This window comes from Natator depressus, chromosome 3 (genome assembly GCF_965152275.1).
Source record: "Natator depressus isolate rNatDep1 chromosome 3, rNatDep2.hap1, whole genome shotgun sequence".
NCBI classification, from domain to species: domain Eukaryota; kingdom Metazoa; phylum Chordata; order Testudines; family Cheloniidae; genus Natator; species Natator depressus.
Window position 1 is genome coordinate 71,992,192 of NC_134236.1, and position 72,089 is coordinate 72,064,280.

At 39.3% G+C, this 72,089-nt stretch overlaps 1 long non-coding RNA gene across 1 annotated transcript; it reads right to left on the minus strand.

Annotated features, from left to right (window-relative positions):
- Nucleotides 1-26,789: 26,789 nt before the first annotated feature.
- On the minus strand, nucleotides 26,790-30,208 carry LOC141984285 (uncharacterized). Its single transcript, XR_012638712.1, has 3 exons — nucleotides 30,132-30,208; nucleotides 29,889-29,934; nucleotides 26,790-26,875 (listed from the first exon to the last, which is right to left on the minus strand). It is a non-coding gene; the product is annotated as an uncharacterized LOC141984285 (long non-coding RNA).
- Nucleotides 30,209-72,089: the final 41,881 nt, after the last annotated feature.

A 72,089-nucleotide genomic window follows, 5' to 3' on the forward strand; every position in this document is an offset into this window, starting at 1 on the left:
TTCTTAATCTGAAGGGGAAAATGCCGTTAATGTCAACAACAGGGCTTTTCATTACTAACATCTAATTGGAACAGTTCTCTAGAGCCTTCCTTTAAAGACAATTCACGTCAGGTCTGCATTTCCCAAAGTAGTTAATATTTTTCCCCCTCTAGATCACACATGTGCACAAACTCTATGAATTCCTACTTATTACTTGACTAGGCTAAGCGGCCCTTTTCATTGGTACAGTTTAATTTAATGATAATGTGTCCAATACTTAATGTCCTAAGGAATTTTAACGGTGCTACTGGCCATATCCTTAAAAGATCATAAACAAAGGCTTGTTAAATTCAGATCTTATATGAGGTAGTCAGATTATGTTGCTTTAGAATTGGTGTAATGGGTTTTCTTTTCATTTATGGATATGCTTATAGTTTTATGGCCTGAAAATGAGTTTAATTCTGTTCTATTTTTTAGGGTGGTATAAAAGAGCTGGAGGTGCAGGCGCAGGCAAAGTTTTATGTACAAAACTAAACAGAAGCTTGGGCTTTATCCTGGTTTTAATGAGATGGTGGAGAAATAACTTGATATTTGATGCACTTTGGGGAATTTTGCCTTAACTTAAAAGTATTTTTCATTGGTTAAAATTGATTTTTTTAGCTTGGGAAAGCAAAAATGTTTATATTACAGTGGAGGAAGGAACTGAAGGTCAAGGGGTAAACTGTTTGATGCAGCTCATCTTCTGAAGCTGAATTTAGCTGCATGTTTTGTGGCACGAAAGCAAACAATAGGGAGAATGCAGAGGTAGGTTAGAGCCCAGTGGTGGAAGGATACTCTTTTTCTTTTGTTTAATGTCGTTCTGTTTGCCTACACAACTTCTAAGAGCGATTTTCTTCATTTTAAAGATAGAGTAGGTGACTGTGGGAGGCTGTGATAGAGAATGTAAGATTTTATTGCTTTAAGTGTAAAAGTCTTCGTGGCAGAAGCAGCATCAGCAATGGGTGGGATCCTCGCTCCCGCTCCAGTATATTTATGCTGGGTAAAGGGACTGTAGCCATGTAAAGGCAGATGTTGTGGGAGACAGCTAAAAAATTGCCCTTTGAGGACCCCCTTGTAAATCCTAGTATACGGGGGTGTGTTAGTGTGTGAAGAGTAGGGCCACTGCAGGTAACAATGCAGAGATTCTGGAATGTGCTGCAGGCCATAGAGTGTAACTGGGGAGACACTGCCATAAAATGGACAGGACTCTAGGGCAGTCTAAATTTGAAGAGGTGACCTTTACAGCACCTAGATTTTTGAAGGATCAAGAGAGTGCAAAGGTGGTTTATACGTTCTCACCCATGTATAAAAGTCAACACTTTGGTCGAAGCCCATGCATAGTTGTAATCCATTGTTCCTTCTGAGAACAGGATTAGGGGGTGTAACAGTTCCAGTTGTTAGTATTCTAACCTGTCAAAAACAAAGCATTATCCAATGGGTGATTTTATAGTGCTGTTACATTCATTCTTCCATAGAAAGATAAGATTGCTGAAAAAATTCTAATCCTGTTTACTATTTGTTTGTTTGTTTCCCCTGGCAATAATACATATAAATGTTTTGACTGTCATTTTAAAGTGATTAATGGGTGCTGATAATGGCTCCTCTAATTGCTCCAGAGATCCCCCTTAAAGTTATGAGTTGCCGTATGCAAGTATCCTTTGGGTGACCTGCACCAGTGTTACTACACCAACCAGCTATGTGTGGCAGTGGGCAGCCATGTTTCTTCATCTTTTTTACTCAAAAGTTCCAAAATTTTAATCTCCGTGTCTATAGGCATAACCAGATGTAACTCAAGCCTGCAAGATGCTGAGCAGTTGGTCTCCAATCCATCAAAGCACATAAGTATATGCTTAACTTTCGGGCATGTTAGCAACCATACGGATGTCAATACGTACATTGTATTGCCATTATGCCTTGTTCTACAGTATCAGGTACGGTCACTTTTTGAGAAAAGCTGCCAAAATATACTGAGAACTAGTCTGTCCCAGTGTGCAAAATCCCCAAGATTAGGATACAATGAGAATGAAATGAAGTAATAATCATACACACGCCACCCAACCACCATCAGCTGTGAATTCTGTTGCCCTACCATTTGTAATGAAGGAAAGAAAATAATGGCATCATCAGTCTTCTTCTTTCACATGCCTTAAAAACAGTAATGTTAGCTGTTCAAGTCGAAGTTGGCAACCCATTTAATTGTTTCAGGTAAGGCAGAGTGGATGGCAGAGATACCACCAGGATTTGATCTTGTGGGACATTAGTTGATGACGTGTTCCAAAGTTTGAAGTCCATTTATGCAGTCACAAATAGGATTGTATCACAATCTCCTTTTACAGAGAAGGTAGGTAAATCAGTGTAGGAATGTAGGTAGGATGCTTGTGTTAAATTACTGCTAAATCTTGTAGTCTTTAGTAAGGCAGATCTCATGTTGGGGTTGCCTGAGTAATTTGGCCTTGGATATTTTAAAAGGGCTAATGTTGTAATACTGCTTTCTACAGATAGCAATAAAGTGGGGTCGCTAGAGCTGACATCTAATGTGCTACCTGAAAGCATTTAAATGAATTTTGGGGAGGGAAACCATCTTAATTTTTTTTATGCTTTAATTGAAGTTTTCATTTCAAAACCCTAGGCAGAGGTTGGGGGAGAGTGAGAGGATTAGAGTAGCATCTGATTTGTCCATAGATTCAAGGATTTTAAGACCAGAAGGGGTGATCATGTTGATGATATAGTCTGAATCCCTGCCTAACACAGGCCAGAGAATTTCACCCAATGATCCCTGCATCAAGCCCATAACTTCTAGTTAGCACATATCTTTAAGAAAGATATTTGCTCTTGATTTTAAAACTCCAGGTGACAGAGAATCTACCATATCCCTAGATGGCTAATTACGTTCACAGTTAAAATGTTATTTCTAGTTTGAATTTCTCTAGCTTCAGCTTCCAGCTGCTGGATCTTGTTATGCCTTTGTCTGCTGGATTAAAGAACCCTCTACTACCACAAGTTTTCTGCCCTGTGCAGGTATTTGTAGACCATGATCATGCCACCTCTTATCCTTCTCTTCAATAAAGCAAATAGTTTTAATTTCTTTAGCCTTTCACAGATAGGTGTCCGGATTTCAAATAATTCTTGTAGCTCTTTTATAAACCCATTTTAAATTGTTCAAATCTTTTTTAAAGTATGGACATAATATTCCAACAGTGGTCTCACTAATGCCGTACACAGTTATGCTGCGAGAGGAGATTTCCTGCATTGCTATCTCTGTAGAAAGAAAAGGAGTACTTGTGGCACCTTAGAGACTATCTCTAAAGTGCCACAAGTACTCCTTTTCTTTTTGCGGATACAGACTAACACAGCTGCTACTCTGAAACCTTTCTCTGTAGAGAGGTCTATCCTTTTCTGTTTCCATCACTGGTCATTCTCATCTCCTCTAGACCAGTGCTACTCAAAATGGTGATCCGCGGACCGGTGCCGGTCCATGAGCCATTGGCTGCCGGTCTGCGCGCACATTGGGGAAAAAAAATGCTGGCCCCCCACATAAGATAGCTTGAGAAGCACTGGTCTAGACTGCTTGTGATTTTCTCATTAAGGGGGGGCAGTTTCTCAGTTACTATGGCTCATCTCTCTTTAAACTGGGTTTATTTTAGCTGTGGAGAACCTTTTCATTTGTTTCCTGCAATCAGCTGTGCTGTTGATCACCCAAAATTGACATCAATATACCAAAAGTCAGTGTATCCAGACACATAAGCTAACCACAAGTTCCCATTCAGATATTTTGTATTGGTCCTGGGGTAAACCAGTCATACACTCTTATTCCATTATACTTCCATACAAGGTGAACTACTAATAGAGAAAACACAGCCTAAGAAATAGCAGACAACAATATCAAACAATCACAACGTTAATTCACTATATATCAGCAAAGCTTCTTAAAAAGTGATCTAAACTTTTCTAAGTTAAAACATATAATTAAAAGATTTTGTCCTGTTTTAATAAGTTTTACTAATAACATTGTGAAGACTGACAGCAAACTGTGTCAAATGATGTCATAAAATAAATCCCATTGTTACTTTTGAAATCTGAAATACATTCAGATGTATAGTCTTTAAATCCCTTTCATTATTGAGAAACAGCATCAGATCAAGTTAAGGGCCCAGAGAGCTTAAAATGAAAACACAGAGACTGCTGAGAAGTATGATCTATTGCCATATCCTTCCACAGATCTCTGTAGCTTCAAGCAGGAGCCTGTCATAAGGAGTTTTATCAAAGACATTCTGAAAGTCAAATAAATTAAGGCATTTAATTAAACAATCTCTCTTTCTCTCTCTGCTACACACATATATTCCTTCTGGTTATCTCCTGCTCGATTATAATAACTAAACATGTGCTGTGCCTCAACATCCTGACCTTCAATGTATTATTCTTCATTACCCAAGTTAGAAATATCACCAGATAAGCCCAACTTTTTTCCTGAATTAATTCCTTTCTGGAGATATGTATGTTATATCAGTACCTGCTAATTTTGTTACTGTTTTTTTCAGTGGTTTGTACATTTTCTATATATTGGCTTAGCATAGACAATCCCCAAAATAGATTGTAAGCGCTACAGGGGATCAGGCCTCCTTTTACATTTGTGCAGCACACAGAACATTGTAGAAGCCATACAAAATAATAATATCTAATACAGTGGAATAAAACTAATGGTGATTTTCAATTTCTTATAAGAAAGCAGTACAAATGGAAACTTACTGTTAAATCATGTCATGGAATAAAAATATTAATGAAGGACTAAGTTTTCTAGCTCCTACTGGGGCGCTAAAGGCCTGATAGTCAGCATAGTGCAGGCTGTTGTTCTTCCTCAGGTAGTTTATACATAATTCCAGAGTGGAGGTGTTATAATTGATCATACAAAATTTACCCTAATTGTGAGGCTGTCGCGGGGTGCTCAACTCACTACTGGAGCATCCCCTTTTGGCTGTGGCTATGGTTGCTCACTGCCTGCTTCTCAGTCTCACTCTCCTGGGACTCGACTTCTCCCACTTCATGCCTTGGCCCTCCAGCCAAGTCACCATAGTTGTCCTCTTATGAAGGGGTGGGATGGGGTGAGTGAATCAAAGTCTCTCAGGACCCACTGTCCCAGGCAGTCTTTCCTTTCACTGCCCCTTAACGATGGCACTTCCCCAGTGGCTGGGGTATCCTTTCCCAAAAAGGACAGTTATTACTGTCTAAGAGACTGTCAAACAATGTTTGTTTGTTTGTTTTTCCTTCTGAAGACTCTCTACAGCTAAAGGCAAAGGCCTGATAGTCAAAAAAGTGATCTTGGAGTCATTGTGCTCTGATATCAGCCTCTCAATGTGCAGTGTCAGTCACAAAAGCTAACAGAATGTTAGGACGCATTGGGAAAGGGATAGATACTAAGACAGCAAATATCATAATGTCATTATATAAAACCATGGAACGCCCTCATCTTGAATGCAGCATGCATCCATCTCAAAAAAGATATATTAGAATTGGAAAAAGTACAGGGAAGGGCAACAAAAATGATTAGGGGGTATGGAACAGCTTCCATATGAGGAGAGATTAAAAAGACTGGGATTGTTCAGTTTAGAAAAGAGACAGGAGGGGATATGACAGAGCTCTATAAAATCATGACTGGTGTGGAGAAAGTGAATTAGGAAATGTTATTTACTCCTTCACATAACACATGAACCAGGGGTCACCCAATGAAATTAATAGACAGCAGGTTTAAAGCAAACAGAAGGAAATACTTCTTCACACAATGCACAGTCAACATGTGGAACTTGTTGCCAGGGAACATTGAAGGCCAAGGCTATAACAGGGTGTGATGTTGCATGCCATATGATTTTATGAAAATATGCTAATGAGTGTGAATATAATGTAACTGGAATATGCTTCATGCAAAAGGTCTCTTGTAAAGTATCATTACAAAGCTTATAATCTACTGAGTGTGGTCATCCTATTTGTATAAATGTATCATTCTTGTATCTGAAACTAGAAATATGAAATATAACTCTGAGGTCATATTGTAACTATGCAAGTGTGGGCCATTAATAGTGGAATTTTGATGGCTCCCATCAACTAGGACAATTGGTTGTAAATGGCTCTGTTTACTTGCAAGCCTTCCTGTGAGTCAGGTCAGGAAGTATGAAGGGTTGGGGTCTCACAGGACATGTGACCATGTCACCTGGTACTAGAATCTATCTTAAACCTGGTGTTTTTCCATTTAGAAGGAGGGGTGAGAACCCAGAGAGACAAAAGATTCCCGCCTTGTGCCAAAGCAATATACGGGGGTGGAACAGAACAAAGGAGGCTGCAGTCACGAGAAATATATAGTCATTTCTATGTTTTCTTGTTGTGTGTTTAGTGTATTCTAGTCTTTAAAATGTTTTTCTAAAATAATTTTTCTATCCAAACATAAGCCCCGTTAGTATCTGAGAAGAGATACCAAACCTGTCTGAAAATACATAAATGTTAGGTTTAGCACCCAATTTCAGTACAAATGTTCTGAGCTGAAATATTTTTCTCAGTTCATGAAACACTTAGAGAATAACAGTAAAATGAATATTGTATTAAAAAGAATACAAATTTCAGCTGAGAATTAACTTCAATAATTAGGACAAAATAATGCTTGTGGAATGCTTTATTAAACTTAAATTGATTGTAGATAAACTATTGCATAAATATTTAATAAGCTGATATTTCTCCTCATTGATAGCTTTAAATACATTTTGGTATCAGAGGTGAATAATGCTGCTACCTGGTTTCCATGGTGCCAAAGCAAACTCACTACAATACAATCTGACAGATAACACTACACTTAAAATACAATTCAGCCATATTCTGCTGTCCTCTAAAAAATGTAGACTTTGAGTCACATGTCCTTTGTGTTTTTGATAGCAAATCTTCAAAAGAGGGTATACTGTAGGTAGGAATGGGAATTGTCAAGCTGTATAGATTGTCAAGTTGTACACTACTATCCAAACTAGTCAGACTACCATGGTTGAATGCTGCTGCCTTTCAGGTTCTGAAATAGGGGGCATGGTGGGGAAAAAGTGGGTGTGACCAGAGCGACCTTGACCTCTTTTGATCCCTGCCACTGCAACAACTTCTTATTAATAGGTAGTGTAAAATACCTCTAAACTACACCAGGAACCATGCTGATACAAAACTAATCCGTGAATCATGGAGCTACAAATGGGTTCTTTGTGCTCTTATTTCTCAATCATTCCCAGTGCATATGGACCACAACTGAGGATCTGGCCAAGTATTTGCTGACAATTACTGAGATATCACAGTTAGCTCCCATTCTAACTAAAGAGAAATACTGTGGTATTGAAGAAGGTAACTACTGATTTCTCAATGTCAACCACTATGTGTGTACAACTGATTTGAAAGATATCAATTCACAAATTTAAGACTATGTGAGCACAAGTCATGACCGATCAGGTTTTGAACTTATCCTGTCCAAGAGGTCTAGGCAGTGTAGTGCTGTCTTAGCAAACCATTTACAATTGTACACTTAGCAACAGCATATCATCTGGCCCACTGCCATACTTTTTTGAAGAGACAAATAATATTGAATAGTCAAGTTCTGGTGAAATAGTAGTCCATGAAATGGGCTACAGCTTGCCTTGGGAGGCAAAAGCAGATATCCCTATGTTCAAATAAACCACAAAAATATAATCACCACAGGGGAAAAAATCAACAGATCCTTTTTATCCAAGGGCTTATCAAAGGTGCTCATTCTACCTACCCAGGACCTAGCTACCAAGGCTGTTCCCAGACATATTCTCCCACTGTCTGGGCAGCCCACTTAAACTTGAATTTTCCCTTTTATTTTCTCCTTTTTCATTATTGAGTGTAACCTGAAGGGCCCCCCTTCCAGGACTGACAGCTGAGTTTAGGCTGTTGTTGCAGAATGGTGCATCGTTTCCTATATCCACAACCACACATTAACCCAATGCCCTGGCCCATTGTGGGCTTTCACTCTAAGTCAGAAAAAAATTGGCTGTTCTTGAAACTACCCCTTTACTCACACTTCACCATTTACAAAGGATCGATGCACCTGAATTCAACCAACTTAATGTATGTACTATAAAACTGACCTTCATAGAATTAACATGTTCTACAGCCTCCTCATAAGCACACCCAGTAGGGAAGAGATGTTTAACTTTGGGAGTTTTTACATTTTTTAGCTAAATTAGACCCATGTGTAATATCTAGTGCTCAGGGATATGTCATAAATACACTGGAAATGTGAGCTGTAATATTACATTCCTTAGAAAATACTATTTCATAAGTACAGGTTTTTCAACTGAGATGAAGAAAATAAGCAATAATAATATTTAGCAGATACATATGTACACACTTTCATGCATTTATATTAGGGAAGGCAAGGCTGAAGATGCACACCTTGCACTTGGAGTGAAGGAGCTGAGTTTTGTGAATTCCCTTATTTCCTTTGGGCACTTGTTCCCCTCTCCTTCCTGCAAATCTCTGTCTCCTGCAAAGATGAGGCTTTTTATATTAAACATTTAGATTATGACTTGTGTGCACAAGGTTGTCTGAATGGTTAAGATAGTGTGTTGGCTAAACTGTTGAATAAAGCTAGTCAAAAAATCTTTTTTAACAGAAAATAGCGTTTTTATAAAACTGATTTTTTGGTGAACAAATGTGCATTTTTGTTGGCACTCATGCTTGGCCTGTATGCAAGCTGACAAAAAAAGGAGACTTCTTCCCAACACACAATACAGCAGATGTGCAGCTGCTTGATTGAGGCTATTTAAACCTATGACTGAAGTAGACCTTCATGTTCCTTTTGCAGGTCTAATGTGGGGCAGACTGGAGTATCTGTGCAATGTAATATCAACGTAATATCATCTTGCAGACCAGATGATATTACATTGCCCCTCTGCCCCCCTCCTGGTGTAGCTCTCCCACACTTTTACTTATTTCCTGTGCACTAGAGCAAACAGATCCTCCTATCCCCAGTGCAGAGCTCCATGCCAGGCAGGAGGCATTCCCTTCCTGCATGATCTCACATATCATATTCTTTCCTGCATGGTGGAACTGCTCTGGTAACCTGCAAGGGGACCCTCTAAGGCCATGCATGCAAAGAAAGAGTTGTTTCTTACTTCTAATAAAGATTACTAAAATGAGTCTGTATGCTGTATGCTAACCTTGCAAAGACATTCTTGGAACACCTGCACTAAATTAGATGTATAGACTGAGGCATACAGTAGTCACAAGCATACCTAAGTAGTCACCAGATATAGACAAATGCAAAGATTAAACACTGACCATATTTGCAGAAGAATTGATGTATACTTCATCTACAGCTAGAGCTGTATACACAGGCCTGTGAAAGGCAAATAGAATGTGAAATTCACTCCATTGCCCTGGTCCTATGTAAATCTGCCGAAGGACCAACCACTCACTTAATTCATATGGCTCAAATACTGTGCAGATGGCACGAATTGTGCAGATGGCATAAATATTGTGCAGATGTTTATATAATGGCATTTTCTTCCCAGATGCTTTTCCTGTGTCTGAGAAGAGCTACACTATAACAATCTTTCTCTCTCCCTGACTGTTCATAAGGAGCCAGCTTTAGCTTCTAGGTCAGTATATATCACATCGGCTTGCCAAACATGCCAACTTTGCTATTATGAAGCATATTGTTGTCAAGTGACACACAACAATTAGCAATTCCCCATTCACCTCTGGCCATTTCAAGTTTCAGCCTCTCTGATGAGTGTCATATCTTATCACACCTCTTTGGTAGTCATGACTAAGCAAAACTTGAAAAGGATGTAAAAAGTCGAAATAGCTGCTGCTCTATGAAAGCAAAAACATTTTCATTGATATGATCTAGTTTCTCAGTTTGTACAAAGTAAAACAATATAAAAATGTTTCATTTGAATGTGCTCCATGTGTCCCTGGTAAACAAAATATAATAGGTTTTCTACATGAGTTTATAAAAAACTTCCAGGATCTCAGCTGCTCCAGGATATCCAGGTTTCTTAAAATGTAGCATAGGTTAGTAGGATTAATCCAAAAATTTATCACAAAAATTGATAATGATCTGAAATAGTATTTGAAGTAACATTCATATTACGAATCATAAACAAATATTCTCTGTGTCAAAGGCCTAGTTACAGTATCTTGATTTATACAGTTAACTTTCAAATTATTCTATATCATAGCTGCTTTGTCTACTATAGTATCTTGCCATACATCCAGATTCTAATAATCCTCCATTTCATATTTGCCTGTGTTTCAGTTTTTGTGGGACTTTTGTGGGTTTAATAATGTCTAATGATAGCTGTACCAGACAAAAGAATATCATATGTTGCAGAACTAGTTACACTGTGTAAAAAACCTGCAGAACAGAAGGCATATGTGAGCACAAACATTAGTTAATATTAAAAGAGGGTTACTTACAACTTACTCTTGTTCTTCTAGATGTATTGAGCCCTATACGTTCTATTGCTGGTGTATGTGTGCCCTGTGCACTCAAGTTGGTGACTTTTGCAAGCCGTACCACTAGGTGACACATGTGCTTCTGGTCTCCTCATGGTCTCAGACGAGGGCATAAAAGAAGCATGACCTCTGCCTCCCTCTCCATTTTGTGCATGCCTGTGTGTAATATATGAAGTAGTCGGGAAGGTGGGAGAGTCATGGAATATATATGTGTACAACACATTGCGAAGAACAACAGTTACTGTTTTGTCTTCTTCAAATAATTGCACACACATACATTCTACTGAAATGGAATCATCATCAGTTCCCTAAAAGGTGGAGTGACTTTGGATCATCTGAACACAAATTGTAACACCAACTTGCCAAAATTGGCATCATCATGAGAGGCTTGAATGATGAAATAATGAGTGGAAAAAAGTATGTGCAGATGACCACGTTGCTGCCTTACAGATATCAGATGTTGGAACATTGCTCAGAAAGCCCAATGAAATGGACTGAGTGCTGATTGAGTGAGCTGTTATTCTTGGTGGAGGAGAGATGTTAGCAAAATTATTGCAGAGCTTAATGCAATCAGAAGTCCAGTGTGAGATTTGCTGAATTGACACTGACTGAGTCTTAACTCTCTTAGCGTAGGCTAGAGAAAGCCTGGAAAAAGTCCTGAAGGATCTAGTGCTGTCAAATATCAAAGCTCTATGAGGATCCAAGATATGAAGTGTTTCTTCTGCTTTAGAAAAATGGAGTTTTGGAAAAAAAAAACACTGGCAAAAGAATAGTTTGCCTCAGGCAGAGAACTGACATTACCTTAAGCATAAGTTTAGGGTGGCCTACGGGAAACCTTGTCATTACTGGAAAACAGTGAAAGAAGGGTCAGCCAAGAAAGCCTGAAGTTCTGAAACCCTCCTAACACAAGTGATTGCCACCAGAAAAGCCATCTTCATAGACAATAACTATAGTGACCTTGTAGCTACAGGCTTGAAGGGGAGGTCCTATAAATTTGGAGAGGACTAGACTGAGATCCCACACAGTGATAGGATCAGATGCAGGAGAGGAAAATTGAGCAGACCTTCCAATAATCAGAAAATGAGAGGGTGAACCAAAAATGGAAAACCCATCTACTAGCTAAGGTAGCACAGAAATGGAAGCCAAGAAAGCTCTCCTGGAACTAACTGAAAGGCTTGACTATTTAAGTTGAAACAGGATGTATATAACCTCCATGTGAGATGCGGTTATAAATGTTGAGACTGCACCCAAATTGAAAATCATTTCCACTTGCTGAGTACCTAGCACTAGTGGATTACTCTGAACTTCTCAGGAGCAAAATTTCTCATGAGAATTCAACCAGAGACCATTCATACAATAAGGTGGAAAGACTGGAGTTTGGGATGTACAGATTTGGCTTGGTTCTGGGACAGAAGATCCTCTCTAGTGATGATGTTATTGGCAACTGGATGGAAAGCTGATGTAGGTTCAGGTATCACTATTGTCTAGGCCATGCCAGTACAAGAAGGATTAATGTTGCTTTGCCTCTTTTGAGTTTCCTGAGTCCCCTTAGAATGAGAGGAACTGGAGAGAATGCATATAGGAAATGACTGGACCATGGAAGAAGAAAGCTAAATGTAATAGAACCTGGGCTCTGGCCTTCTCTGGAGCAAAATCTCATGTACTTGTTGATCAGGTTAGTTAAACAAAAGTCTATTGCTGGGCACATCCAGTGGTAGAAAATCTGAAGGAAAATATCCTTCCTTCCTGACTGTTCATGTTGATATACAGAAATCCTGCTGTGGGAATCCCCGGTTGTATTTCTCACACCTGGAAGGTGAAAAACCTTTAGGAAAATTGTGACAAATGCAAAAATTCCATATGAGAATAGCCTCTTGACATAATTGAGGAAATCTTGCCTCCTTGCTTGTTCAGATAACACATGGCAGTAGTGTTGTCTGTAAGAACTTGTACCACCTGGTTCTTGATGATGGACATAAACATCTCATAGGTCAATGAACAGCTCAGAACTCTAGCACATTTATGTAGTGCAAAACTTCCTGGGGTAGCCACAGAGCTTGTGTATGGAGTTGACCAAGTTGGGCTCTCTAACCTTTGGTAGATGCATATGTTACCAGAGTCATGGTCAGTTCTGAAGACAAAAAAGAAACTCCTTTGCGCATATTGTGGGGGCCCAACCACCTCTCAAGGGACTGAAGCACTCATGAAGATATGCAAATCCGCATGTCCAGAGTGTGCCTGGAATAATGACATACTGAATGGAGCAAGAGCTGCAGAAAGCAAAGAGTGAAGTCTGGTATGTGAAGTTACACACATGCATGAGGCCACGTCACATAGGAGCTGAAGGCAGACACACTCTGTTGTTGTTGTGTTGGATCTGAGGCTTTTGGAAAGGAAGTCTATAGATTGATATCTTTCCTTTGGAAAGTAAGACATGGTAGTCCTGGTATTGAGGTTTTCTCCTATGAAAGTTATGTGCCGTATCGGTCATGACTGTGATTTGTCCAAACTGAGTTTCAGGCCCAGAAGGGAGAAGAGATATGTGATGACTAGGATGCTTTTCTTGGGCTTGGTCATTTGATGCTCCATGAAGAAGCCAATCATCCAGGTAAGGATATATTTGAAAGCCCAAATCATGAAGATGAGCTGCTTCTACTGCCATGCTCTTGGTGAAGACCACTGGGGCTACGGGCAATCCAGAGACAAGCACTCTGTATTGGCAAAGGTTGGTGCCTGCTATGAATCAAAGGTACTTCCTATGGCAAAGATGTATTGTCATGTGGAAGTGTGCATCCTGCAAATCAAGGACAGTCATCTCCAGGTTAGGGATAATAGAAGTATGGGTGACCATCCTGAATTTGATTTTCTTGATGAACTGGTTCAGCTTTCTTACATCAAGAGTGGGGTGGTGGTCACCAGATTTTTTGGGGACCAGAAAGTACTGGGAATAGAAGACTTTCCCTCAATGCTAGTAAGAAACTTCTCTTGTTCTCAGTTCTAGAAGGGACCATAGTTCTTGATGTCACATAGTCTCTTGAGAAGGGTTCATGAAAAGGGACAGGGAAGGTGGGATGAGAAAAGGGTGGGAGGTGAATTGGATAACATATACCTCCTTCATGGTGTTGAGCATGACTTGTCTGATGTAGTGCTTTTCCAAGCACAGTGGAAGAGGGAGAGATGCAATCTGAAGGGAGAAGATATAGTCGGTGTGCTGTTTTTGATCAAGAAGTTAAAATGATTGCTTAGAGGTTCGAGCTATCTGGTAAGAAGGACCTTCCACTGATGAAGATGGCTGACAATGTCAGAGAGGTTTTAACCACTTCTTAGAGGAATACTGTGACTTCGGTTGAAAAGAGGGTCTGGAGTACATTGTGGCCTAAATTATTTCCTTTTGTAAATCAGAATATAGAGTCCTAACGAATGAAGTGTTTCATGACAGGCCTTGAGTGTGTGTACAGAATTATCCATTTTAGCAGTAAATAGGTTAGAACCTTCAAAAAGCATGTACGCTGTGGTGTTCTGCAGTTTCCTTGGAATGTTAGGAGCCTGCAGCCAGGAAGAATGCCACATGGAGATTGCAGTGGTTATGGAACACAAGGCTGAATCAGTGGGATCTATTGCTGCTTGAAGGGATGTATGAGCGGTAAGATGTCCCTTGGAAACCAAAGCTAAAAACTGTTCCTTATATTCCGCTGACAACTTGTCAGCAAATTTAAAGTTGCAGAGAAATTAATAAAATTATATTTTGATAAAAGAGTCATAATTAGTGACTCTCATTTGAAAAGTGATGGTGAAATAAACCTTTTGGTCGCTAAACCTTCAGGAGGCTATAATAAACCTTGGGAGGCTATAAATCCATCCTTATCTTTAGGAGTGGCCTTTGGGTGGATTCTATGGGACTGCTCATTAGCAGCTGTGACCAGCAAAGAATCAGGAACTGGATGTGTAAAGAAATAGGAAAAAATCTTGTTAAGGACTTGATACCATCTCTCTACTCATTTGGCTGTGGGAGGTATATTGGCCAGAATCTGCCACAGAGTTTTTGCTGGCTCCAGTAAGGCTTCTTTGATGGGAGCACAACTCTTCCTGGGGCAGAAGTCTGTAAAATATCTAGGAGGGTTTATGGATTCTCTTACACAAGTTCCACCTGAATCCCTAAAGAAGTGGCCACCCTCCTCATGAAGTCCTGAAAGGCTTTGAAGTCCTCTGGGGGAGGCAGGAAGATGAGGACTCTGGAATGATGGCCTCATATGATAAAGATGAAGAAATGTGTGGGAGATCTAAGGGTTTCTCCACTAATTCTCCCTTCTCCTTGGGGTCCACCTAAGTGGGTTGAGGGATGGTAACAGGATGCTGAGGTTTCCTATAGCAGGGTAGTAGGGAACTTTCTCCTAGAGTGTGATGGTGATGAAGGTCTAGAGTCTCTTGGAAATCTCATGACCAACAAGTGCATGGAAGGTGCTGCGTAGACTGAGCCATCCATGGCAGGAGACCCCCATGTTGGGACTTCCCTATAGGAAGACGAGCACTCATCTTTAGGTCTCATAGCTGTCAAAGACCTGTAAAGTGACCTAAATAATCTTAAAGATGAGTCAAGTTCCTCTCTTTCAGAGTTAGAAAAACAAAAGTATGCCTTCTCAGAATAGTGAGGAGCAGTTCCTGTTGGATTCTAGGTGGGCTGGGTAGACGGGGGACATTAGGATCCAAAGAATGTGAGGGCTGCGTGGGTGGAAAGCCAATTAAGTGATCAGTAGTGGCATAACTAGTCAGAGAGACTATTGTAACAGAGATTAAACTGATGGTGCTGGGTGTATCAGTGGTGCCAGAAGCATCAATGGTACCTTCCAGTTCTACAATTCTATGATAATAAATCCTCCAAGTAACTACTAAAACTAAACTATACACCACAAAATATTAATTATAACTATATACTAATTATATACCCTAAAGTTCTAAAATCTAGATGTCTGGAGCAAATGCCACAGGGGGCTTCAGTTCTCTCCATGGGCAGTGAGAAGGAACTGAAATGGAGGTGGCAACCATGCCCTTTTATGCCCTCACATGACAGAACAAGGAGAGAAGGGGCCCATGTACTGCGTAGTAGTACTGCTGGCAAAAGTCTCCAACTCAAGTGCACTGGGCACCCATATACCTGTAATGGAATGTAGATATGCACAATCAAATGAAGGATGATAAATGTGCAGACAACTATTTTGTTTTTAAGCAAACACAGTAAAGGAGACAAAGTGGCTGAAAAGATGTGGTGCCTTTCACTTCTAGGATATTACTTTGGATTTGAATTTGTAAGAGAGTGTCAGGGCTGTGAGTGTCATTCTTATGGTGGGACGGTCTTTCAAAAAGAAAAGTTTTGCAGCATTTCCTAAAGGCATTCAGATTCTGGATTCATCTTATTCACCTATTACAATGGCTAGTTGTATTAGAAAATGAAATAGTTAGATATGGAAGAGTTTAATGGAGCTGGAGGGATTGAATAGTTCAAATCTTCCCAACTCCAATAATATGTGGTTCTGCTTTGATGAATCACTTTTAAAATAGCATTGCAGGTTTCATATTCATTTTCTATGTTACTCCAGATTATATCTGTTCAGATTACTATTTTAATTTCCAGCCCTGCTCATCTGGATTATTTCTGACTTGTACATCATCGCCAGTAAGAAAGATTCTGCAGATCAAATTTTGCCTGAAGTGACATCTGTGTAATCCCAATATCTTCCAGAAAGTTGCACAGAGACAGATGAGGACAGAATGTGACCATGCAATTAGAATTAGGTTACAGTTCTCTTGATGTACAAACAAGATGAGGTTCATTCTCCTATAGCTGTGTTGGCTTTATAGGTCTCACATGAGAAAAAAAATAGCAAAAAATTATTTTGTCACTAATTTAAAAACATATTTACCTATCTACGAGCAAAAAAAGATCTATTAACTAAAAAGAAGATATTTGTGTGTAATCAATTTTCAGAGTAGAACAACATATAGGTCTAGACTGTGACTCAAACATGAGACTAACTGGGAGTAACCTTGTCCATACGCAATCACTTATATACCTTTATTTGAGCTACCTAGACCTTTGATTCAGGCTTGTAGGAGTAAGTGGAGCCTCTTTGGAGTAGGTGTTTGGGGAGTGGCTGGGGCTGGTTTGAAATTTGGTTTCACCTCTGCAATTTGTTGGCTGGAATAGCTGAGCCACTTTGGAGAAGATTGCACTGCAATCTGTTTTCATATAGGCTAGCAGTGATTTAACTGTCCTCTTTCCTGCAATCTCTGTGACATGTTGATGGCCCACCACCTAACATAGCACTCAGTGATTACAGCTCTTAGTGGGAGCCTTATTGCTAGTGCAGGCTGGGCAGTCTCTTTCACGTGAAACACTGTCTCAATGATTTTCTGCTGTAGCGATACATAAGAAAATGAAAGACTCAATTGAGTCTAATCATCTCTGTCTTTAAACAATGGAGAGTCTAACAGCATCTAGGACTCTTAAGTAGAGCCAACACTACCAAGTAGGAACACCTATCTCTACCCTCTCTCCTATGACTGGGATTTGGTATCCATTATCCCTGCTTAATGAGTGCAGTTTAGTTGAGGGTGACTCCCTCAACCAGGGCAGGACAAGCATAGCTCTGCCACCCCCCACTCACACAACAAGGTCAACAAATTTTCATCACCCCTGCATCCAACACCAAAGTGACTTGCAATCCAGCACCAGCCAAAAGGGATCATTTGGGCAAAGCAGCTCCATCATGCTATGCACCTAGGCAGAGTGGGCATGTCTATGCAAACAAGGTCTGTTCCTGAAGTCTTTTCCCCCAGCTCATCACTAGATATCAGGGGGGTAGCTTGTTCAGAACCTGCTTACACTCAGTTTGGGCAACAAATCACATCAGCTTCACTATGTATTTGGTAGTAAATTTCATTTTCTGCTCTGATAATTAACACATGATGCTGTTATTGTTTGGGTTCACAGTAAGGCAAGAGAATGTTTTCACTGAACTGTAATAATAAAAAAAATCATTAAAATGTGACTGGTAGAGTTTATAAACTTGTTTTATATCTGCTTTCACAAATTATGTCTTTTGATCCGAGAGAAAAACTGTAGTAACCGATACTAAGTACAATGATTATAAAAGAAAGAATCTATTTCCTAATTAGGTAGAACACTTTTAAGCATTTGTGTGTCTTTTCAGTAGTTAGAAATGCACATTTTCCATGGATTTCAGTGTTTACACTGGATCTATTTTGTATTTTTAGAATCATTCATTCTGAGCATATTAGTAAGTAGGCATTTCTATCTTGGCCTGGGACGTTAGAAATTCTAAGTATAGGGCATTTTTTTCCTGGAAGAAAAGATGGAAAAGATGAAGAAGAGACATCACTTGGAGTAGGAATCAGGAGACAAACTAGAAGCAGCAAAGTCTTGTGAAATGATGTTTTCCACAAATGCACTTTAATCTTCTATCTTTAAGAGGACACTTATTCATATTTCTTATTGTTCACAATAGATAAAGATGATTGTTTTCCAGAGAAAGACGGGTTTCTCCATGAAAATGTCCATTGGTGTGTTACCCTGTATATCCTGTTTTCTGCCAAATTTTCTTTGTAAATCACTCAAAAAAATCATAAAGTTTCACATGGAAATGTGATAATTCATGTTAAGTGTATACATTTTCTTATTAAATAAACAATTTATTTGGCAATACAGCCCTTAATAGCTAATTAGATTTTCTAATAGCAGTGAGTACCATCATGAGGATTATGTATCATAATTGTTCCATCAGCAAAATTAAAGGATAAAAGATTGAGTACATATTTTCATCATTTTATGCTTCATTGACTAATTTTTCTCTTCCCTCAGAAAATACATAGACTACAAATTACTGCCTGGTGCTATCCCTAAAAGTGGCATATTTACCCTATCTATACTAGAAATATAAAAGGGTAAGTGTCAACACATTTGTTTTTAGTTATGGCACATTCCATTTAGTAAAGTAGACAAGACCTAACTCTTTTAAAGAATCACCACCCTGCCCTTTAAGTGGAAGGTGGGTTGTCTGGCTGGCTGGGAGAAGAGGGCAGTGCTTTCTGGCTTGGGGGAGGAGGGAAGACGTAAAAGTTCTGGAAAAGCAGTCAGCATGGGGTTTAAAAAGGTCAGCCTGGGCCTAGACCCTCTCCTCATTCACTCGGAACAGGCTGGGCAGCACCCACCCTCCGTCCCTATTTAGGTCACAAATATGCCAGGTGATTAGCTATATCTGCTGCCTGTATTGCGCTAGCCACCCTGTTAAGTGGGGCTGGGAAGGAATTTTTTCCTTACCACCATATTGGCCAGGTGCAGGGGGGTTGAATTTCCAGCATTGCCACCTCTCATGATTTTATCACAAGTCTCGTGATATCTGATGCTTTCCTTTAAAGTCCTAGCTCCTGGAGTATGTGAGAATCTCATCTTTCATTTTGAAAAAATGTAAGTTTCATGTCCTCAGGGTTCCCAAGAAAAGCCTGAGAATGTGACCTGAGCGCACCCGAATCATTGAAAACAAAGAAGTTAAATAATAACCTTTTTTTTTTAGTTTCATGGTTTTTAAACCACTCATGATTTAGGGGGACCTGGCTTATGATTTTTGAATGCTTGGAGTTGGGACTACTGAATTTCACACTTAATAATTCATACAAAATATGTGTGGGAAGATTTCTGCAGTAATTATCCTTCATATTACCTTCCTCTCACATATTTATTTCCTGTACAAGCCAGATCCACTCTGCAATATAATTCAGAGGAGCATTCAAATGTCAGGCTTTGTGATAACAGCTGCATGAAAATAAAGAAAACTTAGCCTATAAAATTTGAAAGAAAAAATATGTTTCTAAAGTTCTAGCCTCACGTGTTATGCCTACGCCATGGAACACATCCCTATTTTTTTTCCATTGTCAGCAGTCAGGGTGATTATGTTTATATATACAAATTATATAATGACAAGCAGAAGAAAAAAAAGAGGGGGAAGAAGAGATGGATGGCATTACTTTGGTGCTCTCTGTAATTGCATCCAGATAGCACATTCTCAGCCCATGCTATTCAGACATCTGAAATGTAGCTTTTTAGATGTGGAGATATGCTTATTATTCGCTTTTACTGAATACTTATTCAAATGATGTATAAACTTGGAGTGCGTTTTGATGATGTTTTGCCCCACCCTTAAATGAACCATCAGGAAGCCAGCCTTTGTTTCCCCATCACTGATTAAAGTTTCTGTTCAAGCTTTTAGATACACTATGATAAGTTATTTACAATAAAGTTTTGTTTTTTAACCAAAGATTAAAAACTAGTTAAACTGAGATGTTCACAGAATTTTTTTTCTGGTCACTTACTGACCAAGGCCCAGTTCTGCAAGTCATTTTATGCTGGCAGAGCAGCCTACCAATAGCATGTCACTTGCAGGACTGGAACCAGAGCCTGCTGTTTGGTGATACCCGTGGTCACTTTGGCAAATCCAAATGAACATAGACAAAGGATCAGACACAGTTGTTATAACTGTTTTATTTCTTCAAAAAGGTAGAGTGAGAGAAAGAAAAATAAATACTATTATATTTTACAAACACACAATTACTGCACATACACATGTATAAATATTACTGTGGAATAATATAATTGGTATTTTACTATATAAACAAAAATGAGAGAAGCTATAAATCATTGTCATACATATACAAAATATTTGATACTCATTAGTATGATTTTACAATTCATAAAAAAGTATACACACAAAATCAACTTTTTAAAGTTTCTCCTCTTGATGAGGTTATTTTAATTGTAAACTTCTGCCAATGCTTCTTAAATTTCCTCATTTAGTCAAAAGGGAGTTCTTTTAAATTTGCTAGTTAAGGACTAGATTAGGATGTACTATTCAAGAAAAATAAGTGTCTTATTCCACAGACGCTTCCATTGAAGTCAAGGGATTAAGGGTGACATTATTAAGTTATTACTGCTCAATATTCCACGTATTAAACCCTCTAACATGCTTCAATTTTCTCTCATATTTTATGTGATAAGTCTTTTTTACCATAGTAGATGCTCTGGATTCTATTTGCCTGAAGTTTACAGTTCTGTAATTTAGAGGTTCATATTATCTAAATAACCAATTATAAATATTGTTGGTCACTGGAGTTTGGCACACCAGATTTCACATTCATTTGCAGCTGAAGAGCTGGTTTTCTTTGAAAAAACAACGAGGAGTCCTTGTGGCACTTTAGAGACTAACAAATGTAATTGGGCATAAGTTTTCGTGGGTTTATGCCCAAATAAATTTGTTATTCTCTAAAGTGTCACAAGGACTCCCCGTTGTTTTGCTGTTACAGACTAACATGGCTACCACTCTGAAACCCATTTTTTCTTTGATGGATGGAGACAACTTCTTTTCCATACATCTGTGGTCTCTATAACGTTGGGAGCTTCAGTGCAGTTCCTAACCCCAACAGTTTTGCAGAATGCTGAGGAAAAAGAGCTTCTCTGAATACCACTGAGGCTGCTTAAATGAAATTGTCTTCACAACAGTGTCAGGGCAGCACACAGTGTGGACAATGCTTTGTAATGCAGAGAGGACTAAATTTCCTAGCCAGGCATTTAAGCATCTTTAGGGTGATAGGTAAATTACAAATGTAGAGCTTGATCCTGAATGAGGTGAAGACGAGGGTTGAGCGATAGGACACTGAGCCAGCGGTATGGCTGCTAAAACTTGGTGTTGTGTTACTCATCATCCATAATGTGCCATGGACTCCAGTGCCACCAATACTAGATCTCACTCATATAAAGTATCCTTCTCTACTGATTCAGCTCCATTATCACCACAGTATCCAAAAGTCTGGCAAAGATCATAGAATCAAGAAAATGTAGGACTGGAAGGGATTCAAGAGATCATCTTGAGGCAGGACCACGTATAGCTAGACCATCCCACAAGTGTTTTTGTAACCTGTTCTTAAAAACCTCCAATAATGGGGATTCTACAACTCCCCCAGTAACCTCTTGCTGTACTTAACTATCCTTATACTTAGAAAGCTTTCCCTAACTTCTAACCTAAATCTCCCTTGCTGTGGATTAAGCCCATTACTTATTGTTCAAACTTCAGTGGATCAATTGATCACCATATTCTTTATAAAAAGAAAAGGAGTACTTGTGGCACCTTAGAGACTAACCAATTTATTTGAGCATAAGCTTTCGTGAGCTACAGCTCACTTCATCGGATGCATACTGTGGAAAGTACAGAAGATCTTTTTATACACACAAACCACGAAAAAATGGGTGTTTACCACTACAAAAGGTTTTCTTTCCCCCCACACCCCACTCTCCTCTGTACTTTCCACAGTATGCATCCGATGAAGTGAGCTGTAGCTCACGAAAGCTTATGCTCAAATAAATTGGTTAGTCTCTAAGGTGCCATAAGTACTCCTTTTCTTTTTGCGAATACAGACTAACACGGCTGTTACTCTGAAACCTGTCATATTCTTTATAACAGCACTTAACATATTTGAAGGCCATTATTAGGTTCCCCCTCAGTCTTCTTTTCTCAAGACTAAACATACCCTGTTTTTTTACCTTTCCTCACAGGTCAGATTTTCTAAACCTTTCATCATTTGTGTTGCTCTCCTCTAGACTCTCTCCAGTTTGGCCACATCTTTCTTAAAATATGGAACCCAAAATAGGCACCAAACCTTGGGATGATGCTGGGTTTCTCTTTGCCCCTGGACACACAGATTGCCAGAGTAGTGAACAATGTCTTCTTAGTGCTATGAGTGATGAAGACATTATGTTCACATCTCAGATGGCAACAACATAACACAAACCCTAAACTTGGCTGTTCCTAGAGTTTCCCTGACAGGACATCTGTATGAGTTCCTATTCCCTTTGCTTCTAAAAGAGCCATTCCAACCCTTCTTATGTCCTACATGAAGTAAACAAGTTGCCACAACAACTCAGCAATAATTAACCTGCATCTTTAACCATGAAATAAACATCAGGATGACTCAAAGGAGCTCTGTCTTCCTATGCAGAGCCCTCAAGCTTATAGCTAATTACTGTATAAATAAAAATCTTTAGCATTCATCTAGCATTTTTTATCTTTAAAGCATTTTAAAAACATTCACTAACTAATCCTTACAAAACTCCTGAGAAACAGATTAAAAAGTATTATAACTCCTACAACAAAAGACTGACAATGTGATTTATCTGTGCATATGATTTTTAATTGTGCATATGTTTGAGTTGACTTGTTAATCCATCTTACTTAGAATTGTAATCTACAATATTTCATGCAGAAGGTTAGGACAGTGCACTCCTTCTGAGCACTGGTGAACTCCAAGATGGATTGTGCCTCTGAGAAATCCATTCACTGAGCTCCCCTTGGGATGTTGCAACTCTGATTCAGAGCTGTGCCCAGGTCACACAATCTAGCTATGACAAGGCTGCTATACTCAATCTTCATAGATGTGAGTTTAACCAGATCCCCACCTTAACTCATTTTTAGAAGCCCCTGTTTGAATTTCCAGCTAGCTCAGTGACATGATGTTCAGTTTTTTGTTTTAGGCCCATTCTGCCTCATGAACATAATGGGTAATTCAGTCTGAAGAAGACCAAGTCTTCTGGACAAGCAGAGAAACCTCACTAGCTAAACTTGTCTGGCATCAGGGATGTGTATGCAGTAGTTTCACCCCAATTCACAAAAGATTCTTCCAGGGCAAATACAGTATATGCTGTTTTGGAACAAAGGTAACCAGAATCACATTATCTCATGTTACCATGGGAATGCTTTACATTATCTTCAGATAATGTAGACGTATTCAGGAGTCAGCTCTGAAAACCACATTCTGAAAAATAGGGAGATATAGCAGACTAGTATGCCTGATTTCTGAAAAAAATCATACAGCATCTACATATAAATAGTCTTAGCATGCCGGACAGAATTATCCTTGATTTACCATAAAGAAGGCCAAACATTACCTGTTTAATGAATGACGCATTTTTTAAAGAAACAGTGTCCATGAAGGAAATTTACCTCCCAAACATACTACCAAAGTCACTTTCCCAGTCATGATACAACTCATATATGCTGTTACTTCATCTACTTTCCACTATGGTTGATGCCTAATGAAACTTTATTAGTCTTCATTCAAAGCTTATTTCAACTGGCCACAGCATTGGTTTACATGACAATAGGGTCACCTGAAAAGTACTAAGTGGGGCACAGTCAATCCTAGGGGAGGGTGAGCTAATTTACTCTACAGGGACAGTATAAATGAAAACACACTGCAGAAGTGTTAGTCAAGCAATTGAGGGAGGCCATTGAATGGCCCCTCAGTCAGATACTTGATAGAAGTGACATGCTCTGCATACCCTATAATGGTGAGGAGAAATAGCTAGGGGTTTGTCTACACTACAAAATTAAGTCGACTTTATCTAATTTGATTTTGAGCCTCCAAATTAATGAAATCAATTGTGCATGACCACACCATGCTCATGTCTCTGTTCCAAGCCAATGGGATCTGCTGGAAGAGGTGGCCAGCACTTCCATGCAGCCTGCCTCTTCCTGCAGCTCCCATTGGCCAGGAACGGCGAACCACAGCTACTAGGAGCTGTGGGGGCCGTGCCTGTGGGTGGTCAATGTCAGCAAAATGTCTCACGACCCGCAATCAGATTACCTTAATGGGCTGCATGCGGCTCACGGACCACAGGTTGCCCACCACTGCTGTAGAACCTGGCACTATCATAGAGGAAAACTGTACTTTGAATTTACCTCAGGATTCCTTCTTCCCAAATTCAGATGGTCTGAGAGCACTGACACTCTCTTTCTCTCTTCTTTCCTTCAGCAAATAGGACAATCGTGTGTTAAAATAAAAGGAAATCACAGCTACCAGTAACGGGTCAACTGATAAGCAGGGTTAAAATTGCCTTTGCTGAACTGTCATTGGTCCTTCACAAACCAACCAGCAAATGGGGTCAAAAGAGGGAGAGAGAGATTCATTGCTAGGTTCTAGTGCTAGGTGCAGGGCAGAAGTTCTGTTTCATAAAGTACTTTGAGATTTTGAAATATGGTTTCATTTTGAATAAGAGCAAAACCAAATAATTTCAAAATTCTCTTCAAAGAAAAATTGCAAAGTTTAATTTCTGGTTGATCAATTTGTGATACAATATTTGTTTCAATTTTGACATATTTTGTATCATGTTATTTTTATTATATTATGTTACAATATAGTTATAATATCATACAAAATTTTAAAATTTCAAAACAAAACATTCAATATTGTATTCTGAAGATGTTGAATCTGGTCATTTCAACATTGTCAGACCTATTTTCCCCAGTTTTTCTCTTAAATTTGAAATTCTGGCAAAAGCAACCCCATTCTATGAAGTGTTTTGATTTCACCTAAACTGCATATTCTGGCAGAATATGGTTTTGTCAAAGTTTCTCTGACCAGCTCTTTTAGGGCCTTTCCTTCCATATTACTAATTACTGCACATTTACCTCATTATTTAGAAATAATGAATAAGATATGGTTTATCCTTTACTATAGGCTTGATTAACCACATGTGATAGGAGACACTGAATACCTTTGTATAGTCAAGTTTTTGGATAATCAAAGGAATTTTCCAACATAATTTAGAGAAACTGGGGTACATGACCCTATTTTGGATAAAAGGTAGTTTGAGAATTTAGGCTCAAACAACTGAGTTTATACTATATGGTCAGTTTAATATCATGATCACCTTAATAAATCTGGTTAAAGAGTCCTTCAAGCTGCTTTGCATGTTATTTTTTCTACACAAAAATAATTGCTAAATTTGGTGTTATTTAGCTTTAAAAAAACCTTCAAAGTATAGCTCTTTGCTTCTATGTAAATCCCTGATTTTCTTCAGATTAGCCTAGTGCTTCTTTATTCTCACGTTGTTAAATTAATGTAATGGACATAATTGAAATAATTATGTACAGAAGAAAAATGGTAACAAAAAGGAAAAGAGCTATGTTCAAATATAGCAAATAAAAGGAAATACAAAAAGAAAACGTTTTCAAAGAGGGGAAGATCAACACTTCACAAAGGTTGCATATCAGCTTGAGGCAAACAGGAGAGATTCAACCTGATATAATGAATAAATAATAATTATAACTTATAAATTAGGCACTAAAATAGTGCTCTATTTTTTCCCTTAAATCTAAAAGGCATATTGCTTTGGATATTATTCACCGACACAACAGCATTTCTCTTTGCTGTCTGTGTTTTGTTTTTTAATTATTTGACCTTTTTTGGTCTGTAATGTGTTTAGATTCCAAATAGGTTTTTCAACTCTCATTTATTTTTAATGATGTTGCCGCTGGTATGGTTTTATCCCATATAATACTTTTAAATTTTTAATTTGAAAATTTAATTTGTCACTAAACTTCAGTTTTGTTGGGAATCTTTCTTCTGGGATGTGTGTGTTTGTGCCTTTTTGTCTACTCAGAGTGTGTATACACACTTATCTTGTCTAGCTGTGTGATGGGTCCTCTTATTTCTGGATGTCTAGAAGGTAGTAAAGTAGGACCAGGATAGTTGTGCAAAATATGTTGTTTTTCACCTCACTTGAACAATTTCTTCTCTTTCACTTCATGCAAGGCCTACCTCATTTGAAATTTGAGCTTTAGTTTTAAAAGCTTACAATGAAACTCACTTGTAACTATTGAGTTTTTGGTGAAAACAGTATCAAACTGCTAACTTTGCATGATTTTGCAGCATAGGTTCACTTGTAATTTTCATAAACCTAAGCAAATCTTATAAAGGGGCTTGTTCAGAGTATTTTTACATTTGTGAATTAATATCACCTATTATAAATTCTTTACCTTCTATAGAACTGAGGGTGAAGAGCTGGCCTCATTGAAATCAATGGGAGTTTTGCCCTTTAGTTTAATGGGGCCACAATTTCACCTCCTATTCACATTTGCTGCAATAGTGTTCAGCCACTGCTACTTCTCACTCTGGAGGGCAACATTTTAAGTCTTGTGGTTTTCTAATTATTAATTTACATTACAGTAGTACCCTAATGCCTCATTTAAGACCAGGACACATTGCGCTAGGCACAGTAAAAACAGAGGTAGATAGTGTTGGCCCTGAAGAGTTTGCAAACTGAGAAGATGAGCAACTTACAAAGTATGAGCAAGAACAAGGCAGACACGTACATCTTCATACCTATTAATTCCCAGAGGCCCCTTTGAAAACTCCAGTCACATTCATCTCCATATGCTTTTATTTTAGTTTTGTAATTACTTTAGGAAATATCTAGTCTTGAGTTTCCTCAGCTGCATGGCCCCTCAGTGTATGTCTGCAATGCAATAAAAAACCTTTAGCACCAAATCTGAAAGCCCGGGTCAATTGACTCAGGCTCATGGGTCAAAGCTGTGGGACTAAAAATTGCACTGTAGACATTCAGGCTTGGGCTGGAGCATACCCCCTCATGAGGTCTCAGAACCTGAGCTCCAGCTCCGGCCCAAATGTCTACATTGTAGTTTTTAGTCCCTCAGCCTGCGCCCACAAGCCCAAGTCAGCTGATGTGGGTTAGCCATGTCCATGCCATGGGTCTTATTGCTGTGTAGACATACCCTGAACCCCACCATTAAATGTTGTCTGATTGCCTCAGAAGTTTGGAAGAAAAAGTGGGTTTTGAGAGGGATAAAGGAGCAGGCCTATTGAACAGTTCAGGGAAGATATTCCAGGAAGAGTAAGTGGCATGAAAAGAGAAGGAGATGAACTTCTGGAAATGGTCATGGATTATTGCTGATGTTTATTATGTGGCTTTCTGTGTGAGCAGAAATCTTTCATAGAATTATATTTCCATACTTTATAATTGCCTGTTAATAGCATATATATGGGCCAAATGTAAGACAGATGTAAGAGGTTGCAACCTGATTGACCTGGTATGCCTTCAGTCCAGAATCTGTCATTATTTCTTTAGAAATGTATTGTGGTAGCCACTCGATCTGGTCGGAGATTTTTTGACTGAATGGTATTTTCCTATGAAAAAACAATGCACCAAAACTGAAACTGTTCACAGGAAAGGGCCAGTTTCACAAAACTTTCTCAGGTCCGGGCTAGGGTGAGAAAGACAGAAACCCACCCTCCAGACTAGAGGGGGGAGATCTAGGTTCAAGTTGCTGCTCCAACTCAGGGAGACCAGGGACTTAAACCCCCATATTCCAGGTGATCACCAACTATCATTCTATTGGCTTGTCTGGTGTGTCGGTTGTTCTTTCTAATGTTTTTCATGAAAAAAACTTCAAAATGTTTCTGTTTCATCCCAATGTGGAACAGGAAATATATCCAAAATATTCACAAGACAGGAAAACCATTTTCCTTCCACATCTAGTAGCTACTGCCTCACGTGGCACTTCACATCAGTAAAATGCCATTAACAAAATAAATAACGTAATGCCTGGTTCCTGTTGTTGAAAGAAAGAGCAGTAAGGGTCAGTACACGCAAACAGATATATGATTTATACTCTGATTTTAACCTTGCCAAACTTGAACTATGGTGATTTCTTAAGGGAGTAAGTTCCAGAGGCATAGGCCTTCCACTGTGTGGCGATCAGTTAGGATCTGAGCATGTCGGCAAGACCCACCAAACACCTGGGAAAGAATTCACTGTAGTAACTCAGAGCCCTCCCCATCTAGTGTCCCATCACCGGCCATTGGGGATATTTGCTACTAGCAGTCGCAATTCGTCTACACGCCATTGTAGGCAGTCTCCTCATACCATCTGCTCCCTAAACTTATCTAGCTCAGTCTTGAAGCCATTTAGGAGTTTTGCCCCCACTGCTCTCCTTGGAAGGCTGTTCCAGAACTTCACTCCTCTGATGGTTAGAAACTTTTGTCTAACTTCAAGTCTAAACTTGTTGATTGCCAGTTTATATCCATTTTTGCTGATGCCAGCATGACACTAAACTTAAATAAGTCCTCTCAGTTCCTGGTATTTATTCTCTCTGATGTATTTATAGAGAGCAATCATAACTCCCCACAGCCTAAACAAGGCTAATCAAAAAACATAATAAAAAGCGTAGGGCCCAGGATGCACAGTTCTAACTAAGGTCAGAATTTGCTAATTGATTTTCTGCTCCACAGACACAAAACATTCTTTAACAAGTCACACAGACTCTTCACTCGGAACAAAATCACTCTCTAGATATATACCACCTCTTATGCACAAATTAAGCATAGTAAATATTCAAATAAACTGACCAAAACCTTGAAACTCTGCCGTAACAATTGGCAAATGTCAGCTGAGTCTAGCCCTGTGCATAAGTCAAAGAGGGAGACTGATTCTCCCAAGAACACTGGTGTCAGTAAAAAGCATCTCCAATGAGGTTAATAGAATTATACTAGTGTAAGCAAGAAGAGACTCAGACACCAAATGGCTCCTGACTGCAATCAATTGCCTGACTTCCTTGATTCACCCAAGAAGGTTAGCCGAAAAGTAAATTTACAGTCAAACTAGTCTCTTACATCAGTAGAAGAAACAGTTCTAGATGACAAAAAATATTGGATATTTCTAACACTTATCTCCCTGACAGCCTTTTAGCTTTCACACTGCTCTGATTCCTTTGATTGCATTGGCAAAATTAGTGATTTAAGTGAGAGGGGAGGAAGCGTTTTTTGTTTGTTTGTTTTTTAAACTTTAATTTTTTTTAATGGATTGATTGCATTTTTTATGTCTGTGCCAGAGGGAGGGCATTGTTGATCAGAGAAAACAGTATTTTGTCCTAGCTGATCATGGCTAAGCAGCTGATTCTAAGGGAGACTTTGATGATTAAAACAAAGCAGATACATGTGCTGTATTAGTTGCAGTTTGCATAGTGAGAAACAGGATATAACCATGCTCCTTTTCACATGTATTGGCCACATTCTGATGATAATTATGTATGAATCAGAGTAAAGTATGCAAGGGTGACTAATAGGAATACGCAAAAAATCAGATAGAAAAGCATAAGAAAATATTTCTGATTTTGTTTGCTCAATCATCCTCAAACATGGTGACAGTATTTGTTTTTGTGTGGTTGCTTTAAAGTTCTTTTTGGAGTTTGCAGGATCCTTCCTGTTTTCACTATTTATTTCCTTTCCCACCCCCTCAGTGAACACATCATAAATAACTGATGAGAAGGTTGGAAACTTCAAGTATTCAAAAGTCACAAACTAAGCCTCAAAAAAAAAAAATCACAAGGCTGGCTAAAAAAAATGATATTAAAATGCATTCTTTTTCTTTGCCTTTTGGTTTCTGGTCTTTGTGGTACAGTCAGGTCATGTTTTCAAGTTTTACTCTGCATCCATGAGGAATAGAAACTTACCTTTTAATGAAAAGGAGATTTTCACATAATCACTTGACTCCAGGAGCTGGTTATAAGAAAAAACACTATCAGTAGACACATCATAAAATTGTGAGTTGACAACACTGCTATGCCTTACTTAGGGCTACTCCTTAAATCATAATCTCACTCTAAAGGATTTAGGGCACTTCTTTTATTATCATAATATTGTCACATAAGTGGTATGGGTGCCAAAGTTATTCAAGATTTCTCTGTTTCTCTTACCCATTCTACTCATGAAATGATGATCTCACCCTACAAGAGGAAACCCAAATTTCACAGGCAGAACTCTCTTAAAATGTGGTGCATAAAACAATGTCCTCTCTATTTATACAAGTTAGTGTGCTTAGTCATTTTGTGCTATAACTTATTACACATTAACAATTGCAAAGAAAGCTGTACTGCATGAAAACATATTGTTTGGCTTTGTAAATCAATAACAGCAACAGCAACTACGTTAGCTTACATAGCGTTTTATTATCGTGCTCATCCATCTCAAGGTGCTTTACAAAAGATGTGTAATAATTTAATTACAAACTGTGATTGGCAGCAAGGTTAAACAAAGAAGACCTTCAGTTTTGATTTAAGAACTGAAAGATCAGTACCCTTCTTTCCATCACTGGCCAAAGAATTCTAGAGAGATGGTGATGACTGGCTGAAGCAAGAGCTTTCCAGAGTGGCAGCTCCCAGTGTGGTTATCAGATGACCTCAGCTGATAGTGGGATGGGATGGGTTCATTTCAGAAATGTCTTGACATTGTTCTATGCCATGTCACCCCTACAATAACAAAAATAGGGATCAAAAGGCAAAAATAGTGTATCTTGGCCAAATATTATTAAAGTTACTGCAAGGCATAGTCTATCTAAAAAGAGGGGGAGGGTGAGTGGGGCCAATACCTTTTAATGCAATAAACATATTTTTTTACATTATTTTTGATCTTTGCATATTTTACAAGTATTTTTCAAAGATGTTTGAGTGTGAGAGGTAACAGTACACATGGATATTGATATATGTCCTCAAAGCACCTTAAACACAAAAGAATTTTTAAATTCAATTGAGCTAATTATTCATCTATTAGTGGTATTAGAAGAATTAGTTTACAGGAAGGTTCTCCTTTCTTTCTTTGCCTCTCCAGTGTGTGGAGGCTGACGCAAAGTTAAACATTTTGGGTAGGGCTGTCAATTAATCTCAGTAAACTCAAGCAATTAACTCAGAACAAATTAACTTGATTAGAAAAAATAGTGACAATTAACCATAGTTTTAATCGCACTGTTAAACAATAATAGAGTACCAATTTAAATTTAATATTTTGGATATTTTTCTACATTTTCAAATATATTGATTTCAATTACAGCATAGAATACAAAGTGTACAGTGCTCACTTTAAATTACTGTTTTTTTATTACAAATATTTGCAGTGTAAATAAGATAAAAGAAATAGTATTTTTCAGTCCACTTCATACAAATACTTCAGACTTCAGACACTGTGCAACTCTTTATCATGAAAGTGCAACTTATAAATGTAGGATTTTTTTTTACATAACTGCACTCAAAAACAAAACAATGTAAAACTTTAGAGCTTACAAGTCCACTCAGTCCTACTTCTTGGTCAGCCAATTGCTAAGACAAATAAATTTGTTTACATTTACGGGAGATAATGGTGCCCGCTTCTTATTTATAATGTCACCTGAAAGTGAGAACAGGCAGTCATATGGCACTGTTGTAGCCGGCATTGCAAGGTATTTATAAGCCAGATATGCTAAACATTCATATGTCCCTTCATGCTTCAACTTTTTTACAGTGCAAATATTTGTATCAAAAATAATAATTAGGGCCATGGGGGGCAGGTGGAGCCCCCCATCGGGGAGGCTAGCCAACCCCTTCCTCCTGTGCCCCCCAGGTCAGAGTCCCAAGCCCCCTGCAGCCAGAGCCCTAAGACCCTTCCTCCCCCAGTGGCTGGAACCCTGAGACCCCCACGGCCAGAGGAGTCCTGGGCCAGCCGCAGCCGTGCCACACCTGCCCTTCCCAGACTCCAAGCCTCCCTGCAGGAAAAGCGTCTCTCTTTCAGAGGAAGAACTTGAGCTTTTGATATGCCGCATGCAGGTTCTGGGGCAGCTGAGGAGGCATTATCTGCTACTCAGCTTCCTGGGTTCATCAGTAATCTCTCTGGAGTCCAGGAACATCACTGATGAACCCAGGAAGCTGAATAGCACATACTGCCTCCTCAGCCATCCTGGAACCTGCATGGGGCATAATAAAGCAAAAACTTCCCCCCGCCAAACCCACAAGCAGGCATCAGGCAGCAGTGGCAGTGCCAGGGGAGGCCTCTTATACCCGCTGCCCATGATTAGGGCTGTCAGTTAATCATAAGTAATGCATGCAATTAACTCAGAACAAATTAATATATATATTTTTAACGTGTGTTAATCTCACACCAGGGCACCATGATCAGGGGAGCTCTGCTGCATGCCTCAGGGACAGGGGTGTCCTAGCTCCCCACTGCCTGGTTCCATTGCTGCTCCCACCTCCTTTCCTGCCCCATGGAGCCACCCCGAGCCAAGCTGCTCTGGACCAGGAGACTGCCTACTGTCTGCTATGCAGAGCAGGGGCAGGAGGGCTGATGTCAGGGTGTCCCCCTCCCACCAACTCTGTTCCCGGCCACTGCTGAACTGGGGTCAGGGAACAGGGGGAGCCTGTCTGCTGCTGCCAATAGCAGCTGCTGCTGGCTGAAAAAACATTCAGGCTCCTGAGTGCTCTCCTAAAAGAGACAGCACTCACCCCCCCGCACCCCCCTCCACACACACACACTTTCACCCCCCAACACCAAATATATTTAAATAAATGGGTTTCAATTATTCTTTAACAGTGTGATTAAAACTGCGATTAATCATGAGTATTTTTTAAAAAGTTTGACAGCCCTGATTTTGGCATTTTTAGTTCTCTCAACTGAGGGGGAAATCTGACCATTTACCCAGGATGGTGCCATCTATCCTCAACTAGTTTAATTAGGTTTTCGACAGCTAGACCTTCTTGCAAGAATGAATCAGGGCAGTAAGGGCAAAGCATTAATTACAGTTGGGAAACGCTCCCTGTGTAAATTTATCAGTCTCCATAATAAGGAAGATTTTTGCCCTGGAGTAGTTAGTTTTTACACACACGCACACATGCACACACACACACACTCCTTCAATTTAAATAAGGGAAAACGAGAGAACTAAAGTAAAGTCTCCATGAGAGAACACAGAATGTGTCTCCTCTGTTATGGGCCATATCTGAACAAAACAAATAATTGCCAGCTGCCTCCAACAAATAGTCATCTCCCAGAAATATAAAAGTTTCAGCAAAAATAATCATGACAGTTACATAGCTACATATGCCATTGGTAGCTCTCTTGTATCATCAGGGGTTTTAGTTTTACTCACTCCATTCTGCTCTTAACACATTTTGAAACTATCCTGCTATAGATAATAAATTACCCTGTTTCTGATGTTTTCCCTCCTATAATAGCAGATCACCATTTCTAACTGTCTGGTATTTCACTGTGGAATATCATTTGAAGATAAACAGAATAATGGTCTCATTCCAAGTGTGCCACAGGCACATAGTACATTAATGTCAGTCTCTGTCAACCTACTTCTTCAATTATCAAATAAATAATTAATTAAACTCTTTTGGGACTCAATATTCCTTTCCCCAGTATAAAATGGAGATCTTTGTAAAGCAATGTGTTCCTTTGTATTCCATAACTTTTTAGGTGACCCTCTAGGATCTTTCATTCTCTCCTGTCCAAAGACAGCTATCATTCATAAGTTTCTCCACAAACACTAATTTATAGTCACTGGCAATTACAACATCCAGATCTTGCTTTGAGTTAAACCAGGGGTGACCAACCTGAGCCTGAGAAGAAGCCAGAATTTACCAATGTACATTGCCAAAGAGCCATAGTAATACGTCAGAAGCCCCTCATCAGCTCCGCCCCGCTCCCCACTCCCAGCCCCTCCCACCCACCGGCAGCCCCTAACCCCTCACTCCCTGCCCCTCCCAATCAGCTGTTTCGTGGCATGCAGGAGGCTGGGGGCAGGGGGGAGAGCGAGGGCACGGCAGACTCAGGGGTGGGGGCGGGAAGGGGTGGAGTGGGGGCAGGGCCTGTGGCAGAGCCAGGGGTTGAGCAGTGAGCACCCCCTGGCACATTGGAAAGTTGGCGCCTGTAGCTCCAGCTCCAGAGTCAGTACCTATACAAGAAGCCGCATATTAACTTCTGAAAAGCCGCATGTGGCTCCGGGTTAAACAAAGCTCAGCTCCATTATAAGTGTCAAGGCATTCATATGCATAAAAGGTTAGCCTTACAAAATGTGCTTTGGGCAATTTCTTTCTAAAACCACTGGCATTGGAATCAGACCCCACATTAAAATAGTTAGTGAGCCCAAGCCAATATTTTCCAAAAGTGGCTAGTGATTTTGTTTGCCCAATATGGGACACATGAAGAGGCCTAGTTATCAGAAACTGCTGAGCATTCACCCTATGAAAATCAGACTTATTTATGATGTTCTCCTATAGGCACCCAAAATATTAAAATCTTACACTGAGAATTTTAAATATAGCTTGTATGGAACTATATTTGTGCCAGGCAATGCATGTCTTGTACTTTTATTTTCCATGGTGATCACCCAGTAACTTCCTCAATCTCTTTCATTGTATCCCAGTGTTTGGAAGAAGATTTAAAATAATGAAAAAAACTGTGAAAGATGTTTGATCTTCTTTCAGATGAAGGTCTGTATAGGCAGCCTCAGCATTCACAAATGCTAACTTGTGCCAGTGCAGTAGTGATTTATCAGCACTGAACTTAACCTTAACAATTGTCCAGCGTTGTTCTCTATACTAGTGATTACTTTAGCCTCATCACTCTCCAAGGCTATAACTTTGGACATATTATTATTCTTATTGGGTGGCCAGCAAAGTCTAAGCTATTGTCTGGCCAGTCCCAGAGATAATTTGCATGTTAGCCACAGAATGAGCTCTTGAAACAAGTGTCTGTAGGTCAATCAAGTGAACATAAATCAGAGGTTTTCTGTGTGTTCTTACAGTGGTACTTTCATCTGCAAGGATGCTAAATACAGGAGAGGGCTGCATCTTTTCATCAATTTAATTTCTAATAACACAGGTCAATGAGCCTAACATATCATTAGCCATATTTTGGAGAATATGTGGCCTGTTTCCCAAAGGGTAATTTATCAATATTAGGACACTCTGTTTAAAAAGAAATCCCATTCACCATGCATGTTTAGCATGGTGATTTTCCTTTACAGGGCAACAACTAGTTTTTTGACACATAACAATGACAGTTAGTCTGTATTGGCCTTATACAGCACGGAACAGCACAGTCTGCTCCTGCTGCACCTAGAAGCCCTTGCAAAATTGATTTCTCTACCAACCACAAAGGGTATTTGGGCCCTCTAGAACAGCAGTGACTACAACATCCTTAAATCTACGATAATATTTTGTGGTAATTTAATGGAGTGAGGGGGTGGGAGACACAGAGCCATGTCAGGTGACAGGGACATTAACTTTTCTAACCCCAGCACAGGTCATGCAACTGCAGCCAGAAAAGGGAGTCCCTCAGAAGGCCTATGGTTTTGGACTCCAGGGATTAGTTGGTCCTTATTTGGTAGCCCCCCCCCCCCCCCCAAAGATCTAGTGGGGTGAAGGGGGAAGCCATTAAAAATGCCCTTCTCAAAAAGCCTAAGATGAGAAGAGAGGGAAGCAGGGTGGGAAGCTCCTTCCTTCCTTGTCATATAATGAATGTATTGCGAGGTGACCTGGAGAGCTGGGCTGATTGGATTAGGGATGTGAAAGTTTGCAGCAGGGAAGTGGGGCCACAGTTTCAAGGAGCTAGGGGTCAGACTCTGCAACTGAGGAAATTCAAGAATAATGTCTCACATATTTTCAGCACTTTGGACATAGAAAAGAAAGAGCCTCCTCCTCATACCCTTGGCTTGCATTTTGGATCCACCATTTCCTCCCAGTGGCCCCAAAAGTTTGGGAGGTAGGAAAGTGGGTTCTGATGTGTTTTTCAGTCTGAGCATGTGATTGGGCTGAATGCCTATCCCAGTGGTTCTCAACCAAGGGTACAGGACCCCCTGGGGTGCCACAAGCAGGTTTCAGGGAGGCTGCCAAGCAGAGCCAGCATTAGACTTGCTGAGGCCCAGGGTAGAAAGCCGAAGCCCCATCGCATGGGGCTGAAGCCCAGGGCCCTTAGCCCTGCTACCTGGGACTGAAGCAGAAGCCTGAGTAAGGTAGCGTTGTGGGAGCCCATGTGGCATGAGGCCCCAGGCAATTGCACTGCTTGCTACCCCGTAACACCAGCCTGGCTTTTATATGCAGAAAAACGGCTATTGTGGCACTGGTGGGCCATGGAGTTGAGAACTCCTGGTTTATCCTGTCCTCAATAGAGCATATAAGCCTGAGTTAGAATCCAAACCTCACTCCTCTTCTGCAGTTTAGTTTTAGTGGTAACTAAAACAAGAGCAAAACCATCCTCCCTGAATTTGGCTGCTTTGTTGCCAGCTCTTAAGATTTACCTAGAGCCCCAGCTCCTGGAAACAAGTGATTACATGAGAATCTCAGCATTTTTTTTAAAGTAAGTTTCTATGGTTCACAGTTGTGGAGAAAAGCCTGAAAACATAATGCAGGTGCACCCTGAAGGTGTCAAAAAAGAGAGATCAAATAAAAAGAACCCCAAATATATTTATTTATTTATTTATTTAAAATCTTATAATTCTGGGGGGTCTGTGAGGGTCACCTGGCCCACCTCCTCCAACCCAGGCCCCAAGTCCCATGATTCTTGAATGTTTGGAGTTGACAGTATTGCTGCCCCTATGATTTCCCACCAGAACCTCCCCTGGCCAGCTCCCTATTTTCCTCAGCCGCAGCCACCTGCTTTATAACCAGGGTGGAGTTAACAAACTGCACTGCCATAATGTGTCAGCAGAATGTCTGTAGCTTTAAGCACAGTTCTAGCAAGAAGAGTTAACAGAAGACAGCTGTGTCCCATGGCCCATCTCTAAACAGTACTTTTATATTGCGATACCATGTGTGGCACATACGATGATTCCAGAAAATTAAAACATGAATGACAGTAGTTGCCAAATAGTCACTATTCTCAAGAAAACTGTCACCCAGCCTACCGTGCCCAAACACCTGCAGCCTGTAGGCAGTTTGGCTTTATCCCAGGAATTTAAGTGCCATATTTATAATAATATTTTGGCATCACAACTGCTTGCAGAATAGTAGCTCCCTAAGGAGAACACAGAACAAAACCATTTATCTAGTGCTATGAGCACTCAGAGCACTGAAGCAGAGCTTAATTGGTTAAAGTAATATAACGTGGTAGGCCTGAGTACTACAACTCTCTCCACGCAGCAGACTCCAGCAGATAAACACAGTTCCATGCTTTATTGCTCTGTCTTACCCCATCTTTTCCTCAGTTTTTCTATTTATTTCCCTAGTTTTTAATAGTATTCTCTTCATTCTTTTTTTTCACAACCTTTTCCCCTTATTTTTCCCCTCTTTTCATGTCCATCTTGTTTATTACTTATCCTTTATTTTTTTTTTCACATTTATTTGCTCTTTGACATTGGTTGGCAAATTATCTCAATGAATATCTCTTGGTTTGTACATTGGGAACAACTCACTGTGAATACTCAATAACTGAAATTTGAACAACATTGTTTAACTTTCATTGAACATGTTATATTTTTGTTGAAGGACTGATTCAGTGTGCAACTCTTAGTTTCATGTCTTTGTTTAGTTTCCATTACTTGATTAAAATCAACTCTTTCAATGAACTTTCCTGCTAGTAAACTAATTTGCAAAAATTCTAACAGAAAGAGAACATGGAGAGGGTATCAATAAAGTAGAAGGGAATTTGTTCACAAATTAGAACAAATATTCATGGATAACATTTTGTAGCATTCACCCAGCTTAAGTTCCAACCATCAGAAAGAGACACTATCTAGACTGAAAAAGTCTGAGAAAAAATGTAGATATTACCAAATACAGTGGTCCTTTAGAAACATAGCAACTTGCTCGTGGCAAGTAGAACTTGACCACAATACGTATAAGAAAGAAGGCAATATTATAAATATTATTTATATATTACATACAGTGATCACTCTATACATAGTTTCATTTCAGACTCTTCAATTAGAGTCTAAAACTTAAAAGATGTTACTAGCACATCCTGAGGCATTTCTAAATTTAGGATAATAAATGTTAAAAGAACCCAAGGTTATTAGAAGGAGTCATTTAAATAACATTAATCCACGGCTTAAAAGTCATCAGAGAGATTCTGAATTCAACTTATCCCTAGCCAGTTCTTAGTGCTTAGTATGTTGTATCTTGGTTCTGTGCAGCACACATCATCTAAAACTCCTGCTTATGAGAAAGAGCAACTATCACCATATGTACAGCAATAAGAACATCTGGAAATACAAGTGAAGCAGAGAAAGTCTTTTGCTTTCTCCTGGCACCAAAAAAAACAAAAAATCCTGTTGGAAAGTTTACAGATATATAAGTCAGGGGAACCATGGTCTGTAGGAAATTAAATTAGACAGCTGGCACTGACCAAGTGACTGATCCCAGTGACTGTAGTGGCAGGTCACTGAAGTAAATGAGAAGCTATTCTCAATGGTCTTTCCCTCATTAAATAAGGTTCTGAATGAATACATTTCCTTTGGTGTCAGCTATCACTATGAAATGAGGATGAAGCTTAATTTTTCTTTTAAAAGAAGGTGATGCAATCGGCCGTGGTCATTTTCAGATCATACAATCTGGGGAACATAGCATCAGTCTTAATGATTTCTTACATTGCACCCATTATATTATGAGATTCCTTGTCTGACAAGAAAAAATAGACAGTCTAATTTTCTCTTCTTTTGAATCCAGATCCAATTTGTATTGAAAAAAAGAGTTTGGAAGGCTGACTAAAATACTGTGGGCAAGATCCTCAGCTAGTGTAAATAATCACAGCTCCATTGAAGACAATGAAGCTATACTGATTTACCCCAGCTGAGGATTTGACCATGTACATATAAATAGGTAGCAACTTCAAGGCATAGTCTTTCTCTGGAAACACAGAATGAAGTGCTCACAATCACTTTTGGTGTTTTAGAAGTATTGCCAGTTTGCAGAAATGATCATGCAAATCTCTATTTGCATGCCCAGACTGAGTGTGAATGGGGTTTGACCATGAGTATTTCATCAATTACATGCAAGTGAAACTGATCAAAGGCTGCAAATGAATATTTTTGTGTGGACAAAAATTGGAAGCAAGATAGAAACACTGAAAAATTTGTGCAATAAAAAACTGAACACTACAGGTGATGTGGTAAAATATGAAACCTGTCTTTCATCTCTCAATGCATAGGCCAAACAATGTTTTACATTCTCACAGAAAATTAATTGGTTGGTTTCATCCAATATAGAAGTGATGTTTTTCCACATCTGAAAACCATCCCACTATTTTTCTTGATCTGAAGTCTTTGCTCATGATGATGCCCAAGCTGGAACAGCAGTAAGTGTTGAAGTCCATGACTGTATTGACACAGCTATAAGAGGGAATCTTAGGACCTGCTTTACACATCTATATATATCAGGAGTAACTTCATTGAAGCAAATGGAATTTCAGCGGCATAAAATTGTAATAGAATCATACTCTTAGCCTGAAGTAATATCTGTACTAATACCTTAGCCTAGAGACAGCCTTTGCTGTATCTTAGCCACATCTCACAACCTGAGCAGTTTTGAACAAGTACCTGGATGTTAATGTTTCAATAGGTGGCATCCTTTCCACTGAGTGAATGCAGAACAAGCGCCTAGAATGCTGATGGGGTAATCTTTTTGTTGGAAGTAATTTCTTTTGGATGAGACCTACAACTACAATCCTGTCTTCTTGAAAGCACAAAAGATATGTATGGTATTATGGCATATATTTAATGAAGATTATCACTGTGAAGTATTGGCAAAATTAAATATATTATTAGCCTATGTCACTGCTGTTTCCTTTGGATACATTATTCACTTTCTGTTCTAAGTATAGGAAGATATGAATGGCAATACCAGATAAGAACAGTGGTCCATCTAATCTAATATCCTGCCTCCAGCAGTGGTCAATATCAGATGGTACAAAAAACTCTGTAGTGCACACTTTATGGAATGATCTGGCTACAGTTGACATTTCATTCTGACCCCTGTTAGATAGATAATGGCTAACTTATGCCCTGGTGCATGAAAATGTATATATCTCTTTTTAAAAAAACTCCTATGAATGTAACTGTGCATATTCTCATTATCCATACAAATGTCTAATCCTTTTCTGAATCATATCAATATCGTAGCCTCCATGATATTTTATGATAATTCCATACCTTGTGGAATTCCACAGGTTTTTTACAAACAGAGTAAAATGCATTTCCTTGTGTCAGTTCTAAATCAGTCACCTTTTAATATTCTTGAATATCCCCCTTGTTCTTGTCTTATGAGAAAGTTCAAATAGAAACACCTGATTTACCTTCACTGGAGCATTAATTATTCTGTGTATTTTTACCATGTTCCAATTTACTCATCTCTTCTTTAAACTATACAGTCCCAGTCTTTTCAGTCTCTTCATCTTTGTTTCCATTTCTGCTATATCTTCTTTGGGATACGGTGACCAGAACTGTGCACAATTCCAGGTGAGTGTGCACTATCGGTTTCTACAATGGCTTCTGGCTATTTCCAGTATTATTTCCTCCTGCTGCCTTTATATCTCCTAACATTTATTTGCTTTTTTTTATCATTGGTGCACATTAAGCAGAGGTTTTATTGGTTTTATTGAGCTTTCCACATTCTTTCTAATGAGAGACTATAGTTAACCTAGAGGACAGCACTATGTATGAACAGTTCAAATAATTCCTTCTAAGGTACATTACCTTGCATTTGCTAACACTGCATTTCATCTGCCAGCACACTGCCCATTCCTTCAGCTTTGCTAGACCCCTCTGAAATTCCTCACAGTTTTTTCTAGTCTTGACTAACCTAAACTATCCTGGAACTGCCTTCAGATATGAAGACTAGCTGCAATTTAAGCAGGGAGACCTGTCAAATAACCAATCATGGTGGTACTGCTGCCCCTATAAAATATCACAAAAGCTCAAAGGCAGTACTGGACATGGCAAATATACCCCTCCATTAAATAAGCCAGCAGCCAATCCTAACCACAGTGGCAGGCAATTGTGCTGCCAGAAGGAATTCTGGAAAGGAGGATGAACCCCAAAGAGTCAATGGCATTTGCTCATAGAAGAGTGTTGGGAGCCTCACTGTGAAACTCTATCCCTGGGTGAATCACCACCAGACATTGAAATTCATAATTAAATCAGCAAAGAATTCTCATGCTCTGACTAGCAATCAGTGTTGCCTTGTACCTAGGCAGGACAATGTAAAATGGATGCCTGGGTGCAATAATGTGGGTGCAAACAACAACTGGAAAACTGAAAACAAACGTGAAAAAATGAAAATTGCAACATGGAATGTAAGAACACTATATCAAGCAGGGAAACTTCAAAAAGTGTTAGAAGAAGCTGAGCTTTTGAAATTTGATGCCCTCAGAATTAACGAAGTGAGATGGATAGCTAGTGGACATATACAATTACAGAACAGATATGACCTGATTTATTCAGGTGGACAGAGGCACAAAGGAGAAACAATATTAAAGAAAAACCCTAGCCAATAGTATATTGGGAATTTGGCCAGTATCTGATAGAAAAAGTTGATTGGGTGACATAGCTGGAGACTATTAATTAGAATTTAGGAATGAAAGAAGAGACAGACTGTTTGAATTTGCAAGCAGAAACAATGTAGTGACCTGTAATACATGGTTTCAGCATCACACAAGAAGATTATATAGATACTGCAGTCCTGAGGGCAAACTGGGACACACTAGCAGGAATCAAATAGATTAGATTTTATTATCAACAAGATTTCATAATGCAGTTTTAGATGCTAGAACGTTCCCATCGGCAGATTGCAATAGTGATCATAGTCTGTTTGTCATGAAGCTGAGACTAAAGATTAAAAAAATGCTTAATCTAACAGACACACAAGGCAGCAGATTGATGTGGACAAACTCAAAACAACAAAAATGCATGGAATATATTTCAAAAATCAACCAAAGTACTGATGCCTCCCAAAAATACAACAGTGAAGACAGTGTAGAGGAAAATTGGAAAAAGTTTAAGACAGCAGAACGTACAACCACTACACTGGTATTAGGAGAAAATGGACATAATGCTAAACCAGCACAGATGACTGATTAAACTGTAAACTTAATAAATGCAAGAAGAGAATGCAAAGATGGGAGAAGTGAGGAATATTGAAAGTTCTACAAATAATTTCAAAAGCAGGCAAAGAGGCAAAAGAAAAAATGGCTAGAACAAAGATGTGATGAAATCAAAGAATATGAAATCATACACAAACATAGTTTCATCACCCCATAAAGGAGCCAAGAGTCAAATGAAGTTAAAAAAAAAAGCAATTAGCTGTAATAAAACTGAGGATGGCAGGGTACGCTATGAAATCAACAGCATCCCGGAACGATGGGTTGACTACATAAAGGAACTTTTTGATGATCCTGAAATAATGGAAGATATAGACATCGAAAGAGGATAAGAGAGTACCACTATGACTCTAGGCACCACTGTATTCATGGGGGGCATGGATCAGCATTCATATTGCACTCCCCATCAGAACCTAACCTGGACTGGGGAAGCTAATGATTCAACCAGCGGACCAAATTTAGTGATGAATCCTTATCATGTGCCACCTAAGGCACATTGCACATATGCTAAGAAGACTATTTATAATGATTTTATACAAAATATGCTGTATGAGGTGACATTTGAAAACTAACACCACACAGATTGATATCATTGTAAATATATCAAATGTAAAAATGTATCAGTGCTATATGTGAAATTATGGATACTCGCTAATACTCTGCTTTAAAGTCTGTGACTAAAAGGTGTTTAAACAGGTTTTCTCTAGGCAGAAAGAAAGAAGCTGACACCTCAAACCAATTGTGGCCCAAACGCAAATGGGCTATTCATTTGTATCTGAGGTTGCAGGAGGAATAGATAATTTACATAGTAGCAACCACCAGTGGGGAAGGAACCATCTTGGAGCTTTATCTTCCAGACCTCATGACTCCTTTATTCAGCATGAACTAATAACTTTAGCTGGGGGTAACCTTCATAAAAATACATTTCAAAGCTTCACTGAACCATTAAGAGTGGGGGCGTGACCCCCTAAAGTTATCCTTCACTTTAAGGAGACAATGAAACCAAGAGATTTGATCTCAGTGATGGGTCCTGGCCGGGACGTCAGGTAGAAAGTCAGAAAGGAGACTACAAGTGAGACAGAAAACATCTTGAACAAAAACTGTATCTTGCTAGATTAAGTTTTAGACTTTTAAAAGTGAGTTTCACTTTTATTTCCTTGTAACTATCTCTGTCTTTATCTCTTTGATTTGGTATCACTTAATCCATGCTCTTTTGTTGGTAAACTTGTTTTGTTTTCATTATAAATCACCAGTGCTGGGTAAGTTCAGGAAAGTGTGTGTTTCTAGTAAGTTAACGAGTTGGAGTGTTTTACTGCCCTGTAGAAGCAGCAAACCTAATATTTTTTTCTGTGAGGATCCAGTGAGAGGGTCTGGACCCAAGGACTATTTTGGGGCAAATTCAGGGCTGGAAGGGTGCTAAGGTCAGCCTACAAGGAGTATCCAAGTTGGACAAAGTCAGGGTGAGGCTTGTGGGCTGCTGGTAGGCTGCTGGGGTCAGAGCTCTGAACTGAAGCTGCACAGTCACAAGACACCCAGAGTTACAAGGCACATGTTGACTGAATTCCTTACTGGCTTGGGTGAACCCCAAATGTCACACATTGCAATGTGGGAATTAGAAATATCTCTAAAAAGTATAAAATAAGGAAAAGTAGCTGGAAAGGATGATACTGTTGTTGAACTGCTACCACCCCTGAATGAAGATTCGAAAACTTACCTGCTAAAACTGTTGAACCAGATACATACACAAGGAGAACTTCTGGAGGACTTCAAGAAGTCACTCTTCATTCCTCTACCAAAGGGTTATAATGCTAGACAATGTGAACAAAGTCAGACTATAAGACTCATAAGTTACACACAAAGTTTTGTTGAGAATCATCAGCACACGGACACGAGAAGTTTCTGCCCATAGGTTACCAGGGAGGCAGTTTCTGGCCTGACAATCTTATCTGAGAGTGTGATAGCAGTGCAAAGGGAAATTCATATGTGTTTAATGGATTTTGAGAAGGCATTTGATAATATCCAAAATGATAAGACGATGCATATTCTTGAAGAATATAGTATTGATTTCCAAGATCTACAATTAATAAAAAGCTTGTATTGGGGACAGAAAGCAACAATCCAAACAGTGTGAAATATCAGAGTACTGCAGCATCAAGAAAGGTATATACCAGTGTTGTTTCCTATCTCCACAGCTATTCAATATATACATAGAAGGTGTAAAGGGAAAAGTTTAGAAGACACCAATCAGGAAATACAGGTCAATGATACATACGTCAACAAAATAAGATATGCTGATGATCTAGTTTTTACCACTTTGACTAAGGAAGAACTTCAGAATGTGCTTACTGCTGTGAACACTGCCAGCAAGAAATATGGAATGACAATTAATATTAGGAGGACAAAAAGAATGATATTAAGTAAATACAGTAACGCACAAAGTACACAACACCTATATTTTGATGGCCAAGCAGTGAAGCAAGTGAAGTTTCTGCTATTTAGGGAGTCTCATAATATCAGACAGAAGATGTGATGAAGAAATTAGAAGAAGGATACAGCTTGCAACAACTGCATTCAACAAATTCCAAAGACTTCTATGTTCTAAGACATGATACCAAGAAGTAATGTTAATAAAAGAAGTAGAACTGCAACTCTACCTTATTCACTTTATTCAGCTGAGGTTTCCCTTGAACCTTGTGATAATTTTTTTTCCAGTTCATTTTTTGCCTTTTTTAAGAGGACAATTTCTGCTACTCAGAGGAATTATTTGGCCCTGTTATTGTCACTAACAATCCACAGCTAGGCACATTACATCTCTCTCAGGTGTTTTTATTGTTAGTACTCTAACTTTTCTGCCTTCTATAATGAAAGCCAGACCTGTTCAATGAGAGAACTGGTAGCTGAAGAAGAAACAGACTTTTCTGCACTCACCAAAAGGAAAGATACGATGCTTAATGTGTTGTAAACATAATTACTTTCATTCAAACAAAAGAGAACACAAGCAGAGGAATTGATGTTTTGCCAAACACTGTCTTCCATAGAGCTGTAAGAAAATGATTAGAGGCAGAAATTAAAATCTCCCAGGCAATTCAATTTCTAGCTGTGATAACATCAGCCATCTATATGGGATGGACATGAGGGCAGTGGAGGAAAGTAGGTAATTTTAGAGCTGGGATAAAATATTGCATAAATAACAAAAGTGGGAAGGTGAGGAAAGAGATCTTGTTGGCATAATATCCTGGGTAGAGATAAGTAAAAGGCAGTAGTTTTTCTTCACAACATCTTGTGACAATAAAATGTATGTTCCCCATACTTTGCAGAAACAAAAATGATATTTTTTTTTGCATGTGAGGGCTCCCTGGGATCCCATCCTTCCCCCACCACAGCATGAGACATGAATTTGTAATGTACTGTAGATCACATGCACTGAAACCCAAGTGAAACAATAATGCAATATTCTGGATGTCTGTTATACAGCAGCTGATACACTATTTGTTTTGTTGGGCATTGTTCTTTATATGTGTAATGAGAGTTGCAACAGTAGAAATTAAAAATAAATCACCAAAGAGTTTTAGAAGGGATGTATAGTATTGCTAACATCAAGCATTCAAATATCATGGGTCAGCCCCCCTGAAATTATGAAAGTGACCCTGAGTCATGAATTTTAACCACATAATAAAATGTGGTGCGTTTCCTGATTGACCCATTTCCCTGCATCTGCAGCTGATTGGTCCATTACACTGCAACCCACCCACCTCCCTACATAGCCCTGGGGAAGGGGTTCTGCAAGGAGGTGCTGACTGATGGCTGTTTCTGCATCCTGGGCTTGTGCCAGACCCCCTGCCACTGTGACAGGGAGCGACACTGCCCCCCATCTCCAGTGAGTACCCCTGCCAATGGTACCCCCTCCACCACCCACAACTGAATTCCCTAGCTACCCTCTCCATCCACAGATCCCCCCCGAAGTGTCCTCTTTTTGGGAACCTGAAATATGGTAACCCTACTCTGACCTCCCAGTAACCTGACCCTACCTGCCTCCTGATGTCAGACTTTTGGTTTGTCCTCTGGCCTGTCTTGGATTCTGACCCTCTGGTACCTGACTTGGTCAAGATATTAATTATTATTGTGTTGGTGCCTAGGGGGCCCAATCAGGGACCAGAATCCTATTGTACTAGGCATTGTTCAAACACACTTCCAAAAGGGAACCCCTGCTCCATGAGGAGTAGTTCTAGATGAGTGATGCAGTGTTGGTGGCAGAAGCTACTCTGTGTTTGTGTCTGTGTCTGATATCTTAACAACACTTCAGAGCATACAGCAAAGATCCATCCAGAAGTGTGAGGTAGAGGAGAAGGAATAGGCTGCCCTTATGGGTAGTACCTTCCCTCCGATCCTGTGGCTAACCCAAAATCTCTTACCAACTCCAGAATTTGATCAATAGCAGACCTTTAAATAGGGAAGAGAGCACTGCAGTTCCATTCCAGGGTGGAGCCCGTACTCCCTGCCCAGCCCTGCCCTGAAATCTGACACAAGATGAAGTGTCCTCACTCCCTACTTTCCCTGGGGTAAAAGAATGTGCAGAATTTTCAGTGTGTCAGAGACGTCTAAAGAGAAGAGCATGGATACAGCTGGCCAGAAAGAAGAGGAGATTAAAATATACATTGTGACAAATCTATCACATACTCCATGACAACCATCACCTAGGTTCTGCAATTAATGTTGTCTTGTGGGCATGAGGAATGGATGTACTGTTCATAACCACTGTAGCTTCTCCTGTTAATTATTTGCTTGTTGGCAGTGGCATGTTTTTCTTTTCTAAATATGCCTGAACTTTTTTGTTGTTTAGAAATAGGATATTTTAATCCTGCTATTCCAATATTGTGTATTGTGATGTCTTTTGTTTTGCATGCCTCATCAGGCTGCCTTGGATTTTCTCTATAATATACTTTAGACAACTCAGCCCAAAACTTTACATTAGAGGTCACCTTTATCAACATATCACTGCTTTCACTTATTTAGTTATAATCAAAACCTGTTCTGACACATGAAAGATGTTCCTATTATGCAAAAAATATCTGGACTGGCATAATAATTTGAAAGACAGCCAACAACTTTCTGTCATGACTAAGAGTGAACTGTCTTCTTTTATTCCCTCCCTGATTGCTTCTGTGTACCCTGACATTCAATACAGATACCCATCATATTTTTCTTTTCCCTTTCTGCTTTTATCATACAACTCTAGATCTCCCCACTGATATATTTGAGGCAGATCAGACATTTGTGGGTTATGCTCCTTTTCTCTAAAAAAAGAATAAACTAAAATCAACCCCACAAATGAAGATTTCCCATAAACTCATTTATTTTATTTAAAAATATATTATCTCCGGGTTTTTATTTGGTCTGTGCATTAATTAACATCACAAGTTAGGAGGTGAGATCCTGGGGACCAACAGCCATGTTCTGATTGGCCTGACAGGTGTTAGGGGGCTTATTCCTTCACCCACTTACTTCCCTGGTTCTTCTCGCATGAACAGAGAGCAACAATACCCGAAGTCCAAAGGTGCAAACAATTCGATGTTTATTGGGGTGAACTTCCAGCAAGCATGATTCCAGTTTCCTTCCTTAGTATCCTCCTTCCCAGCTCTGACACCACAGAGCCTTACACCTGTGTCCCTGTTCCCATTTCTCCCTTTAACCAAACAGGATTCCAGTTTCCTTACTCCCATTCCCTGTTCCCATTTCCCTCTTTAGCAAAACATGGTTCCAATTTCCTTACCCTCATTCCCTGTTCCCATTTCCCCCTTTACACACACCCACCCCCTCCCACCAAGGCCCCCTCACTTCCTCATTGACTACAGATTATATAGTAAAACTTCAGTTCTGCTTAGCTATACCTTAACCAATCATTTTCCTGAAATTTAACTAACCAATCCTAACATATTGTAACATGATTATGTAACCAATTATATCCCACCACCTTAATTAGTTTACACCCAGCAAAATTAATTATACAGCAGACAGGAACAATCACAGAACCAGACAGAGATTATACAGACAAACAATAACAAAGTGGGAACTATAATGACAAAACAATACAGAAGTGAGGATTTCACATCCCAGTATTGATAAGTGAGTTCTTGCCAGACAGGATGCTGTTTCCTTTTTACATTTTCTAGGCACTTCCCTTTCTCTGGAGGTGATAGGCATTATCAGGACAGGATTGTATTCCTAACAGCCCAATAGCACCTTCTTTCAATGTGACTAGTTTGGAATGTGAGGATGTGACCTGTCGCTTCCTAGCTTATGGCTGCCTCTGCTGCTTAGCCAAAGGCCTTAGCCTAAGCACAGGGCCTCAGACTGTCACAGTAAGAAAAGGCCCTTACACCGGCAGACAGTGATTTTGATTCTCTTTTGTACCTCTATAACTAGCCAAGTGATAAGAATACATCTAAATTCTTAGAGTACAGGCCTTTACAGACAGGCCTGAATATTATATCCTAACAACAGGTCTTCTTAATTTTGATTTAACAGGGAACAAAAATTTAAAGTATTTCATTTCGCTTCTTGAAATAACTGTAAAAGACCTCCAGCCACTTCTGAAGAGGTGATTGTTAACTGACAGTAACCCAGTCTCCTAAACAAACAAATTACTCCAAAATTCATATGAGTTGAGTCTAGCTATTTATATAGTTCCCCTTCAGAGACTGGACTGAGCACTAGCACAATAGCTAAATGCATAAGGAAGTTAGCTCACGGATTGCATAACGTATGCCATGTCATAAAATTGACATCATTACGTACAGCCTGGGGCAAAGAGCAGACTGTGGCTTGTAACAGGCTGCTTGATAGGGTACCACTCCACACTGGAGATTATTGGCTGCCCCAACCATTTGTGCTGATCAGGTGGCCTGGTGTCACTCTTTAGCTGGACCAAGGAAGGAGGGGGCCAGGAAGAAGGTCCTTACCCACTGCTGCTACTCTTTGGGCAGTAGAGGATAACAAATGGGCTTCTGGGGTCCATTCCCAGGGGCCCCAGCCAATTTGGGGTTCCCCACAGGAGTGCTGGAACCTGTGTAATAGTGGGTGAGGCCACCAGTGGCAGAATTGTGGCCCTGCCCCCTGCTCCTCCTCTTCCCCCCAGATCCTCCACCTGCCCAGGGCAGGGCAGGACAGGGTGCCCAAGAACAGCCCCCAGCACATGCCCATGCCACCCTGGGGCTCACCTCCCAGGGCTGGTGGAGGGTCTGGGGCACCCCATAGCTGTGTGGGTCTCTGGGGGGGAAGCTCTCATTAGTGCCCAGCTCTGGCTTCCAGCCTGGTGAGGGGTTGGGGCCTCGGAGGAAAGAGGAGGAGCAGAAGGAAAGGTCCCATGGCAAGCAGGGATAAGGTCCACCTTAGCCCCACGTTGGGAAGAGGCTGGTGCCACTTGCAGGGCTTGCACAGCTCCACTGCCATGAAGCACAGCTCCTGCCACCACTGCTCTGTGCCTGCCCGAGGCTACTACACCCATGTTAAAAAGTGGGTTGGCATGGCCCCGCTGGCCCACCTGGTTCTAGTATACCTGCGCCCCTGGGTTGTGGGGATCTTTGTGCCCAGGGCCCCAATAAATCTTAATCCACCTCTGCCTTTGGGTGTTTGGAGGAGTAATGGAACTTCCTGGCCCACTACTACTGCCTCCTCTGTCATTACTGGACTTTTCTGAAGGCCAAGGCTGTCCTTTTTCCTGTCCTCCACAGCTGCTGCTGCTACTGTTGCAATTCTACAGGTGGCTAGAGATGGGTCTTGCCTTTCAGTATACATGGTCTTTTTGAATCTGGAATAATAACTGGGGTTCTCTCAGGGCTTAAGCCAATGTATTGCATGTCATTAAGGCAACCGGCTTCATCTAAAATCTATTATTTATTCTGGCATACGGTTTTCAAGTGAAACCTGTATTAGGTGTCCAGTGGATAGAACACATGAGTGGATTCTGTTCTCTCTCTGCCATTGGACATACCATGTACCTTTAAGTATGTCACTTAAATTCTGTATCTCAGTTTCCTCATCTGTAAAACAGAGTTAATTATGTTTAGGTGTATCTTCCATTGCAAAGTGTTGTGACTCCTAGTCAAAAATATGTCTGGATTTATCACTATTGATTCACTGGGAAAAATCTGACCAGTTTTAGTGTCCATATAACCCCTAGTATTAGTTTTCAGACTTATTTCCCTCTTCTGATCCTCTACTAGTTACCAGAGGTCATCTTCCTAAATCACATAGGACATAATTTCTTTTTGTATTTTCTCAACACTTTCCCTTGTTAACTGAACCTTTCTGTTTGGTTTTTTTTACATGTTAAATTGCCATTTTTTTCACGAAAAAAGAAAAGGAGTACTTGTGGCACCTTAGAGACTAACCAATTTATTTGAGCATAAGCTTTCGTGAGCTACAGCTCACTTCATCGGATGCATACTGTGGAAACTGCAGAAGACATTATATACACAGAGACCATGAAACAATACCTTCTCCCACCCCACTCTCCTGCTGGTAATAGCTTAGCTAAAGTGATCACAGACTAACACGGCTGTTACTCTGAAACCTGTCATTTTTTCATGATTCCTTTCAGATTCAACATAAGAATGCCTTCCTATTTAGATCTTTAAATCTATGTTCATTGTTTGCATATCTTCTGTCTTCCTTGTTATTGTACTTCAAGAAAGGGTAGGCCCACCAGTAATCCCTGTAGCACTCAACATGTCTCTTATGCAATGATGATCAAAAGCCTTCTTGAATTCCCAGTAATATATTTCTAATGTGTCATTTCATCCTCTTGTTGTCACTTCCTCAAATGTTAATCAAGTTAGCCAAGCATGACTTCCTTTCTGAAAATCCACATTGATTTCTTCTATTCTATTCACTACCATAATAATAGTTCAAACCTGTTGTCAGGGTTTCCTCCCCCCTCTGAACTCTAGGGTACAGATGTGGGGACCTGCATGAAAGACCCCTAAGCTTATTTCTACAAACTTAGGGTAAAACTTCCCCAAAGTACAAACTTTTTGCCCTTGGAGGGTACGCTACCACCACCAAGTGATTTAACAAAGAATTAGGGAAGAGACCACTTGGAGACGTCTTCCCCCAAAATATCCCCCCAGCCTTACACCCCCTTTCCTGGGGAGGCTTGAGAATAAACAAGATGAGCACAGACCATCTTTGGGTTTTCAGGACCCTAAAAACCCAATCAGATTCTTAAAAAACAGAAGTTTATTAGAAGAACAAAACAAAGATAAAAGAACAACTCTGCAGGATTAGAATGGAAGATAATCTCACAGGCGGCCAGATTCAAAACATAGAGATCCCTCTTGGCAAAACCTTAAGTTACAAAAAGACACAAAAACAGGAATATACATTCCCTCCAGCACAGCGAATTTCACAAACCAAAAACAAAAGAAAATCTAACGCATTTTCTAGCTAGATTACTTACTAACTCTATAGGAGTTGGATTGCTTGCTTTCTTGATCTGTCCCCGGCAGAGGCATCACACAGACAGACAAAGCCTCCCCCTGCCCCGATTTGAAAGTTTCTTGTCCCCTTATTAGTCATTTTGTTCAGGTGTGAGCCAGGTTACTTGAGCTTCTTAACCCTTTACAGGTAAGAGGATTTTGCCTCTGGCCAGGAGGGATTTTATAGCACTATGTACAGAAAGGTGGTTACCCTTTCCTTTATTTTTATGACACCTGTTTTCATAAAACAAGAACCTAACTTACCTTTCATCCATTCTTCAAATTAAACTTGTCTGTGGAGCAGTTATCAAAAGGAAATCATCCTACTAAAAGAACATATGCTTATTGAATTTTCTTTTGTACTAGGGGTTTCCAGAAGTCCCAAGCTCACTCCATGTGCACCACATGACAAACAAAAGTCACCCTAGCTTCCAAGCTTTTCTGGACCAAAAGGACTACTTCTCTGAGGAGACATGGGGATGCTTTGACCCAATTTTTATCAGGGTGCTTACCATGTTCTAACTCTGATGGAATGCTAAAACTGTATTATGTTCAGCCACTAGGTGACACGATGTACCTGATAGTGCATTAAAGTATCTTAAGAGAACACATCTCCTGTATCTCTCTCTCACACTCTCTTTCTCCATGATGGAAGCTCTGTAGCTAGTCCAAATCTGGTACATAAACCTGACCTGCTAATAGCAGTTCTGCACCTACTATCACAAGGAGTACATGATAGGGCATGAAGAGTAAATTCAGCCTAACTGGTGCCAGAGGAGAACAGAAACAGAAGAAAAACAGTAAAAAATATTGCAAATAGAAGAAAACAGGAACAACACATGTAGCAAGATCTATCTCATCAATATGCCACTATTAAATGCCCCAGAGAACTTCAGCTTTGACAGACCTTCAGAATGGACAGACTGGAAGCAGCAGTTTGTAATATTTCACATTGCTAGTAAACTCCCTCAGGAAACTGACAACATTCAGGTATCATCTTTAATTTATGCTATAGGGAAGCAGGCAGAGCATAGCTTTAAATCATTTGCATTTACTCATGACTGTCATAAACATGACTATGAAAGAGTTCTGGCTATGTTTGATGCACACTTTGTACTTCATAGAAATATGGTTATGAAAAGGTGTTTTCACTGGAAAATTCAAGAACCAGGGGACTCTGATGGGTCTTTTATAAGAGCTTTGCATGTCTGTCCAAAAAAACTGTGATTTGGGAGCCTGTAAAGCTTTAAAATATCAAAGATAGTCTGGTTATCAGGTTTATAGACAAAAGCTTCTTATAGCAGCTACAATTAATGACAGATTTCTAACCCTACACCCAGCTATCCAGACAATAGAGAAAACTGAGCTAGTGAAGCAGCAAAACAAAAGGCAGGGGCAACATAAAAAAACAACAACAGAAACTAGTTTACAAGCAGTAAAGGAGATACATGACCACAAACTTAATTATTATAAAGCCCCTGATGCAATGAGGGAGAAGTCCTAGGCTAATGACAAAACCTTTTAGACTAAATGCACAAGATGTGGAAAAATTCATATCCCAAGAGATGTGTGTCCAGCCAAAGATGCAAGCTGTAATAAATGCACAAAATATGGACATTTTGCATCTGTTTGCTGCATAAAGGTAGTCAGGAAACAGATTACTACAGACAGTCAAGAGCAATTGTTCTGGGGTCTATCATGTGTGATGGCACAGCCTGCCTGAAGAGTAAAACTAAATATTCAGGTAAAGATTATTGACTTTAAAATTAACTCAGGAGCAGATGTGACAGATCCTGCTGAAAGGGATGTATAATCACCTTCAATCCCTCCAGGAGCTGAAAATCCCTGACACAGCCCTTACTAGCCCTGGAGGTATTCAAAACTGCATGTGACAGTTCACCACAGAAACAATGTACAAAGTCAGTAGCTTTGCATTCAGAGTATATGTGATCACAGGATCAAAGACCAACTCAGCTACAGCATGGCAGTCACTATGAGCCTGTAGTAGGAAGAGGGTCTGAAACATAAGCCCTTATATCAGAGGCTTGGTATGAGGCCTGAGATAAAGTAGTGGTCAAAGCTTTGCTGATATAAAGCAAAGTCAGGTTGCAAACGAAAGGAAGACCCTGCTTACAGAATCTGGCAGGAACAAGGCTGATATTTCAAAAACACACATTCCTAAGAAGTGCTAGACACAGAGCACTCACACAAACACATTTCAGAGGGTGGTACCAGAATACCTCGATACCAATACATTCCCTAAAGATAACAGGAACACACTGACCCCATCTAAAGATAAGGTCAGGATGACAGTGTGATGGATAGAGATGTAAAAGGTGATGGGTGGTCATCAGCTACGTCAGAGGGGCAATACATAACTTGTTTGTATGGCTGTATAAAATGGAGTCTCAGACAGAGGGAGTGTCTTTGACCAGCCTAGCTAGCAGTGGAAAGTCCTGCCACTGATTGAGATGCATCCATTATCACGGGTATACATGTGTTAGTGTAACTGTAGACATTGATCCAGGGAGCTAGGGCCGTGCTTCGTCAGCAATGAAACTGGTTGGATGCTTTTGTACCTTAATGGATCTTGTAGTCATTGGGCTGTTCGCTTGAGGTCTGCTGTGCCACCTGTCTGCGCAGAGCTGGTACAGCACACAGGGAGAACACACACGCAGCCAAACATCTGACGACAGAGCCTAGTGAAAAAGATGGAAGAACTAAATAGAGTATTTGGTGATACTGGACTTTTGAAAGGAGATCCAGTACAAACAACCTTAAGGAACAATGCTGTACCATGTAGCGTATGTATACCTCGCAGGATTCCTATCTCACTGCTTCACAAGGTGGAGACTGATTTAGAGAATGGAGTGAATTGGCATAATGAAGAAAACCCCTGAGTCAATAGCATAGTGTGCCCCAGTGGTGCCAGTTATAAAGAAAAATGGAAAAAAATATGAATATATATAGATCTTCAAAGACTTAGTGAAGCAGTTGTGAGAAAAAAATATATCCTCCCAACACTGAATGACTTCCTCTCCAAAGTGAAAGGAGCTACAGTATTATGCAAGCTGGATGCCTCAAGCAGCTTCTGGCAAATTTCTTTAGCCAAACAAAGTACTAACCTGACTACATTTATTACACCCTTTGGGAGATTTTGCTTCTTTTGGGATTACCAGTGAATCTGAAATTTTCCTGAAGAAGATGGCAGAGCTGTTAATGAACACCAATTCAGTTGCAGTTTTCATGGATGACATTTTAATATATGGGTCATCGACAGAAGAACACAACAAACCACTAAAAGAAGTTCTAATCTTAATTGGTCAGTCTGCAATGAAGCTAAACAAGAAAAACTGGATTTTCCGCTTAAACCAAATCAAGTTTTTGGGGAAGACAATAAACAAAGATGGACTCAATCCTCGCCCGGAGAAAGTAAAAGCAATTTGAGAATTGAATGCACCAACTAATGTACCAGATCTGAGATGCATACTGGGGAATGTAAATTATCTTGGTCGATACCTACAAGACCTTTGTACAGTGATAAAACCACTGAATGAACTATGAAAGTCTAACACATCATCAATATGGGGGACAGATCAAGAAATTTCCTTCAAAAAGGAAAAAAAATGATCTCAGCAGCTCCAGTTCTCAAGTACTATGATGTGAACAAACCCACGATGTTCAGTGTCGATGTAAGCAGCTATGATGGTGTATTGTTGCGACAAAATCGATCCGAGAGGAAGCCAGTTGCATTTTGCTCTAACACACTCACAGAAGCAGAAAAATGATATGCATAGATTGAAAAGGAGTGCCTGACAAGTGTATGAGCATGGAGAACTTTTACAGGTACTCGTGTGGATTGGTTTCTTTTACCCTGATAACAGACCATAAAGAACTTGTAAACCACATCAGTGGAAAAGACCTGGATCTAGCACCAGTGAGATGCCAACATCTTTTGATAGAGTTAATGTGATTTAGCGCAATTACTAACGACATTCCTGGGGAAAATCTGGTAGCAGAAGACACATTGTGACAGAGCCCAGCATCACTGTCAACTGTCCACGAGCTTCAAGATGATATACAGGTGTATGTAGATGCTATGAACACGTACAGACCAGTGTCAGAAAAGAGACTACACCTGCTACAAAAAGCAACCTTGACGGACAAACAACTTCAAGAACTTCTAAGTTACATTAGAGCCAGCTGGCCCAAGTAGCCAAAGGACACTAAGGAAGTGACAAGAGACTACTTTGTGGTACATGGACAATTAACAAGTCAAATGGAGTCCTGATTAAAAATTATTTCCTCAGAATTCCAAAAGCAATTAGAGAAGAAATCCTAAACCTCATCCACAAAAGGACATCAAGAACTGACTAAATGCCATGAATGGGCCCATCAGTCAGTGTGGTGTGGTGGCCTGGCGTCAGCAAAGTCATAAAGTCTCTGCACATAGGTGGTGAATCCATGGGTGTTCTGGGGCTCAAGTTCTCATGGAAAAATACAGGGGGTGCTCAGCACCCACCAACCACAGTGGTTTCGCAGTTCCAGGGCTGACCGCCGATCAGCTGTTTGGCACGGCCCCAGGGCTGGCCGCCGATCACTGAGCGGCTGGTGGAAGGTACTTGTGGGAAGGGAGGGGGCAGAAAGGAGCTCACAGAGATGCTGGATCTAGAACATGGTGACTATGTTTGTGTCATGCTGGATGAGAAATGGTTACATATGTGCAATCATAAACAGAATTACAAACTTAACATCCTTTAGGAGGGTTTAATTTCCTTAACTAGCACACAAGTAGCAGCTAGGTAAGTGGCTGTCTGCAAATTTGGTGCTAAAATGAAGTTGTCTAGCGACACTAATCTTCTCCCCCAATAGACACAATAATCAAAGTCATTATTTGGAGTTTCTAAGTCATTATCAATTTATTGTAAACACTAAACATCAACAGAATGGGAGATTGTCTTGTCTGCAATCAAGCAGATGCAGGATACCACGTCAGCATCTCCATGTACCATCTACCTGTTACCAGTGTGTTTTGTCTTTATCTTTGTAACAGCAGTTGGTCTTTTATCAGATTATTCAGCATAAAGGAAGAAAGGGAGAGTGAACTTTTGGTGATAGTTTTTTTACTTAGCAGTTATAACATTCAAAAACCAGTCCGAGAACACTTCAATCTCTTTGGTCGCTCGATTACAGACCTAAAAGTGGCAATTCTTCACGAAAAAAACTTCAAAAACAGACTCCAGAGAGAGATTGCTGAATGGGAATTAATTTGCAAACTGGATACAATTAATTTAGGCTTGAATAAAGACTGGGAGTGGATGGGTCATTACACAAAGTAAAACTATTTCCCCATGTTTATTTCCCCCCCCCATGCTGTTCCTCACACATTCTTGTCAACTGCTGGAAATGGCCCACCTTGATCATCACTACAAAAGGTTTTTTTTCCCACCCCCCCGCTCTCCTGCTGGTAACAGCTCACCTTACCTGATCACTCTCGTTACAGTGTGTATGGTAACACCCATTGTTTCATGTTCTCTGTGTATATAAATCTCCCCACTGTATTTTCCACTGCATGCATCCGATGAAGTGAGCTGTAGCTCACGAAAGCTTATGCTCAAATAAATTGTTAGTCTCTAAAGTGCTACAAGTCCTCCTTTTCTTTTTACTTAGCAGTGACACCATAGGGTTCTTCAGGGATGTGTTTCCAGTGGGACCAAGTAGTAAAACCTTTCTGTGAGGTTTGTTTGCAGAACAAGAAGAACGTGTTAATGTAAGACTTGTAGCATTAGTTGAGACATTTGTCTCCTTGTTATTGTGCTGTATTGTGAATTACTTTAAGTCGATATCTGTTTTGGTTTTGGGTTTTTTTACATTTGTTCTCTCTTCTCTTTCTCCATCAGGTGCCCCAACTAAAACTATCTGGAACTTGGAAGAAAACAGATGGAGCCTTTATAAATTACTCCGCTGTCACCAACCATACCTCCTCAAAAGAAGAGCCCTTTTATACTATTTTATAACAAAACAATATACAACAGTGATGGGTGCTTTAAAAATACTGAGAGACAATTCTTAAAGGGCTAAATCCTGCTCTTAGCTACACACATGTAAATCCAATTAAATAAACATTAATGACCCCTGTGTAGCTGACAGAATTTGTCCCAAAGTATTCCAGTGGGTTAAATTTCTGTTAATGTATTTATCACAGTAAAATAAATGATGAAATGGCTGCAAATTGTACTATAGAAAAATAAAGTAATAAATATAGTAACTTTTGAAAAATTATAGTAATTATAATAATGGCCGTATCAAAGGCCAAGAGAGTTTTGCTATTGACTTAAATTGAGCCAAGTTTTCACCCATGTTGTTTAAGCAAAAGCATTCTCTTTCACTTCTCTCCATGTCTTTAATTCCTCATGCCTCATGTTCATGTGGTGTACTACTGGATTCAACAGTTGCATGGAAAATAAAATATCTGATTTGCTGTATCCCCTTCATTCAAATATGTTACTTAAAGATACACAAGTTTTCTCCAACTTTGCTTTTAAATGGTTGCTTTCATTATTTTATTTTGGGCCTCCATATTGTATCTATCACATATCAGTCTTCAAAGTGCAGGTACCGTTAATATCTCTGAACTGATTTCAGGACTTCCAAATAGGGCACACACCAAAAGAGTTGTAAGAGGAATGCTATGAATTAACTAGGAAACCTTTTTGTACTTTTCTCTCACTCATTCTAGCATTCTTCTGTAAAATTGTTCTGATGATAGGAAGTAGCCGCAAGCCAAAATCTAAAGAATGCTTTCACCATACTCTGTAAGATGTTCTCCATTTGCACAAACACTTTTGGGTGTTCTCTATGTACATAACAAATGAGCTGGTGACATAGAAAGGGAACTAGTTCGTAACCACAATGAGCTAATGTCTTTATGGATACATTAATTTTGTTAGCTCACAGTAATGTAATGGCATAGATTTCTTAATATTTTTTTCTGTATTCTTAGCAAGCTATGGGATAGTCCTGTGAATTGTTCTTCCTGCTTTCTGTTAAGAGAGTTAGTTCAAGAATGGTTCTGTGTGTACAAGCCTCACACTGCAATTTATCACAAAGAAAGCATAAAGATACTACAAATTGGCAGTGAAGATGAAGACGAAGATGTATTTTATTCAATAGTAACATCTCTCTGGGTGGAGGCAGAATCACTGGGTTTATAGGACACATGGCTCCCTGCAATGCATCCCCTGGGAATTATATGCTGAAAGAGTGGATTTTATGTTAATAATGTAGCAGATGACAAAAAAGGTACCTTTCTTTGTTTTTGAGCCTTTTGGGACATAAAATATATGGGATCTTGCTTCCACTAGCAACACCTGAAAGTTAAAAGATTAAAATTATGCAGAGATTACAAAGGGATTTGTCACAGTCAGTTAGTTCTGGCTCCATGTGCAGAATCAGCAGCCTGCAGAGTCCATAAGTGAAATATGTAGCAGAACTAGAGAAGTTAAACTAGTACAGTGAATTTGTAACAAATCTGTATGATGGCATGGTGTGTGGCCTGAGACGTGAAGCTGTACAGAAATGTTTGCTGACAGAAGTTGGTCTACATATTCCTGAGCAGTAGATATTAAATTTGTTTTTATTTGCATGCAGAAGATTTAAACCCTGTGTTGCCTCAGGCAGGGACTTGGGTCTCCCACATTGCACAACTGCCCTAATTACCAAGCTATTATGAGATGATACATTGGCTTGCTCTCATTTCCATCCTGGACCTGAGGACATTTTAGTCAGATTGATGCATTTCTGCAAAACATTTCAGTTTATACAAACTAGCATTTTGCAACAGAAAAAAAAAGTTTCATTTAACTTTTTTCCACTAACTTTAATTATAACAAGAGACAGATGAAGTGACCTAGTGCAAAGGTGCTGTACACCAAAATAATGTCAAATTTGCAACGTGTTGGACTGAGTAACCTAATTTTAAATGCTCTCATTGTGGCAATATAGACAATAAACCATGTGATTGGCACTTCTACCACAACTCCCCTTTGAAATGATAAAGAATGTTCAGTATATCTATAGATATACACCAGAACAGGCATCAGTCCACACTTGTTAATGCATAGGTATGGATTTCTTGGTTTTGGAAAGTCCCATATGTATTTTATTGTGATTGATAACTATTTGAATGACCAGAGGTATTTTTTAAGTCATCCACAAAAGCATCACATATTTCTGATGCACTATACACTTTATTAGCAAGAACTGGTATCCCAGAGCAGATTGTCAGTGATAACAGCCTATAATTTTACTATAAAAGAATTTCAGGAATTCATGATGTAAAATAGAATGACACATCTAACCACAAGCTCCAAACATTCATCTTCTAGTGGCTTGGCTGAATGGTGTATTAAAAAGTTGAAAAGTGGATTATAGACTATGCAGGCAAAAAGGACACTCAGAAAAAGAAACTAGCCAACTTCTTATTTATTGGCAGAAACGTTCCACACATCAGCCCTGGCCAGCCACCATCTGTTATATGTTGTGGCTGAAGCCTCTATTCTTGACTTGATCTACTAAAACCAGACCCTCAAGTATCCATTTATAAGAAGCAAGTAAAAAAGAATTTGACAGTAAGCAGTATGTGTCACGTGATGTTAATTGTACACGGGCCGTAAGACCCTGGGTAAAAGGAATTCACGGAGACTAAAAGTGGGACCTAGAACCATTCAGTCTCAGTTAAGTCTGGTCTTGTACAATGTAAAAGTAAAAGACAGTGTTTATGGTCCCAGATTAAATGAAATTTATTTTTGAAGGTAAAGAAAGTAGGATTTTAAAGATACATAGTTTGAGCCTGCGAAGCACTGAAAATTCACCAGATTGGCCCTTAAGCACATAAGGAGCCCTTTAAACATATGAGGAGTCTCACTGTCTTCAATGAGACTACTAAAATGCATAAATGCTTTTCTGGATTGGCTAGACTGTTCAGCATTTTGCAAGATTTAGCCCTCTTACCTTAATTTAACCTTAACTCTATTTTAGTCCTTAATTTGAAAAAACACTTAAATGTGTGCTCAAGTACATCTCTATTCAGAAAATCAGAGGAAATAAGCATGTGCTCAAATGGTTCCTGAAAAGGGATGCTTTCATGAATCAAAGCCTCTATATAGTGGGGAGGTTTTTGTTGTTTGTTTATTTTGGTCTTGCAACATACTATTATGCTAGAAGGAGTTAATGGCTGCCATCAAGTGGTTCATAATCAATAGACAATCCCAGACCTGGTTAAAGATGATGGGGGTGTGATAACCACTGTTCTTTCAGCTAAATGGAAGGAGCAATTAAGCCCCTTTATGGAATAACACAGGTGGAGATAATCAAAGTTAACTCCCAATGCAATTGGCAGCATCCTGAAACTTGAGCAAGTTTAAATCCTGTGGTCAGAGGGGTTTCTGCGGAATGGACTGCACATACAGTGGCTAGAGTATTGTTTGGCAATCTGTATGTGAGAGAGAGAGAGAGGGGCAGAGGCCAGAAAATTCAGAGGCAGCAGACATTGAGAGAAGCAGCAGTGGCCCCCAGGGGGAGCAGAGGGACAAGATCTCCTTGGGATGCAGGATAGGCTGCAGGGGTAGACTTGGAAACTGTAAGCAAGGAAACTGCCTACTGTTGTTTGTTCCTACTGTGTTCTAGGAAGCAAGACTTTGTGTACATTATTGCAAATATGTAGGACTACACCAAAGAAATACCTTAATTTTATCAGCAATTTATCTTCCCAATGGAAACAACCAAGGCCCAGAATATTGGCTAACCACTCATGCCAAAGAAGGCAACAATATACTCCCCACCCCTCCTTCTAGGCTGATAGCACCACTTAGTAAGATAGCCTGACACTTCCCATTATAAAGTTCTGTTTTCTATTGCTTACAACTTTGCCAACCTTTAAGTATTTGTGATGAAATGTTCCATGGCGAGTGTCTGTCTCAGCCTGAGACAGGAATTGGGAATGAGCTTTGGGGTAGGGAGAGATTGAGACTGACTGGGCAAGGAGACTGGGACTGGGACCCAAGGAGGAAAAACAAAAGGAAAACTGTGAACCAGTAGGTGGGAGGAGACTGAGATCAAATGGGGAATCATGGGGAGACTAAAACTGGCTGGGCAAGACTAATACTAAGAATTAGTGGGGCGAGAGGGGAGACAGGTTTGATGGAGGTGCCAGGATGCTATGAAAGAACTGGTATAGCCTGGGCAAAGAGCTGGGCTGGGGTATGCTGAGATTGAATAAAAAGACAAAGGAAGGAGAGTGGAACTGGGAGCCAGTAGGGAGGCAGGATGTGGAGGGGAAGCAACTGAAGGGTAAGGTAGGGGAGAGAGACATACTGGATGAGGAGTCAGTAGGAGAGGGAAGAGAGATTTGATGGGCAAGGAGACAAGGGCTTGGGATTGGAGGAAAGAACTGGAAATGCCTGGGAAAGAACTGTCAAACTGGGAGAGTGTGTTTCTGAGACTGAGATGTGGAGCCTGGAGGGGTGAGACGTAGGCCTTGCTGAGCAAGAAGACTGGGATTGGGATGAGAATCCTGAGGAGTAGAAACATTTATGAGCGAGATCAGGAAATTGGAACTGGTATGGACCCAGAGGGGTCAAGCATATGAGGAATGGCAGAAAAGTATGTGCCCACTGTAAAGCTGTCTGGAGTAGCTCAGGTGCATGGGAATATGGCAGACCATTAAGAACCGGCACATAAATCCTAAATTGGTTGTGAGCTCTATACTTAGATTTCACCAACCAAATATCAGGTGTGAACTCCTCAGGCACCAAAACAGCCTTAATATGGAGTCACAGACAGTCCCCTTGGGTACTCCAGTCTATCTTGCCACCCAGGTAAGCCTGCCTTTGTGATAGTCCCTTACACCAAAAATCACAACAGTATTCCAGTTACTTCCAGTCCCAAAGGACCAGTTACTTACCTCAGGTCAACTGCACTTTAGATCCTACACCAAAGACAAAGCTTGTAGTCAATCCTATAACCAATTAACTAAAAAATTATTAACTGAGAAAAAGAAATGAATTATTTACATGGTTAAAGAAAGAAAACACACAAATAAATGAGTTACAGTCTTAGATTCCAAAAGATAATAGAAGCTGCTGTAATATGCAAGTCCTGTAGGCTGTAATATGCAACCTCTGCTACCTGCTCCCCTCCAGAGCCTAGAATGGAACCCAAGATTCATGAGTATCACCATTCCTATGCTGTCAGCAAACATCTGTAAAATCTACAGTTAAAGTGTCAGATCCTCATCTAGTGCTGGTCTACATAAACAAAGACAACCTACTACTGGTTTCAGAGTAGCAGCCGTATTAGTCTGTATCCGCAAAAAGAAAAGGAGTACTTGTGGCACCTTAGAGACTAGCAAATTTATTTGAGCATGAGCTTTTGTGAGCTACAGCTCACTTCATCGGATGCATTCAGTGGAAAATACAGTGGGGAGATTTATATACACAGAGAACATGAAACAATGGGTGTTACACTGTAACGAGAATGATCAGGTAAGGTGAGCTATTACCAGCGGGGGGCGGGGGGGACCTTTTGTAGTGATAATCAAGGTGGGCCATTTCCAGCAGTTGACAAGAATGTGTGAGGAACAGCATGGGGGGGGGGAATAAACATGGGGAAATAGTTTTACTTTCTGTAATGACCCATCCACTCCCAGTCTTTATTCAAGCCTAAGTTAATTGTATCCAGTTTGCAAATTAATTCCCATTCAGCAGTCTCTCATTGGAGTCTGTTTTTGAAGATTTTTTATTGAAGAATTGCCACTTTTAGGTCTGTAATCGAGTGACCAAAGAGATTGAAGTGTTCTCCGACTGGTTTTTGAATGTTATAATTCTTGACGTCTGATTTGTGTCCATTTATTCTTTTACATAGAGACTGTCCAGTTTGGCCAATGTACATGGCAAAGGGGCATTGCTGGCGCATGATGGCTTATATCACATTGGTATATATGTATCACATATATATATATACCTACTACTGCTATCAGTTACTCCATTAGCTTAACTGGAAGAGGCCTGTGGATTTAAAGGGTCCAGTCCTGGTGATGATAAATGTGGGTGTCAATATGATTCTATATGATGGAATTTGTTTTTGTTTTTCAGTTTTTTATAAACTTTAGAAATTATATACAAAAATTTACAACCAAAATAATGTTCAAAGAGCATTAAGGCTGCAAAGTCAAGTACTCAAAAGTTAGGAAATGCCAAAATTAAGGTTTCTGGGAACCTCAGTTAACCCCCTATTATGTATCTTAATGGATACAATCTTTAATTACACGATCATGTATAATATTTTACACAGGACACTTGCCACAGTCACTGCACAGGACAAATCTGCTTGGAGATGAATCAAGGTTGCGTAGTGAAGGAAACTGTTGCTTATAAGACCCCTGCCTTATTTGTTGCAGAAGTTGGAAGTTGTGTAATGAATGAGATGGATTGCTGAAAGAGAAATAAAAATGGTCTTGTGCTTAATGCAGTTGAATGCTACCCCAGAGAACTAGATTGTATCTCTGCCTCTGTCATAGAATTCTGAGGTGATGCTACTCAAGTCTCTTAAATCTCAAGATGGTCACCAATTGTGTGTCCTCCATTTTCTGGGTGCCTGACTTGATGCCCTGGGGTCTGGTTTGCAGCAGTGCTGAGCATCCTCTGCTGCAAGTTAAATCAGTTGGAGCTGTGTTTTGAATATACAAAATGCTACATAATACTAAGTACTCAGAAGAATCTAGTTCTAGGTGTTTCAAAATGGGCAATTTAATGGATATTTCTGACCTTAATCTCTCTGTGCCTCAGTTCCCAATAAGTAAAATGGGAATAATAAAACCTCACCTCAAATTTTTTTGTGAAAATAATTGCATTAATATTTGTGAAGCACTCAGATACTATCGTGATGAGCACCATAGAAAGTCCAATTAGAAAATTAATGGTTCTGTCTTCAGAACAAGGTTTGAATAGTGTGCATTAAATCAGGCCAGTGAACAATGACGAGTAAACAAAATATTGAATAGCTGCTCTCTTCTGTGCACTGAGTGATGCAAGGGCCCAAAGGAAAAAAAGTATATGATCGTGTAATTAAACACTGTATCAGGCAAAAATATGTAATGCATGCATCTTGTGCTCTTATTGTTAATAAAGTTAGTTCAAGACTAATCCTGTGTGTTGGTCTCATACGACAACTTTCATCAAGAAAAAAACATGCTAATTGCACTGTAAAATTGATTATTGTTAACATTGTATTCAGAAAAGTGCAGTTAAGTAAAGTGTCTTTGCTATGTATCTAAAATATTGCCTCTTCACTGTAAAACACTTCTGAGATAAGTAAATAAAATTAAAATGTAATTGTTATCTTTTGACTTGTATGCCATTGTTCACTTAATAATAAGAGAGAAAAAAGCAACGAAAAAAATTAAGCAAACCTTTACAATACACAGCGTTAAGTTACTAAGTCAGATGAAAAGTAACACTTATAGATACTATATATTTCCAAGAAAGTATCTACCTAGACAGAGCAATTCATTTTATTCCTCACCCGAATACTACAAATGTCCAATAGCTTCTTATACAATCTGAAATTAGACATTTGACACAATTATCTAGGGTACAAAAATGATTTGTAGCTATTGAAGTTGATTGCAAGTACAGAATTTGACATTTTAGCAATTTTATCACATTACAGAGTATACAGTAGGAAGAGTTCTTGCCATGCGGTGTGACATAGGGATACTGTAACAGGACACCATCAGACATAATTATAACTGATAATTCTATATGTGGTGCCAGAAATAAAGGATTTTTTTTTGTTTTAATATAAATAACCCATGAAAACATGGTATTTGGCTTTGTTACTAAATACCTTTGACAATTATTTAGCAGTACAGTAGGTTTTAGTGTATACATGTGTTGAATTTATAAATAGCACTTCAGAGGATTTGGACTGAGACACAATTCTGGCCTCAGGCAGTTTAAAAACTTTTCTTTCTCTCTCTGTCTCATTTTGTTTTAAGAGAAAACTCATTAACAAAAAGAAGAAAAATGCATAGCACTTGGCAGCTGCACTAGTGATTTGGAAGAAGTACTGGAGCTTTATCCCCACTAGGAATGTGCCTTCTGTGAACATGTTAAAGTTTAACATGGAAAATGGGGCATTTAGTGCTTTGTTATGTTTGTCTAAATTATGCAATGGAGGAGTTGATATATTGTTGTGTCAGCTTAATATAACTCCTTGCCTCTTAGTACACAGTGCTTCTCTTTACATTTAAAACTCAAGTAGCCACATTTGCACTGGTTGAAAGATTTTAAAAGTTGACACAGCTATCTCACAAAAAGGTCACATATGTGAAGAGCTCCAAAAAGATAATAGGCTAAATTATCCTCTCAGTGACACACAATGAGGTTAGTGTGAGGGAAGAATTTGGTCCTTTTCTCTTCAAGAATATCCTTAAATTGCTATTTCTATTCCCTAGCCTGCCAGAATCGGCTACTTCTGTATCTTAAAATTTCTCACATTTCCTTACACATAAGATATTAGAACATCTTTCTAGGACACTTTGGTATTCCAGACACAATCAACACTAATATCCATTTGTCATATTTGCAGCAGTTTGTAGAACAATGGATATAAAAAGGAGTACTTGTGGCACCTTAGAGACTAACCAATTTATTTGAGCATGAGCTTTCTTGAGCTACAGCTCACTTCATCGGATACATACTGTGGAAACTGCAGAAAACATTATATACACAGAGACCATGAAACAATACCTCCTCCCACCTCGCTCTCCTGCTGGTAATAGCTTATCTAAAGTGATCATCAAGTTGGGCCATTTCCAGCACAAATCCAGGTTTTCTCACCCTCCGCCCCCCACCCCCACAAACTCACTCTCCTGCTGGTAATAGCCCATATAACACAATAGTGTGTGTGTTTTTTGGAAAAAGGGGGGGGGGTAGAGAAAACCTGGATTTGTGCTGGAAATGGCCCACCTTGATTATCATACACATTGTAAAGAGAGTGGTCACTTTGGATGGGCTATTACCAGCAGGAGAGTGAGTTTGTGGGTGGGGGGGCGGAGGGTGAGAAAACCTGGATTTGTGCTGGAAATGGCCCAACTTGATGAATACTTTAGATAAGCTATTACCAGCAGGAGAGTGAGGTGGGAGGAGGTATTGTTTCATGGTCTCTGTGTATATAATGTCTTCTGCAGTTTTCACAGTATGCATCCGATGAAGTGAGCTGTAGCTCACGAAAGCTCATGCTCAGATAAATTGGTTAGTCTCTAAGGTGCCACAAGTACTCCTTTTCTTTTTGCGAATACAGACTAACACGGCTGTTACTTTGAAATGGATACAAAGGTGTTCATATTACATATGTAATGAAAGACATATAATATTGAACCAGCATTTATAATATACTATAATTATAACCTATTCCAGTGCATCCTTTTCAAAGGGTTCATAGGGAACATGATCACAGTGCTAGAAGAGCAAGTTTTTAGCACCTGGCCCATCATGCACTGGTAACACTCTCCTTGACTTCAGGGGGAGCCAGATCAAGCATGTAGGCCCTGTTTCTGCAATTGACTCCATGTGGCTATACACCCCCATTGACTTCAATATAATATATTCAACACCATTCACAGACACCTTTATATTGATGACATCTGTGTTAGTTTATGATAACTGTATCTATTCATCTCTGTCTCCTAAATATAGGGCAAAATCTTGAGTTAATCTAAGGAATCCACACAAGATGAGAATGGAGCAGTTCCAGCCATGTGTCTGGCTTAAGAGCTATCTCATATTTGCATGACAGGATATCTGAGGGCAGGATAACACAACACACTGCTGGGTACTAGTTATGCTTCCTCTAAGAAGAAGTACAGTGAAGTATACCTGGGTAATGGTGCTGGTGCCTGAAGTTCGTATATTATCTAGCTGGGATCCTGAACATGCCTCCCAAATGACAGACTCCTTCTCCACCCCCTAAAGGATGTGATGTATCTTCTGGCCTATTGGTTGGTGAACTTCCTAGTTCTCTCTTCACATGAGAAAGGTATATTGTCTGCCTCTCAGGAAGGGGGAAGTGTCTCCCTGTGCCTTTTTTCTCCATCTGCTTTGCCAGTGAACATGGGAACAGTTTACACATACAAAAAAGCCAGAATTAATGGGAAACAAACCAAAAGGCTAAGCCATTAGAATACTTTAGGTGCACTGGTTCAGGTTAAAGAAGAGACAATGTATTCTTGAGGTTAGAGGAAAAGGCTGGAAGTGAAGAGATATGAATCTTTGCCCTTATGCCATGCTAATTGCCATGATATCCAAGTACTTTATACTTTTTTAAAAACTAAACTCTCTATATTTAAGTGATTTCATTCCCTCTGCACACAGTTTTTTTATAAGAGGAAATGTAAGTCAAATCAATGGGTTCTGCATTTTGTTCTGAAGCCAGAGGGACTTTTGGTCATTCTAATGTGTGCTAGGAGTGGGTTTCGCAGTCATGGGTCACTTGTCTCAGCCTTGCATTTTCCACTATTCTACTATGGCTGCTGTGGGCTGTCACTGTTGCACAGAGGGAGCTGATTCCTCAATTATTTGGGTAAATAAATAAATAAAAACTTTTAGGGACCAACTCACATGTCCACTATATCATCTTTGAACCACACCAGCAGTGCTAATGAGCCATAACTGTCTGGATAAAGTCCCCAGAGGAATACACCTATCTCAAGAGAGTTCAAATAGAATAAAGCTCTCACCTTTTCATCCCATACTACAGAGTGGAGTGCCACAATGCTCTGGATATTCTTGGCTGTGGAATGGCCTCCTTGAGGAGCCATTCTTGCTGAGTATTGTTCTAAATTGGTCCCTGAGACTGCTCTAAACTAATCCAGGGCCAAACTGGGTCCCATTTGGCTCAAAAATCCAAGAAGAATGAAGGTGGCTTTAAGCCACATTTTCCTACGACAGCTTCTGTACCAAATGGAAATGAGGCAATTTTTTCCTCTCATTCACACCAGTAAATCCACAGTAACTCCACTGATGTCAATGGAGTTACAACAGATTCACCACATTTGTCAAGAATAATATTGTTGAATAACCTGAAATGCCAGAGTGTGATGTTTTTTGGTGAGTAAATACATTGCTATCCATATAATAGTTTATAGTATAGATGGTTTTTTGGTGAGTAAATGCATTGCTATCCATATAGTAATACATTGCTATTCATATAGTAGCATGCTATATTAATGTATCAATGGAAAACTTTATTTAAAGTTTTTTAGTGAAAGCATTTCAAGAGTTCTTTGCCATAAAAGTAGATCAAAGAACATGAAGGCACAATCATTAAATCCTTGAAAAGCTAAATTAAATAGATATTTTACATGAGTTTTAAATACACTAAGAGATTCTCAAGGCTGAACAAGATAGAACTTCAATCATAACTTTGGTGCTTTACACGGCAGCTCTCCAATCAGTAATAGCAAGTCAAGATATAGGGGACAGCAAGTTATGATAATATTCCTTCAAGACAAGGAGTCTCAAATTCTGCTTTACTTTTATTTTGAAAAAAGGTGGGTTTTTGGGGGGTGTGGGTTAGCATTAATATCAAGAGGGGGTGGAGTTATTTATTTTATTTGCAGGTTCAGTTTAGAGTAAGCATGTTATGCCAACTATTAAGTGGATTTAGGTAAAAAGCAGTTGGAATGAGTCAACCCCAACACTTAAACATTGTTTCTTAGAGCAATGCAACTAGCATAATTATTGAGGATGGCAGAAGATCTCAAAGAATACAGGGAAAGCAGCTGAAAAGGGATTTTAAGAGAAAAGTGTTTAGCCAAATCTTGCTAAACAAGTGCTATTTGAAGAAAAAACACACCACCATCACTAAAGCACATATGATTGATGATTCTGTAAAATGTAATTTAGTGTACACCTTAATTTATTATCCAGTTGGAAAGAAATATCTCCTTTCCAAATACTTTCCACTCTAAAATATATCAAATATTTATATCTAAAATATATATTTGTTTTTTGTTCATTTTTAGTATTAATTAGCTCTCTGTACACACACACGCCCCATAAATTCTGATTCCAACAACTGGTTGAACACTTTCCTAAATATATTCAGTAAATAATGTTTTACAAAAAATCATATTAATGACTAAATTCACAAATTATAGACCTACTCTGAAGTGGGGAATACTAATATTATATTATATTATATTATATTATATTATATTATATTATATTATATTATCACACACCTGTTTGTGTCAATAGACAGTGTTATCAGATGTATTTATTTTTATTCTTCTACTGCTATTAAATACTGTACTGGAAAGCATAAACTACAGTCAAAACTAGTATCTGGTTTTTCATTATAAGTTTTGCTCATATTTGTCTTCTAGAGGTCAATGATTTAGTGACATTGTTTAACACACATACCATACTTTGAAACTCATTATCTATCTATATCTATCTATGTATATATATCTATGTATCTCTCTCTCTCTCTCTGTATATGTATATCTATATCATAATTTGAAACTCATTATCTATCTATATCTATATCTAATCTATTACCATTATTTAACCAGACCTATTCATGTCTATTGTGCAGGTTATCTTCAGCAATCACAGCTTCTCATTGAAAGTTTCATTTACCAACAGCATTAACTTATTGTTAGAGCCCTTACATTATTTCCTAAGGTTTAATTAAGCCATATTTTCCTAGGCAGACATCATGAAGCCATTCTAAATCCTGAACACTTGTTGCCTTTACTATATTTAGGAGAGCAAATTTTTAGTATTATTATTATTTAGTTCAGCTTTGGTATGATTTTCTAAACACTGATGTCAGATAATTGACTTCTGGATTAATTTTTGTTCTTCACCTGTATATATTACAGTGTACAGAGATTTCATGGGTGTCCTCTGTTTCAGAACAGTTAACCATAAAAACCCCAAAAAAAACAAAACAAAACCATGAACTCCTGAGCATTAAACATTTAATCACAATGTGAATTTCAATGGAGAAAGTAGTGTTAAAAGTTTATTCATTCAGTGCACTCTTTAGAGATGATTAACTGTCTTTATTATATTAAAGAAAACCCAAAGCCATCTGCCAAAGGCGATTGTGTCCAAGCACTGAAACCATTTCATGTGAAAACTCATTTTCGGGCTCCTAATTATTTTTCATTATAGTGGCAGTGTGAAATAGATTGGAATTGGACAGTAATTGCCAGGTCTGAGCAGTGCGGACCATTGCAATGTATCAGTTTAGATGAAGTGTGACAAGGATACATCTAGATACTATATAACTTCCATTAAGCAACTTCCCTGTCCCTGATCATGTAACACTTCATAGAATGTGGTCAGCACAAGGTCATAATAATGGCTTTCTGACTGACTTCAAGTATTTTGTACAAGCACAAGCTGTTAACCCTCTCTGTTAGTATTGCTCTAAAAAGTCCAGTTATTACAGTTGTCAGGGATATTTACAGTATTTCTTCAAAAGGGAGGGGAACTTCAGAAGGTTCCAAAGTTTTAAAATTTCACATAGAACTAATATATATATATTAGAGTTTCATGAAATTAAAATGTTCTGAAGTGGAAAACAAACTACACAGAATGAGAGAAAGAGAAAGAAAGACAGAGAAAGAAGCATTTCTATAAAATATGAAGTGGTATGGTTATTTATGTCCTGAAAAAAAGTAAATAGAAATTATCTTAGGTTCAAGCTTGTTCTTTATGAGAGGGCTCCTTTAGCAATATCCTTTAAGCTTATATTTCACTCTTGTACCCACTTATCCCCCAGGTCTTAGGAAAGACTCCCACAGGCTTCAGTAGGCCTTGGCTCAGGCATTAAATCTCCTTTGCTTTCAGACTATAGTGTTTCACTATCCATTCTTTCTTCTCTCCATGGTGTGCATGTTTCTCTGGATCTGCTTCCCCGACTCTCCCTTACCCATCCAGATTAAATTCCCTTCCCTGTCTTCTCTAGATTCCCTTTCCCTTTTCCTTTCATACCACTAGAATGTTAATACTGTTCCTGCAGAAGATAGCTACTTATCTCTATTATGCTCCCTTAGTAATGTCACTTATGTGGGAAAACATGCTTTCTCATACATTTAGGCCCACATTTTCAAAAGCCGCCTCTAGTTTGGGGTACCCTCCTACTTGTCTCAAGAAAGGCAATGGACACTTTAAAAAATGTTGGTCTTAATATCCTACAGTAAGTATGCTTGCTTTTACTACCTCAGTATAACTGTGGCATCAGAGGCATTGAGAAAAACAT